The sequence below is a fragment of the Carettochelys insculpta genome, chromosome 33 (assembly GCF_033958435.1).
Source record: "Carettochelys insculpta isolate YL-2023 chromosome 33, ASM3395843v1, whole genome shotgun sequence".
Lineage (NCBI taxonomy): Eukaryota > Metazoa > Chordata > Testudines > Carettochelyidae > Carettochelys > Carettochelys insculpta.
The window spans coordinates 1,062,788-1,124,985 of record NC_134169.1 but is presented as its reverse complement, the minus strand read 5'-3'; the positions used below and the strand labels follow the sequence as shown (position 1 = coordinate 1,124,985).

The 62,198-nt window shown below is 52.8% G+C and overlaps 8 non-coding genes across 8 annotated transcripts; 4 read left to right on the top strand and 4 right to left on the bottom strand.

Moving 5' to 3' along the window:
- The first annotated feature begins 4,226 nt into the window (after window positions 1-4,226).
- Window positions 4,227-4,299, top strand: TRNAK-CUU (transfer RNA lysine (anticodon CUU)). The gene has a single exon. It is a non-coding gene; the product is annotated as a tRNA-Lys (tRNA).
- Window positions 4,300-11,906: 7,607 nt separating this feature from the next.
- TRNAL-CAA (transfer RNA leucine (anticodon CAA)) lies at window positions 11,907-12,015 on the top strand. The gene is made up of 2 exons: window positions 11,907-11,944; window positions 11,970-12,015. It is a non-coding gene; the product is annotated as a tRNA-Leu (tRNA).
- Window positions 12,016-19,130: 7,115 nt separating this feature from the next.
- Window positions 19,131-19,202, top strand: TRNAG-UCC (transfer RNA glycine (anticodon UCC)). The gene has a single exon. It is a non-coding gene; the product is annotated as a tRNA-Gly (tRNA).
- Window positions 19,203-27,970: 8,768 nt separating this feature from the next.
- On the bottom strand, window positions 27,971-28,043 carry TRNAV-AAC (transfer RNA valine (anticodon AAC)). Its single transcript has one exon. It is a non-coding gene; the product is annotated as a tRNA-Val (tRNA).
- Window positions 28,044-30,664: 2,621 nt separating this feature from the next.
- On the top strand, window positions 30,665-30,737 carry TRNAF-GAA (transfer RNA phenylalanine (anticodon GAA)). The gene has a single exon. It is a non-coding gene; the product is annotated as a tRNA-Phe (tRNA).
- A 15,515-nt stretch (window positions 30,738-46,252) lies between these two features.
- On the bottom strand, window positions 46,253-46,325 carry TRNAF-GAA (transfer RNA phenylalanine (anticodon GAA)). Its single transcript has one exon. It is a non-coding gene; the product is annotated as a tRNA-Phe (tRNA).
- Window positions 46,326-51,279: 4,954 nt separating this feature from the next.
- TRNAT-UGU (transfer RNA threonine (anticodon UGU)) lies at window positions 51,280-51,353 on the bottom strand. Its single transcript has one exon. It is a non-coding gene; the product is annotated as a tRNA-Thr (tRNA).
- A 6,528-nt stretch (window positions 51,354-57,881) lies between these two features.
- TRNAS-ACU (transfer RNA serine (anticodon ACU)) lies at window positions 57,882-57,955 on the bottom strand. Its single transcript has one exon. It is a non-coding gene; the product is annotated as a tRNA-Ser (tRNA).
- Between the last annotated feature and the right edge of the window lie 4,243 nt (window positions 57,956-62,198).

The window sequence follows — 62,198 nt, the reverse complement described above, 5'->3', positions numbered from 1 at the left end:
ACCTTGATCATTTTTTTCTGAATTGTCCTCCTTGATTACTGTTATAGGGTCTCTGTGCCTTTAATATCGAGTCTGTTCTGGTATGGCTATGGTCTGCAGAAGTGGGTCTGTCCCGTCAAAGTTTGCCTCCTAAATTGTTTTCCTTGTCCTTAAAGCGCTACTTGACTGGTTTTTGTGTTGACAGAGTGGTTTGTGACCTGTTCCAAGTGGGAAGTTGGTTTCTTCCTTCAGGACTGTGAAGAGAGCTTGGAAATGAGCTTGGAAAGGTGAAGTTAGGTGCAGGACTTCTCAGAGCACTGGCTGTGTGTTCCGGGCTGGGTCTGGAGTATGCCCAGTGCCTCCATTCTGATGGTGGCTTGTTGCTCAAGGGGTGGGAGAGCTCCGGGGCTCAAGTCCCAGACAAGCCCTTCTTCTGCCTTTCTCTGATATCTTACCCAGACATCTGGGGGGACCGATGTCTCTTTGCATGTTTTTCCTCTGTTCATTGGTCAGTACGATGAAGCAGCCTTTTGCTACTGGATGGCTCAGCTCAGGCATTAGCTCTGTTAAGATGTTGTCCTCCCAGCGTTTATGTCCCTCCTTGTCACTGGGGCAGCACCACTTGCTGGCGGAAGCCGCATATGTCCAGCTTCTGGCTCTACCTTTTTCTGAATAACTTGGCATTTCCCCCTTTCTGGGCTACAGTCCTTTAATTCCCTGTCACTCCCACAGTGACCCAGGCAGCCCTCTTGTTCCCTGTCACAAGCCACATCTATGCCACACCCCCAGTGGCTTTTGGAGGAATCCCTCCTTCTGGTTGCAGCTCAGCATGGACTCCACATGCAGCACTTCTCAGCTTTCCCTTTTCAGCTTCCACTTCTCCTTCCCTGGACTGCTTCCTGCAACTCCCCTTCATTTGGCTGTGCTGGCTATGAACCCTCAGCCCTACAAGGGGCTGCCCTTTACCTGAAGCCTCTGTCTTACCAGCTTCCATCCCTGATTTCTAGCCCCATCTGCTCCTGCTGACAATCTCTGCTGCCAGCCTCTTCCTGCAGGTGCAGCCTGGGCAGTGAGTCAGCCGGACACTTCGACACTTGAATGTCACTGAAGAGGATTTCCAGAGTTCCACAACAACCTCTGCAGAAGTGCTGGGGACCACGATTGGCTGAGGCAGTGGTCTCCTGTGTTTATCACTTCCCTGATTCCTGGAGCTTTGAGGCCAGCAGAACTGGGGAGGAAACGCAGATTAAAGAAAACCACTGGAACTGCTGTGGAGGGCAGGTGCCACTTGGCAGGTGCTCCTGCTGCCCCTTCCTGTAGAAGGTGTGTGGTGCAGTGTGAGCTTCTGGGGGGCTGGCTTTGTGCTTTGGGAGTCTGGGTCCAGGCAAGACCCAGCCTCACCTTTTCCAGACCCATGAGGAAGCCTGTCCCTTATGTAAAGGTAGTGACTATTAAGCCTTCTTCTGCCACATGGGCTGGAGACCCTGCCAGGGGCAGGGTGTATTTGGTCAGTAAGAATTTTGGCCATCAGGTCAACAGAATGAGGACAGGACAAGAACCCTGTGATGAAGAACATCTCCTGGGATGGGGAAAGGCTGGCCAGGCTGTGTCCTGGGCCCAAGTCCTTCTCAGTCAGGTGAAGTACGTAGCCAAGCCGAGAGGAGGGATGGAGATGTCCAAGGCCCCTTCCCAACAGGCTGGCCAGCCTCACCACATGTTCATGCTGGAATCTCCCATCAGGGCTCTAGATTGCTCCCTGCCAGCTAAGGAAGCCATGGCAGGGCCTTGATTACCCAAATGCTGACTGCACAGGTGCATAGGGCACCTCAGCATTTCCCATTTCATTCCATTCATTGCAATGGGAGCTGGGCACCTGAGTCCCCAGTCCCAGCCCTGTGTTCCTTCTGTGCTGTGTGGGCCATGCTGCCAGAGAATAGAGAGGCCCTGGGGATGCCAGACCTGATATACAGGCTCAGAGACTCTGCGTAGACAGTCCTGTGCCTCCAGCAAATCCTCCAGGGGCTGCAGGGCATTGGGCTGCAGCAGTATCTCTTCCTGGCCAATGGGAAATGCAGGGGCGATTCCTGCATTTGTGATTTCCCCCTTCACTGCCTCCCCCAGGGGCTGCAGGGGATGTGTCAGACACTAAAGAGAATAGTTGAGACTCCAAGGCCAAGGAGCAGGGCACAGAAGATCCAAAGTCTGAAGAAGTGAAGCAGGGCCAGCGTCAGTGGGAGCCACAGACTCAGAGGGCTCAAAAATTGGAAAGGACCTGAAGTGCCCATCGAGTCTAGTTCCATTTCCTCATGACAGGACCAAGCACCATCTCTAGTGGGGTGCACAAACCTCAGGGGGCCTGAAATTTCATAAGGGGGGCACAGCCCAGTGAGCTGCTGGGTCTCAGGTTCACCCGCCTCATTAAAAATGACAAAATCTGTGACTGTTTCGTTGTCTGCGTCATCATATTTATACACCGATGAATGAAGTTTTTCCGTTCTACAGACTTGTTTTCTTACACACGCCCAAATGGGCTTTTATATATATGAACATCACTGACATTTCTGTAGGTTCTGATGACATGAGACAGGTTGTGGGGGAGCTGCTCATTTCAGGGATGAAAAGTGGGGACCAATGTAAAAAGTTTCCTTCTTTATATTTATCCAATTTCTAAAATATCTCCAAAGATGGAGATTTTGCCCTTACCCGAGGCAATTTATTCCAGCGCTTAACTGCCCTGACAGGAAATATCTCCTAATCTCCAACCTCCCTTGCTGCAATTAAAGGGGAATTCAAGTTAACTAAAATTAAAGGGAAGGAATTTTATGATTTGTTGCTGTATTCCCAATTCGATAGACTGATTGATCGATGTTTGGTATCAATCTGTCTATCTATCTATTGGTCATTACTCTGGCCAGATCAGGGATTGGAGAACTCACTGCTCAAAGAATTAAATTTAAGCTTGAGAGATAAATAAAATTGTGCAATGTGCAGACCTGAGCACAGAGATGTTCTGCATGTGAATTATGATACAGACCCACAAGTGTGGACTTTGGGTCCTTTCCCTTCCTGTCACTGCGTTAATGTCCTCCAAACACCCCGGAGTGTGGGGCTTTCTCTAGCCCTGGGCGCCTTCCAGTGCAGACCAAGTGCCTGTCTGGTGTGCGCTTTGGTGCCACACTCCCGACTGCACCATACAGGAGCCCTGTGATCTGCAGGGGCGTCAGATGAGATGATCTCTGCAAAGAGCCTGTGGCACAGAGCAGCCTCTGCTGTTCCCATGTGCAGCCGGCTAGAGCCCCAGAATGTCCCTGAGAGAGTGGGGGTGACACAGGGGTAGCAGCTCAGCCATGCAAAGGGGCTGCCAGGGGCAGGACATGAGCCCTGCTGGCCAGGGGCAGGTGTGGGAGTGACATCACAAGGGCCTTTTACAGCACCTCAGCTGATTGGTTAAAAGAAGTTGGAAGGTGATGACCTCATAGAGAGTCCCTGACACCAGCCATGTGGGACAGGCTGCAGGGCTGGGGCCATCTCAGACACCCCCGGGGCTTCCCCACAGGGAGTCTCCTTCCTCCGCTCTGCCCATGAGGCTGGAGAGGAACCAGGGTGAGGAAAATGAGCATGAGAAGGAGCCTCTTTGTCCCGTTCTAGTTCCCACTTGACTAACTGCGCTGGACGACCGACGTTCACCTGGGGCAGGTCAGAGCCTGATCCAGCTGATGCTGAGCAAATTGAAGGCAGGGAAAACACTCGGTTAAGGTGCTGCCCTCCCCAGTGGAACTGAAGAGTGAATGAATCAGGGTCCTGCTTTCTCGTCCCATCGCCCATTGTTGTAAAGCGCAACAGTCTGTGAGCCACGAATGCCCCTTTCTCTGGAGAGTCACTAACAGGCAATTTACCACAGAAAACTCTCTGCAAATGTGTGTTCAGTCTTTATGAAAAAGAAACGTGTTCTACTGACTGCACCGGCTCTGCGCTGAGATCAATGGTGTCAGCATTCATTTGTTGTGCAGAAATTGCCGTAGGTGCGTGAGGTGTTCGGGAGATGTAGCAGCACCAGTGAGAGGCTTGGCCAAGATTCACTCCAACAGCCTGTTTTCTTTGCATCTCACCTCCTGCAGCCCAGATAACAAAGACTGGAGTCCGGCCCTTGTGAGCACTTTGCCCCACACATTTGACTTTTGCCCAGCTGACAGGCACATTTGACTCTTTCTACTCTGTGATAGGCTGTATGGAGTGTCTTATTTGTTGCCTGGCTAGCTCAGTTGGCAGAGCATGAGACTCTTAATCTCAGGGTCATGGGTTCAAGCCCCATGTTGGGTGCTTCTGTTCTTGCACTGCTGTTCTCAGCCTAAGAAACAAGTTTTCACTGTTGTCCTGGCCTCTGTCAGGAAATGTGTGTTCTTGTCCTTGGCTCTAGTACAAACAAAGACAGTACAAGGAGGAGTTGTGTAGACATTCTGCAGCCCTCTACTTGGAAGTAGTGGGGTCTGCCATGGCAGGAATCAGCTCTTAAGGCTGCAAGGACCTGGAAACCCTGAATCAGGAAGCTGAGACCATGCAGGCAGCAGCCATACCATGAGGTGCTCCTCCAGAGACCAGATGTCAGCCAGCCCCCTGAGTGCCCCCAGGGCTCCCCCACCAGGCCATCCCATGGCTCTCAGGCCTCCAGCCGTTGGAACAGGAAGTGGGGCCTGTCCTGCACTGAGTCTGAGCTCTGTGACCTCTGGAGTGAGGAGGAGGTGCTCCACGTAATGGGAAGCAAACAATGGAATGCAGAAGTGTTCACCCAGCTGGCCAAGGGCCTGACCACCTGGGGTCACCTTTCCCGCCCACCTCACCATATCAGGAGTAAGGTCAAGGAGTTGCAGCAGGGTTATGCCCGGGTGCAGGACTCGGCCACCAGGTCTGGGGGTTGTCCCCAACACTTGCCCTTATTACCGGGAGCTCAAAGCCATCCTAGGCCCCAGGGACACCTACTCTCTCCTGGTCTTCCTTGACACCATGGCCGAGGAGCCCCAGCAGAAAGTGAAGCCTGAGTCAGGACCAGAGCCCAGCTCCAAACCCCCAGGGCCAGAGCAAGGACCATCCGGCCCAGCACCCAAGTGACCAAGCAAGGAGGTTGAGCTTTTGCTGGACATCCCATCCCAAAGCTCCGGCCAGACATCTGCCCAATGGTCATTCCCAGACCATGGCAATGGACTGTCAGGCACGTACCCCACAGGGCACACGCCCCCAGGCCATGACCCCCACATGCCAGGGCCTGGGCACACCGCAGCCCATGGAGAAGTAAATAGTTAGTGTATATAGTTATCCCCCCATTGTACATAGTTAGTTCTGATGGTGGTTGTTATGTTCCATGCACAGAGGTGAGCTTTTAGGTTGTTTAACAAGGAATCAGTTTAATTTTTCACCCCCACCCCCAGGTGTTATGTGTGGGGATGGTGAGCAGGTGGTGGGGGCAGTGAGTGAGTTGTGGGGGCAGTTTGCAGGTCATGGTGGGAGTGTGCAGGGTGTGCACTAGGGTGGTCTGGGTTGTGCTCACTTGATCCCCCAATCAAAGTACTCCCATAGGGCCTCCCAGACGTGGACCCACTCCTGGAACGCCTGATGGCTGCAGGCAGCAGTCCAGCTCACCTCTCCTCCTTTGGGTACCTGGAGGTGCAGCTGCTGGTACTGACACATCCATGGGATGGCTCTAATGCCACAGAGCACCTCAGCACAGCTTAGGAAGGAGGGAGGACCATGACGACATGTGGCCAGAGGACTTCCATAAAGAGCCCCACCCCGCTCCCCCGCCTGGCTTCTCCCCTCCACCAAACCCACCCCCAAAGCAGCAGGCATGCTGAGGCCAACATCACAAGGTGGTAGAAAATTGAGTAATCCCCAAGTGGGGCCTCTTAACAGTGGGGCTCTTTTTACCTGTGGGGCAGGAGATATGCCCCAAAGGGGCATTCCCCAGCTTTTGAGAAGCACAGAAGAACTCAGGGCTCCCCAGGGTGGCACAGTCGAATGGAGACCTGCCTCAGGGCCTCTAGCTGGCGCTGTGGAAGAATCTATTGCAGCTGGGGCAGAGAAACATTAATTCCCCCTGGGCAAGTATCTGCTCTTTTCCCAGCTGTGCACTGCCCAGCCCAGGAACTGGGAGAGACCAGAGCCCCTGATTCAGCCTTGGGAACAGACCCTTCCTCATAGGCAGCTGCCCATGTCACTGGCTGCAGCTGCGACAGGGTTGCCCCTACCTTGCCCCCATGTCTGGCTGGGGCACTGCACCACTGCACCCTGGCGACAGGGGACTGAGGTGAGTGTAGCACTGTTGGTCTGACACTGGAGACTGGCTGGCACCTGACTCCCACCAGCCCCAGCTTTGCTTTGCTCTGCTGGAGTTTCGATCCTGTCAGGCAGAGGAGCTGGGGAAGTTTAACTCCCAAGGGGGGGTGACTCTTTGCACAGGTCTGCGCTCAAGAATTAGGTGGTGTCACTCAGGTGTGTAAGAAACTGTCCCCCACCTCCGGAAGAAAACAGACCTACTCCAGTGCTCAGATTGTCATGGCAACCACAGGGCTTTCATGGTCCACATGGGTTGGGGAAGGTCCTTGGCCAGTGAAGACCCAGAGGACAGGTGTCCTGTGACTGCTGTACTGGGGAGACTGTGATCAGTGCTGGCAGCTCCCTAGAAATGGGAAACTGGTGACACCTGAAAGATTAGGCAATCATAGCCCATGACGCAGGTTAACCTTTGTTTTAAACGGAAATGTTTAAGGCCAAGGAGGCCGGGGTCCAGCAGCTTTCGAACCCAAATGGGCTGTTTCTTTGCAGGGGGCAAAATGTAGGAAATGGAAAGGGGCACTGGAGAAGCTTCGCTCCTGGCTTGACACTGCCTTGGAAAAGAAGGAAAAAAGACACCACTTCTGTTGGAGAACGTGGGCATTTATCCCAAAGCCTCTCGCATGCTTAGTGAGCGCTCTACCAATTCAGCAAATTCGCCTGTGTCTGAGCATAATTTCTGACTCACCGATCTTATTCCAGAGGCCAAAACATCCCTGTGGCCGCCCATGGCTACGGCAAAGGGTCGCAAAGGCTGTGTGTGCACAGCAGTGTTGTTCCTGAATAAGCGGTTCCAGAAGAGGTATTCCAGAGTTGTTGATTCCGATGTAGCGCAGCTGCACACAACGTGGAGTTTGAAATACTGCTCTGCTATTTTGACATTCAGCATCTACAAACAATGGAGCCAGTTTTGAAGCTCCTGTTTTAAAATAGCTATTTGAACTAGCTCCAATCATGGTCCCAGGAGATGCCCAGCCAAGACTCTGCTCTCTCTCTCTCTCTCTCTCTCTCTCTCTCTCTCTCTCTCTGTCTCCTTTGAGCTCCTGGCCTTAGGCAGGAAAACTCTGTTCTTGTCCTCAGTTCTAGAGGGGAAAAATTGATATTTCTATCACCTTCAGAGAGCACAAGAGGATTTTCTTCTCTTCAGTTCGATCCCCACATGCCCTAAGAGGGCAGGAAACAACCCTTCGCCAGCTCACTGTCCTCCACAGCACTCTATTGTGTTATGTCTTTCCAAATCAGCTCCATTTGTGCCCTAGACCTATACATCATCTTCACATAGCCAGGAAAGGAGGAGCTCTGAATTTGAGTTATTCACTTACACAAGGATAAGGGTTTGAGCACTCTGCCACTTGAGCTCACTCCTCTGCCTGGGAGCAACTCTTAACCCACTCACCCTGTTCCTGAGCCCATAATGGGCCTTTCTCTGCCCCTGAATCGGTTCTGAAAGGGCCACTTCTAAAGCATTTTTCAGGTGGCCTGGCTAGCTTAGCTGTTTGGATCCTTGTAGTAATAACACCAAGTTGGTGGGTTTAAGTCTGCTTGGGACACTTGGTAGACTGAGTCCAATGTTCTCACTTAGCTCACAGGTGTAAGCAGGCAACAGAAGCTGGTGGGAATGTCAATTTCAAAGATTTGTGGAAGTGTAGACTCGGCCAATCAGAGCTCCCATCAACCACCTATTTAGTAAATATGTGCACAGAAGAATTCCAGCCCTCAGTTCTGCAAGCAGGCGGTTCCCACTTCGTCCAAATGACAAAGCATCTCCCAACGTTAGGTGAGGGTGATTGTGTATAACAACAAGCTCTGCTGAAGAACACCAGTTTGGTGCTGAAAAAGATGCTCTCCTGTGGTCTGCCTGAGCAACTCATCAAACATTAAAGAGAACTGGGACTGACAGTTCCCCTTTCTCACCACTGTCAGGCTGCCCAGGTGCTCCGTGACTGCAAACTCAAGGTACTGTCTGTCCCTTCTTTTGGTCTTCTGGTCTCCAAAGGGAGGTGTGGGTTGAAATCCCACTCTTAACATCAGTTCTATTCTCTGAATGCTCTGCTGGCCTCATTTCAATGTCTCTGCTAACATTGCACCAGCCCTTGCTATGGGTTTCTGTTAGACGAGTGGCACGACTGAAGCACAATTCAGGCGCAAACTTCGTCGAAAAGTGATGGGGATCCTCTCATTTCTGCACTGCAGGCACCCAGTCATGTAGCCAGCACCTGTACTGGGCACCTATTTTCTGCTCTGAGAACTACACTAATGCCAGGTTTGTAAAACCCCAAAGGAGATTTTGCCCCAGTGGGTCACTTCCCCACCTTACGGTTGTGCCCTGGGATAGCTGTTTGGTCTCAGCCTGTGGGCAGAACAATTCTATGCAAGGGGGAGGGAGCCCCACACCTTTCTGTGGTGCTTGTGGTACCCGAGTGGGAGAAAGGGAAAGATGCTCAGTCCTGCCCCACACCGCTCACACAGGGGATGGGAACTGTGGTGGGAGTGGCAATAGCCTCAAGGGGCTCAGAAAGAGCTACAGGTGGTAACTCGACCCTGTGACTGTCTAACATGAATGAGGGTAAATAGGGCTGCCAGGCTGGTGCAGGGTTGCTCTGAGGATGCCCATTGACCGTTTCCTCTCCCACCTGGTGGGCAAGGGAACAGCTGTGCCTAGGGGGCTGCATTTGAAAGAGGAAGTCAGGCCTAGGTACTGCCTTAGCTGAGAGAAAGTGGTGATGCTCATGTGAGCCGTGTCCCGAATAGGCAGACAGCCCTGGAGCAGGTAGGAGTCAGTTGCAGGTGGGTCATTTCAGTGGTAGAGAAATTCTGTTGCTTTATCTCAGTTTTCATTCTTTTTTTTGGAAAGTCCTTGAATCCTTATTGCATCTAAAATAACCTCCAGAATATGAAACTAGTATAAACGATGCAGCAGAGTCTGAGTTTTCAGAGAGGGGTGAACCTGCTCATTCATCTCAATGAGGTGTTGACTTGGAAACCAAATCACAACTCATGGAATGACAGTATTAGTGATTGAAGTGCTGATTCTCCAGCTAACGTCTGCTTCCATTGATGCTGGATGTAGCGGCAGGTATTCTGGCACAGCACAGTGAGGAGTACAAGCCTATTAACCCAAGTGTTAAGTGTCCCTTGCAAAAAAATGAGGCGAGAGGAAGAAGAAATTAATTCCCTGTTTCATACCAAGATTCTTATCTTCTTCCTGAGCACGAAGCCTTCCTGGGCAGGTTTAGCACTGCACAGGCACAAGGTTCTGGAGTTGGGGTGACAGCTGTGGGGTCTGTTCCTGCGGGCTCTGTGTCTGTGGGTAGCAGAGCAGAAACAGCAGCTGCTGGTCCAAGGCCATGTGCGTTGGGAGCAGATGAGCTCAGGAGCACGCAGCAGGCTGGGGTCTGTCCATCAAAAGCATATTGCAGCAGGTGGTGATTGTGTTCCCCCTATTCCAGGGAACATGGGTCGTGTTAATGTCGTGCTCAGGGCAGTGGAGGTAGGGGGATAGAGAGGGTATGAGGGAACACCCGGCAGAGGTCTAGGACAGTGGGTGAGGCGCAGAAGGGTCTGAGAGTTCTCTGTTTGACCCTTTTTCCCCAAGGGTTGACCTGGTGCCTGTAATTCTTCGTGCCTGCATTGTCCACCCAAATGCTCCCTCACAGGGCATGTTTTGCAGCTCAAGCCACAGAGGGAGGTGTAATTGTCACCAGCTCAGGCTAAGGGAGATGCTAAACTGTGGTCCCAAGCCATGTAAGTCTGGGGCTTAGCTGGGCAGTGGCAGTCACTGGAGTAGGGGGTGGAGAGCCATGAGCAGCAGGTGGGCAGGCCTGGGGGGAATACAGGAGAGAACAGCAGAACGCAGGCTGGTGGGAGGAGAGGCGAGAGCAGGAGGCAGACTGCAGGGGAAGAGGCAGAGCAGGGACGGGAAGAGGTGAGCTGGGAGTGAGGGGAGAGCACAGGTGGGACCTCAGCGGGTGGAAGCTGAGCAATGTATCTGGCGGGGATACGGGCACAGTGAGCAAACCAGTGCCTCCCCCATACTTCTACAGAGCTCCAAGTGCTCACATGAAGCCTCCACTTCTCGGGACCTTCCTGCCTTGGCACTAGCCGTTTGGGAAGAAGGGGCCTTTGAAGTCCGGGGGTCCTTTAGAAAGGCCCCGTTTACATGGGCAGGGTGTGTTGTGAATGCGGCACTTTTGAATCACTCGTGGACACCTCTATGCTAACGGGGAGCTGCATGTTCATGGCAGCACCTCATTCGCATCTGCAAAAATCCCTCATTACCTTTCCCCTTTTGAAAGGAGGGGCAGTGGAGACAGGCCCTGTTTGTGCCTCTCCTAAGTGCTGTGGGAACAACCTCTGGCACGCAGAGAATCCATTCCTGGTTTTGCAGAATGGTTTCCTGTTTTGCTGAAGGGGTCCCAGTTGGTAAGAAGGAAATGTTGAGTGGATGTGAACATTGTTGGTTGGAAGGTTTGGTTGAGTTTTGTCTCCTCAGGAGAAGTGGAAACTGGGGAAGCTATTGCACCATTGCTATTGATGAAGTTTTTAAAAGTTCCTGGTGCCCTTTGCTTTCCCGTTCTTCGAAGGGAAAGTGGCTGATGCACTGGCTTCTGAGAAAACTTTAGAAAAGTATCCAAAATGTCTCAGGAGGTATTTTCTGCAGCTTGACACTTATCACGTTTGCTTAACAAATAAGTAGTCACTTGTTCAAAACCAGACAGAAACCATCCTCCTTTTCTCTTGTTATTTCTTCTGTGGGATCAGCTAATTTCTGAAAGAATCCTGAACAGCTCTGTTTTCTTCCTCATTGCTCTTTTTCCTTTCATGAAACTTTAACACTTGAGGGATAGTGGGGAATAAGAGCCAAAAAGAGGTCCCGTCACTTGAGCGCTTGATTGCCACGTATTTAACAAATATGAGCATGGAAGAATTCCAACCCTCAGACTGCGTCAAAGAAAGCGAGTTCTTCTGAAAGATTTTTTGAATGAAGGGGGCTCTTTCGAAAGAGCCCATGGATTGTCTCCACTCAAAAACCATTCTTTTGAAAGGAAATTGAAAGAATGCGTTGCTCCTTCTGCAATCAGTCTTCCTTTCCTGTTTCAGGAACAGCACCTCCTTTCCAAAGCTTCTTTTGAAACAAAATGTGCATAAACGCTTTGCAGGGCCCGTCTTTTGAAAGAACCGTCTTCATTTAGGATCCCTGGTCCATTCTTTCAAAAGAGTGGGGGTTGTGCGGATGCTCGCTTTTGAAAGAGCAGATCACTCTTTTGATAGTCTTCTTTGTGTGTGGACGCACTCTTTGAAAGAAGTTCTTTTGGATGAGATCTTCTGGAGGGCTTCTTTCAAGGGATCTCTGTGGAGTACCCAGAGCCTCAGCGTGGCAAACTGGCAGTTCCTCCTTCATCCATTTCTTTTCAGCTAATGGCAAAGTACCTCCCAGCATTAGATCATATCGGGGTGATAACGTATGAAAGCCAGCTGAGCTGGAGAATGGCTCTTTGCTGTTGAAAGATTTGTGCTGCAGATGAGTACAGAATGAATTGAGCCTGCCTGGCTCATCAAATATTAAGCAAAACTAGCATAAAGAGAGTACCCCTTTCAGCTGTGTCAGGATGGCCGAGTGGTCTAAGGTGCCAGACTCAAGGTACTGTCTTTCCTTCACCTGGGGGTTCTGGTCTCCTGAAGGAGGCATGGGTTCAAATCCCATTCCTGACATCACTTTCATTTTCTACATGCCAAACTGGCCTCCAGAGGCTCCTGGAAAGACTGACCTGTCAGCATACTTCCCCTGGCTGGAGTCTACCAAGCCTTGCTTTGGATTTCTGTTAGGGCAGTACCAAGACAGGCATAACTCAGACATGAACTTGGTGGGCAAGTGATGGTGAACCTGCAGTGTCAGTTTGACACTTGGAAGTTGCTGTGGGAGGAATATGTCTATTTGGGAAAGGATCCTGAGTCCTTATCCCAGCCATGTGCCTGCGCACAAAGAGCAATGGCCCCTGCAGGAGGTGTGTCATAGGGATAAGAGTTATCCCCGCAAAAAGCACCACACTGTTGAAGGAAAAGACTTCTCTGTGTTTAGGCGGCTGACATCCAGCTTTATTGAATTCAATAAGGCAACAGATGAGCCAAACTGGACACCAGTAAGGCCATGTCCAGCAAGGCTGCTTGATGCAGCTAACTCGAGTATTTTATACCCTCACACAAACAAGTCCAGGGCCAGAAGCAATTAGTTCGAGAAACATCAGTTATTTTCAGAGAGAAAACTGTTCTCAGCAAGGAGGAAGAGGCACTAGGGAGCAAGAGCCCCAAATGCAAGGAGTTCAGTGAGGCATTCCACTGAGCTCACCCTCCCTGCCAGGCCCAAACAGGTGAGGGAAAGTTCAAGCTCTTGTGCACATGCAGAAATAAGAAACAAGAAACGGCGTCGATCTAAGATGGCTTCTACAGCACCTCAGAAAAGAAAACGGCTGTGATGTAACCCAACAAACCCAGCCGCACACCCAGCTCAGCATCCCCAGCTGGCTGCCCCCAAACTCCCAGCAAGGCTCAGCACACAATGAACAACCCTCCCTTCGCCTGGCTGGACACCCACAGACAATGGTCCCTCCAGCCTTTTCCACCCATGTGTGCAATAAATTTTGTATGCTCTGAATTATGCACCAGTGTGCACCACCAACAGAAACAAAAGCCTCAGTGGTGAGCGCTCTGCTAATCAGCCGGGCAACACTCGAGTCTCTCCGAGCAGTCACACAAGGGCACAGATAACAGGGAACCCAGCCACAGCCACAGCACCGCACCCAGCCCTGCCCTGATTTGCCTCACTGCTGGGCACAAGGGCTCAGCTCCCTGGGATGCACTGAGTGAGGCAGCCGACTGGCGGGAGGGGTCCGATGCCCTCACAGCTGCAGGGCAGGTCACCCACCTGCCCCTGAGCTCAGCCCATGCTGGAGGCAGCCGGACAGCTAAAGCAGAACACAGTGTCAGATGGGGGGAGGGTCCTGAGTGCTGCTTCCCAGCCGCGTGTGTCAGCCATGGCCCTGACTTCCTCTTATAATCCAACATCCCGGTCAGAGCTGTTCCCGTTCCCTCCACGGGGAGGGGAGATGGTCAAGGTGCTCTCCTGTGCCATTGCATATGGCTGAGCACAGAGAGCCCCAGACCCCCACCAGTCCCGTGCGCTGGGAGCCAGGTGGTTGTTTGAATTCTGTTTTGCTGAAGACGTCAGGCCTGGGCCCTCTGATTATTTACATGTCTCTGGCTTAACAGCTGGCAGGGCCGTTCAGCTGTGATGGTGGAGTGGTTAAGGTGTTGGACTAGACCTCCAATAGGGTTTTCCCTGGGCAGGTTCCAATCCTGCTCACAGCGAGGCCTGTGTTAGCCACACTCCTACCCTGGCAATGCAGGCAGGCACTCTGAGCACAGCCTGAGCTTGCCACACAAAGGTGTCTGTGCCTGGGGCAAATGCTGAGGCTGTGATGCAGTTGCTGCTCCAGACACACACTGGCTGCTGCTGTTTGGGGGAGCCTCTCCGCCGTACCGCTTGCTGGAGGACCGAGGTGCAGACGGGTTCGAAGGAGGCGGCTGGGAGCTTTGAGTATCTCTGTGGAAAGCTGGTCCCAGGTGGGAGGGCCTGCGACGGAGAGAGCAGGAAACGTGTGTGTGGCTGATCCAAGAGGCGATGGAGGCTGGGGTGAGGCTGACAGGAGGTGGGACCTGAATGGGGGTAGCAGTAGCGCAGGGCGGTCGCTCACGAAGGGCCAGGTGAGTGCAGCGCTGCAGCCTGTGTTTGAGGAGGTGAGAAGTGGGAGTCAGCGGAGGCTGCAGAGACAGGGGAGCTGTGTGAGCAGCAGGCCAGGAGAAGGCCCATTTTGCAAACGCTGCGCTAACGGAGCAGCTGCAAAGGAGCAGAGAGTGTCCGGGGAGACACAAGAGCTGCAAACCCTGCCCAGGGCCGCCCATAGCCCCCGTCTGTACCCGTCCAGCAGGGACACATGGACAGAGCTGGTGCAGGACCCAGCCCCAGAGCGGAGCCTGCCCATGTCCGGACTGTGCTGCTCCCAGGGCAGGGCACTACAGCTGGGGTTTTGTTCTCAGTGGAAGCAGGGGAAGAGGGAGCTTTGGTCTGGGCCTCGCCCAAGGTCCTTCCATCAGGGTTTTCCTTTCCACTGCACAGAGGCTCTGGGTGCAGTGGGGTCGGTGGCAACTTGGGCAGGGTTGAAACAGCTCCCCTCTGCTCCAAGCCCTGCCCTCGCCTCTGGCTTTACCTCTTTCCTGCACCTGCCCCACCTGCCAGTGGGAACAAGGTTTGGGCTCCAGGCCCTGTGTGTGTCTCTGCGCCCTCAGGACTTTCTCCCACCCTTGGGGTTTGTCCCCTCACTCCCTGTGCACAGCCCCATGTGCTCCCCACTGGCACTTTCTCAGGAGCTCCCCACACTGCATTTAGTGCAGCCAGGGGCCCTATTCTGCCTGGGCTGTTGTGCCGGTGGGGAAGTGCCCAGCTCCCAGGGCAGCAGGAGAAAACGGCACTTTCAACAGCCTTTCTCTGGGCACTGCTGAGCAGGGACCCCAGGGGCTCCAGGGTGGGACAGCCACATGGACACGTGCCTCAGGCCCTGTGGCTGGTGCTGCAGACTGATCTATTGCTCTCAGCGTCAGACAGAGGGGAGTGTGACATTCATCTCTACAGGGAAGTGTCTGCCCCTTTCCCAGCCCAGCCCAGCCCAGCCCCTGGGAGAGACCAGAGCCCCTGAGCCAGCACTGGGGACAGGCCCTTCTCTTTGAGGCAGCTGCCCATGTGAGTGGCTGCAACTGAGCCAGGGCTGCCCCCACCTTACCCCCATGTGTGGCTGGGGCACTGCACCCCAGCTGTGTTTGGGGCCGTGCTCACCCCAGGAAGCCGCACCGCAGGGGACAGGAGTGAGTGTAGCCCTGCAGGGCCAAACCTGATGTCCTGTGTCCCCGGCTGACCAGCCAGTGGCAGAAAGGTTCCTGGCAGCATTCACTTTGGTGAATATAAAAGGCTCATAGAGGTATCAGGTGAGGTGGCTGAGTGGTGAAGGTGATAGACTACATATCCCTTGTGCCCTGCATATTATGCAACCCTTCTATCAATGGCAGGTGCTTGCCAGAACAGCCGGGTTCAACTCCTGGGGGGTTTCTTGTCAAGGACACAACCAATCAGCTCAAGCCCCCACCCAGTGGCCTGGGACAATTTCAGCCCACTTGCTGGGTGCCTGTAAGGCGGTTCTCCCCCCCCCCCCCCCGCACCAGCACATAGTCTGAGATAGAAACAGCTTATTTAATAGCAATGACCATAACGTACCCCAAGGTTACAGTGACAGATGCCGTGTGTCTAAGCAAAGAAGAGACAAACCCCTTTACCCAGATCCCATCCCCATACGCTGTAGAACCAAGTCTCTTGCTGGGGCTCTTGGCCCTTTACCCCACACACAGTTTCAGGGTGTACCTCCTGCGGTGCATCCCGAACCCAGAGCCCATAGATATGTCACAGGGGCAGTACGAGCTGCCCACTTGTCTGCAGCATCCCACTGGCTGCCCCTTCTACAGGCCAGCCAGCCACCAGTTGCCGTCATCCGCCACTCTTCCTACATGCCATCCACCATCATCCACCACTACTCCTACCAGCCAGCCACCTGCCAGTCAGCATCGTCCCTCCCTCACCCATCACACTGCTGGGGATTGCCCTGAAGTAGAAACCTGTGATTTCAGCTCCATGTGATCTTAGCTGCTACTTTGCAACTTCAGCTCTTAATACCTCCAGAAGGGCTTCATGAACACCCTAGCACCCAACTCTTTGTTGCCACAGGTAGTAACAGCCAGACCAAACCAGACCTACAGCTTTACAAGCGACCAACAGACAAAACCAAATCAACAAGCAAGCCAACTAACCTAATTAGTACTGCCCCTCAGATGTTTACAATGCTTTAAATCAGGGAGCCCTTCATTATCAACGTCTTTTGCAGCTGTGGCAACTGCTCTGTCCACTACAACAACCCAGAGCATTGGTGAGATCTCACAACTCCCACACTGAGTGTCAGCTTAAATTGTGATTTTACAACAACGTGTAGACCAAATCTCATGGCTGACTTGTGACCCATTAGGCTTTGCCTGAAAGGTATCACACACGCACACCTTTGCACTCTCATGCAGATGACCTCTGGGGGACACATTCCTCCCAGCCTCAGTAACCTTGTGTTCCTGCTGCCACATTCCCTACACAGAGGTTCAAATCCCATTATCATTGAATCTTTATAGTCACCAGCCTGCTGAGGTTTGTTGAGTTCCAGCCTGTGTGTGTGATGTTGCTTCCTACACACACCCTCCCTCAGCCTGCTGCCTCCCAGCTTCTCTGCTGGCCACAGGAAAAGCACAGACCAACTCTGGGAGGCTGAGCTGAGCTCTGGCTGCCAGAGGTGGGGGTGGGATGATTTCATTTGCCTGACAGGGCCCAGCTTGTCTCCAATGTCAGACCAACAGTGCAGTGCTCATCTCAGTCCCCTGCAGTGCTGCTGCCAGGACCTCAGCAGGGCCCCAAAACAACCAGTGGTGCAGTGCTCTGGTAAAGAGGGGAGTCCTGCTCAGGTGCAGCCAATGACAGGGGAAGGGCACCTCCCCAAGGCTTCATATGGTGCTCTGGTCTCTCCTAGCTCCGGGGCTGGGCAGTGCACATGTGGGAAAGGAGCAGATACTTGAGCAGGGGAATGAATGATGCTCTGCCATGGACAGTAATAGCTCCATCTACAGCCCAAGTCACAGGGCATGAGGCAGGTCTCCATTCAACTGTGCCACCCTGTGCAGATCCTGAGTTCTTCTGTGCTTCTCAGCAGCTGGGCAAAAGCCTCTTTGGGACTTATCTCCTGCCCCACAGCTGAAAGGAGCCCCACAGTTTAGAGACCCCTTTTGGGGAGTGGCTGATTTTCTGTCCCATTTTGATGCTGGCTGCAGAGCACATGCTGCTTTGCGGGTGGGAACAGCCAGGCTCTGTGATCTTTAGGGAAGTCCTCTGGCCACAAGCAGTCATGGCCCTCCCCTCTTCTTGTGCTGGCCTTGGGTGCTCTGGAGCATTAGAGCATCCCACGAAGGCGTCAGAACTAGCAGCCCCTGCTCCAAGGGCCCAGAGGGGGACAGATGAGTTGGGCTCTAGCCTGGAACTCTTCCTCTCACTTGCTGTCCCCTGACTTTCTTAGCCTGCTCTGGATGGTCCTTCCTTTAAATGCCATGTGTGCAATAGGAATAGCCTGACAGCTCCAGGTGCTGGCAACAATTGTGTGGCAATCAGGAGAAGCTGTGAAAAACACAACCTCACTCCTCAGGTATCTCTTCACAGACTGGTAAGTTGCAGGGCCTCGACCTATTGCAGCCATGTTGGTGACTCAGCCCAGCCAGAGTCCTATCTAGCTCCAGTGGGCCTCACTCATCCAGCAGGAGGAAAAAAAAACTTCCTCAGGTGCACCAGTGAATAAAGAAGCCCAAGCTTTGGAGAGACAAAGATTTACAGCAACAACACAACCAACCAGCCGTCCACTGAGATTTGAACTCAGATTGTAGAGATCAGACTCTTGAGTACTGCTTTTTACACCCCAGGACCAACCAAATGTTACTTCTGGGGGCATCTGTGACTCTTGACAGGCTGGCACCCTGCACTCCATGCCACCCTCCAGCTGTTTCACCTCTCAGGACACTCCTTCCTGCCCCATTTCTACCACTCTTCTCCCCTAGACATTGAGCCCAGCCCATCTTCCTGCCACCTCCACCTGGCTGTAAGGCAACATTTCTTAGAAGCCCCCAAAAGGTGAAAAGGGTTAATTTTTCTTTTACAATAAACAGCCTGCAGGGAATTAACAGAAATGCAGAGACTGGGGAGCTTGGTGGTGCATGTGTATGAATATCTAGCTGAGGGAGGACATAAAGGCCTTGGCTGTGAATTCCCAGAATAAATGACATCCTCTCGACACACACATTTACAAAGTGTGCAGAGACCTTTCCTGCTGGAAGTGATGTATTTGATAGACTCTGAATGAGCACCTCTTTATGGAAATAAGACCCAAAATTCTTCATGTCAGTCTCAACTGTCAGTTTTGCTGTGTAGCCAGATTTCAACAAAGGGAGGGGTTTGCTAGGTTTATCTGCATTGGCACTGACAAATGTTAAGGGTTCATTTCCATTTTCAGGATCCCCATACTATAGAAATCCAGAGCATGTTGGGAAAGGTGATACAACTATTGTCATACAAGTGGCTGCCTTTGAAAAGGGGAGCATGGATTAGAAAGAAGATCACTTTACCTGAAATCAAACACTCTATCACTGGCTGACATCCATATTTCACTCTTGCTTGAATCGCTAATCTTCAGATCCCTGTAAGACAAACTCTTCTTCCCCAGGCTCCTTTTTCTGTCCCAGCCCAGAGTAGTTTTTCAAATGGGTGTTGATTAAACTTTCTCTCCTCAGGCGCACACCACAGCTTCCCCACTGACCTACCTTCTCCCACTCACATAGCTACCATCACTCAGGGAGGCAGATTTCCTTTGTGTGTGGGACAGTGTTCTTCTATATGCTTGGAGACTGTTTAGGAGAAGTCAGAGAAAATGCACTGAAGGACATGAGCCGATCTGTCAGGTGTGGCTGGGTTTGCATTCAGGGTAGGTAAGTCTTCTATCTGGCACATGTGATTATCTAGCCCCGCTTGTGCCCTGTGAGTGATAGAGAATAGATCTTCTACAATATCAATATATCAAAGCAAAACATGGGGTTGAAGACACATGCTCTGGCATTCATATTCCTGATTTTAGCACACACCCTTGAAGGAGGTGTTGGTGGTGTAGTGGTGAGCATGGCTGCCTTCCAAGCAGTTGGTCTGGGTTCAATTCCCAGTCAACACAGGTTAACTTCTTGCTTTTAATTTCTCTGTTGGAAGCGGAGAGAGGAGATGTCCTGCTCCTTGGTGAAATGGGAAGTGTCTTGGCTTTTTAAGCTATCATGCTTGGGGTCAGCCAAGTTCTGTCAGCTCAAGGTTGTGGATAGCTTCTGTGCAACCCGCCCCACTGCCTTGTGGGTTATCCTGGTAAGGTGCAAGGCTGAGGGAGTAAACCCAGACAGAAAGTCCGGAGGGGAGTCCTTAGGCAGTTCCGTGCCAACTTCTGGCATTGACCTGGCAGTCTCTGCAGCTGAGCTGGTACCAGACGTAGAGGTCATCCTCTCCTTTGGATGATGTCAGTAAAGTCGAGAGGGGGACACTGGAGTCTGGGCAGCCCAGAGTCCCACAAAATTGCCCAGGCTCGCGCCTGGAGAGGTACTCCAGCATCTGCAGTAGCTTTGTTGATTTTCAAAAGGCATTTGACAGGATAGATCAGAAAGTGACTTGGGCGCTGTTGGAGTCACAGGGAGGGGATAGCAGACTGATCGGTTGTTGACAGGTATCAACAACAATGCTCAGGCAGTGGTAAGAATGTGTGGAGGGATGGGCATTTGGTTATAACAAGTATCTTCATCATGCATCTTGACAAGATGGAGGAAAAAGTAGACGGAGTAGCTGCTCGGGATGATAATCTACAAGCTGAGGTTTGTGGATAATATAGTTCTCATTGAAGATGATGAAAAGAAGGAAACAAGAATGGTGCAGGTGCTAAATGAGGAAGGGAAGTGGTAAAGACGGATTATGAATATTGTTATACAAAAACAATGATATATGTAGATTAGAAAATTAGAAGGGAGATCAGTGCAGATGGGATCGAAGTAGAGAAGATCACATATGTGGGAAGCAACATCATATATGCTCTGGGCTGTGAGAAGGAAATAGCGACTTGAATTGTGAAAGCAAGTGCAAGTTTGAAGGCAATGGATGAGAACTGAAGAAACAAAGCAATTATCTTAGGAGCAAAGCTGAGTGTCTTGAACACGTGTGTATTCAGCAGCATGATGTGCGGTTGTGAGACATGGGTGGTAAGGAAAGATTCAAAGAGAAGGATATTGGCATTTGAGAGGAGCTGTTATAAAAAGATCCTGATAATGGGATAGATGCTGAAGATCACCAACAAGGAATTCTACAGAAAGAAGCAACTGAAAGAAAACCTACTGCAGCAGGTTATGCAATGGAAGTTACAGGAATTTGAGTCTATCTGCAGAATGCAGGAGGAAAGAAAAATCAAGACCCTGGTATTTAACATTATGAATGGTTCAAACAGGAAAGGCAGAGCCCACAGAGAATGGGGAGATGGTGCACTAGATGGGTGTGGAGTTTGTCTACAGAAACTAAGCTGTTCCACCCTGGACAGGGAAAGAATGAAGGAAATTGTATGGGAGTCATTGGCCACCAGTGAGCACTGAGCCACTGGTCCTTGAGGGTCTGTGGATTAGCTGGTTGAAGCGCGTGTCTTAGAAGCAGAGGAGCCTGGGTCCCATTCCCAGTAGTGCCTGGGTTTTAGCAATGGCGATGGCCTCTGTGGCTTAGCTGATTAATGCATGACCTGGCATCCACCCACCCTCAGACTCTGTCTCCCATTCCCCACAGCCCTGAGCCCTGGCTAGGAATTGCTTCAGACCCTGCTGCCCCTCACCCGCTGCATTAGGCCCCCGCCGGGTGTCCCCTCAAACCCTGCCTGTCCCCTCTCTCTGCTACCCTAAGCACAACATTAACACGGCCCATGTTCCCTGACAGAGGGGTAACACCATCACCACCTGCTGCAACGTGCTTCCTCTGGAGGGACCTGCTCCCAGCTCACCCACAGCACATGGCCTTGGAGCAGCTGCTCTCCTGCCTGCTCTCCTACCCACAGACACAGAGCCCGCAGGAGCAGACCCCACAGCTGTCACCCCAACTCCAGAACCTTCTGCGAATGCAGCACTAAACCTGCCCACCAAAGTGACCCACGTGCAACTCCTACCCGCTCCAAGTGTATTACCATATTAGGTACACGGCTCACATGTGCATCACCACTTTCTCTCGCCTGAGGTAGTCCATGGTCCTGACTTCCTCTTTCAAATACTGCCTCCAGAGCAAACGTGTGTGAGTTCCCAGCAGGTGGGAGAGGAGATGTTCAAAGAGCTCTCTTGCACCCTTGCACACAGCTAAGCGCAGACGGCCCCAAATCCTGCCTCCACATTGAGAGGTTTGGTGGGGGGAACCCAGCTGTAAGAGGAAGGGGCTCTGGTCTCACTTTGCGTTGGAAGAAAAGGCTGGAGAATGGAATTCTTATTGGAGAACGTGGGCATCGATCCCACTGCCTGTTGCATGCAAAGCAATGCAATTAGCTCTACCTTTTGAGCTAATTCCCCAGGGTATGAGATAAAGCCCTGCCCCAGCCACCTCACTGTTGAGTCCATATGTCCCTGCAGCTCCCCAGCTCCTTTCCTAACACTTGTAAGACCCGTTCCTACCAGCTGGCTGGCTGAGCTGTTCAGACAGTGCTGCTAATAACACCAAAATGACAGTTTCCAGCTCAAGGTGAGCCCTTGGGGCATCTTGACTAAGTGGCCTGGCTGCTCTGGACAGGGAGGTTCCTGTGGCTTTGCAGTGCCTGATGTCCTCTGAACAGGTTCTACTGGCTGCGTCAACTCCCTGGACTCAGCTTCATTAAGCGCCGTGGGCAGGTGAGATACATGTAACAGGGGTGGCTCTGTGAACTGCAGAGGTCTGTAGCATGCGGTGCTTAGGCAGATACTTCATTTCTGAGAGCAGCTGCGGTGGAGATTGTGGAGAGTTAGTGGTCTGTGGGAGGAGGTGTTTCCATTGGGGCTCTGGGGTGGATATTTATGTTTCACTGAATGGCCATGTCTGTGATTTATTTATAGGGCCATTTTCAGAGTGCTCCATCTGGGTGTGTTTAACAGCTGGAGCTGTAAGAAAGGGTGATCATATAGAGGTACCGAAATGGGGCATTAATATTCTTTTTAATATGACGTCACATGAAATAACTGTTAGAAGCATTGCTCCTTGTGAGTTATCCCCCGGTTAGATGTGTTTGTCTTCCACACCTTTGATCTGTTCCAAACATGTATTTATAGGTAAGGATGTTAATCTGTACCCATGATGCAAATCTGCACATGACCCCAGCATTGGTGTTGCCCCTAAAAAATTCATCCCACCTCAAAGGAAATTCCACCAGGCCGAGGATGGGCAATGTCCGAGGGAACACGGATGTGGCCTTTGTCCTCTGGTGGCTGAAGAGGATGGGGTGAGGGCTGCAGCTGGTGAACCTTGTGGGCTGCTGCCCTCCCACAATGGTCAGACCACTGGACGGATGCAGAGCAGAAGCTATAATTCTGGATAGTTTTGCAGAAAATGTTTCCTCCCGGCCTTGGAATTGACTGGGGCTGAGGGAGGTGCGGACTCTTCCATGTTACACCACTGAGGGGACAATGCTACTCCTTTTGCTTGACACCTCTCAGATTATTCATCTGATTTTTCTGGCCATATTTGGGAAACTGATTCATTCTGTCTGGTGCACTCCGCTGTGGGAACAAGAGCCCCCAGAATGCAGGGAGCAGTGTCTGGGAATGGATATATTGCTTGGCATTTAGCCACAAATGTCATGAGGTGCAGTGCCTCAGTTTCCCCTTTCACACCACAGTGCAGGCTTGTTACCCCTTTCCTGCTCTACCCAGTTGAAAGCCTGTCTAAAGGTCGTGGTTTACAAGCTGCCTGCTTTTGGGACTGCTCTGCTCCTCCCCCAGCATGTGCACAATCTTTCTCCCAAAATCACGTGTGTCACACACTGTTAAAGGATTCACCATCATACCTGGCCCAGAGACAGCCACAGACACCCCCAGCCAGGCTGCTCCCCCACCCCCTGGAAGGCTCAACACTGACCAAAGGCCTCTCACAGATCAGCCTGAGGCCAGATACGTAGAGACACCCCCAGCCAGGCTGTTCCCCTGACTCTGGCAGGCCACACAGTGACTGAAAGCCTCCCCTCAACCAGCATGGGGCCAGCTGCGGACAGTCCGCTCCCAGTGTCAGGAGGAGGCAGGAAGCAGAGCAGCTCCTCAGCAGCTCTGTCACCGCTCCCGCTTATGGGACTCAGTTTGGCAGTGGGGCAGGAGATGTGGCCTCAAGAGGTTTCTCACCTTCAAATGAGAAGCAGAGAAACCCCCAGGGCTGCAAAGAGGCAATTCAATCAGCTCCCTCCAGCACAAGGACAGGCACCATTTGGAAGAGGGAAACTGCCCAACACACAAGCCTGATTTACCCCACCTCTTCTTTGGCAAGGCCAGAAAGGTCATGGCTCAGTGGGAGCAGCCAAGGCTCATGCCTGCCCAGCGACTGCTTCCCAGAGTCCAGTTGGAGCCAAACCATTGCTCAGAGCAGCCAAGGAGAAGGTTGCAATCTGTGGGCAAAGGCTGCACAGAGTGAGTGTAGACCAAGTATGACCACATGGGAACTCAGACCACCAATGGTCTCATCTGAAGTCCAAGACTGGATCCAACTGGCCACACAGAAAAGCGGCGCCTGAGCCCTCCTTTCCGGCAGGCAGATGTTCTGCTTCTTATGCCGTTTTGCAATGAGCAGAGACTCTCTGGGCTCCCATCAGTAAGTGGTGACGACAGAGTCTCAGCATTAGAGGAACCTCCCAGAAATCAGCCTGCATCCCCCACTGGTACAAAGCCCTCCCATGGACCAAACCCAAAGGGGCCTTGCTGTTGTGTTCACCTCAGCTGCCCTGAGGGAGGCCACTGCTGTGGCTGAAACCTTCCTGCCCTCACACCCCACTTTGCCAGACCCTGAAAGCCAAGTCTGACCTGGTATCGGAGTGGACAGGCTGTGTTAATAAAGGTGGGGGGGTCCTTGTAATCTGTGCTACCTTCCCCCACCAGCAGCCCCCAACCCTGGCTCTGCACCAAGTGGGATGTTAAACTATAGTAACTATGAATCTCCTTGTCATCGCAATATTTTCCACTGGGCCTGGCCTGCCCATGCCTCAGCCACTCGCTGACCTGGCCCACACCCCTCCCCATCCAGCAGCTTGAACTCCCATCTCCACAGACGGCTGTGACCAGAAGACACCATCTTAGACAGTTCAGCCAACCACATCCCAGCTTTTACCCTGTTCACCCCACAACCCCCTCTGTCCACTTTGCACCTGCCTCTCCCTGCTGTCAGGCTCTCCCCTAGGGGTTCCTCTGCCCCACTTCAGGCTCCCCCCAGCCCTACACTGTCAGTGGGGCTACGAGGGCCATGGGACAGGCCCTTGCCACTATTTCCTGCCTGAGCAGAGCAGGATGTGGCCCCGGGGGAGAAGGTGGGGCAGGGACTGGTGGAGGCAGACACCAGCAGACACTGGGGGATGAAGCAGACGGGTGCAGGCAGAGACAGAGCAGAGCAGGACAGCATTGCAGAGCAGAGCAGAGTGGGGCATGGGAGAGACGCCTACTTGTCTGGAGCTTTGCTCACAGCAGGTGGCAGCAGCCAGCTTGTGTCTGGAGCACCGACCACATCACAACCGTGGCATTTCTCCCTCGAAAGAGCCAGCCTTTGTGCAGCAGGATTAGGGACCCAGCTTCTTGCATTTGCCACGGACACAGGGTGTGCCAGTGTGTGTGGGGCTGAATTGCCCTGGGTAGGGGTAAAAGGCAGGCTTTGCTGAAAGCAGGATTTGAACCTGTGCACGGAAGCCCTAGAGGATTTCAACTCCAACACCTTAACCACTCGGTCATCACATCTCTGAGCCTTTTCCTGTTTTGTTATCATGGATACTGTTCTCAGCCATGTGCAATGGCACAAGAGAGCACCTTGAACATCTCCCCTCCCCTGGAAGGAACGGGAACAGCTCTGACCTGGAGGCTGGATTTGTGAGGAAGTCAGGACCATGGACAAAGCACATGGCTGGGATGCAGCACTGAGGATCCCTTCCCCAAATACAAGTATCTGCTCCTCATTTGACACTGTGTTCTGCTAAAGCTGCCTGGCTGCCTCCAGCATGGGCTGCACTCAGGGACATGTGGTTAACCTGCCCTACAGATGTAAGGTCATCAGGTCCGTCCCACCAGTTGGCTCCCACACTCAGTGTATCCCAGGGAATGAGCCCTTGTGCCCTGGGGTGACCCAAAGCAGGTCTGGGCTGGGTGGGATTCTGTGTCTCTGGCTGTGTTCCCTGTCACATGCTGGAGTTACCTTCTATCAGAGCTTTAGTTTGCTCCCTGCAAGCCATTTGGTCTGTTTCTCTTTGAGCCTCTCTGTCCGTTGCAGCCAGTGAAGAGAGCACAGTCAACCTGGCCAAGGCTGTTGGCTGATGTTTTTGGTTCATTAATTGCAAAACTGTTCCCTGTCTTGCTAAAAGGTATTGCAGGTTCTCACTTTCAGGAACTCATAGGAGCAGGGGATGCTCAGTCCCAGACTAGCCATAGAAGCAGAAATCCCTGCCAGGATAGAAATGAGTTGCTGTGTTTGTTGCTGAGTTCAATGGGGGAACTTGTGTGATATCCAGTGTCCCACAGAATCTCAGCTGGATTCTTCTTCCTCTCTCCTGAAATGCCATCACCTGGGTGGCACTTGTCATAACACGTGGGTGGGTTGAACTAGTTACAGGAGTGGGCAGAGGTCTAAGTGCTGCATTTCAATAGCTCAGCTGGTAGAACAGAGGACAATAGGGAGTCTTCAGCAAGAAGCCAAGAGCCCAAGGGAGGCCATTGATTGTCTGCCAAGCCCCTGGCCCTGCTCAAAGGTTTCACACAGGGAAAGCTGTAAAGTCAGCCCCGCCCCCAGGGCACAATGATTTGCACTGGGCTGGTAATAAACCAAAGGGGTTGTGTAGAGAATCACAAGTGGGACTGAAGGGCAGAAGGAGACAGAAAGGCAAAATGTTCTTCTAGTTACACAGCAGCAAATGCTCACCCTGAAAAGCTCCAGCCGGGGCAGCACAGCCCATCCCCCACTCCGTGAGAGACAGGCGATAACTCTGCCCCACAGCTGGGCCGTTCCTCATTCCACCCCTGGGGTGTGAAGAGGGAGAAAGGAGGGTGTGGGGAGCACAGAGTGAAAGTCAGGCTGAGGGAGCAAAGGGGGGCAGGACTCCAGGCTCTGCTGGTGGGACCCTGGCACTGGGGCAGGTGGGGTGGGAGGAGGGTAGATTGGTGGAGTCTGATCCGCACACTGCAGACAGGACAGGAAGTTAAAGGGGGTTTTTCGTTCCTCTCACCCTCAATGTTCTCTTGGCGACAACTCCAGCTTCCGTCGGGCACAATGTCTGTGCTGGGCAATGGGAAGGGGTTGTTGTGGGCAGTCCATCACAGTGGCTCAGCCCCACAAAAGCTCGTCACTTGATAAATTAAGTTGGTTGTCTTTAAAGTGTTACAGGACTGCTTTTTGGCTGAAGACACAGACTAATAGAGATACTTCTCTGCCAGGACCCACAGTTCAAAGAAGGGGGGCACCATGGCTTAACTGGCTAAAGCACCTGCCTTGTGAACAGGGCATCCTTGGTTCAACTCTCAGGGGTGCCTTGTTATACATCATGAGCAATGTTTTCCTACATGTGTCTGGGGACCAAAGAGCCCTCCCTCGGCAAGCCCAGTCATTGATGGGGAAGGCAAAGGCTGATGGAAGAGGAGCATTGGGAAGAATCCAGTCACAGACAAGAGCTCACACAAAGGCAGCTGAAACTGGTGTTGGAAAGGTGGCTCCTCTGACTACAAGAAGAGACTGATCCTCCCAGCACTATGGGTCTCTGGCACTGCCTGTGCCCAGAGGGTGACAGTGCAATCTCTGCAGGTGGGGCGGGGCAGGAGAGGGAGAGTTACTCTCCTCTCACATCCCTTTGTTTGTCACTGACAAAACACAAAAGAGTTTGGAGAAAAGTCCCAGAGAGGCTCTGTGGCTCCCCTGCCCATGGACCTCCCAGGTAAGGGGAGATTAGGAAAGCAGCACCCAGTGGTGCCTGGCCAAATCTTTCTGGCTGCCTCTCACCTGCTTTGCAGCACCTCTGGGCTGTGCTGGAGAGTTCAGAGAGCTGCAGGAGGCGGCTGCCATCCTTCTGGAGGAAGAACAACCACTGACAGGTGGACAACTGAGGTGGCTGCAGAGTGGGTGTGGGCAGCATGGGAGGAACCTAAAAGCCCTTTGTCTGTCACTCATGTCCCCTGCAGAGCTGCTTCCTGGGGTGAGCAGGGGACTTTAGTGCCCTGCCCTGGGAGCAGCACAGCTCAGCCCATGTGTCCCTGCTGGGTGGGTCCAGAGCAGGGCCATGGGCAGGGTCTGCAGCCTTTGTGTCTCCTCCTGTCACGCTCTGCTCCTTTCCAGCTGCTCTGTTAGCACAGAAGCTCCAGCTGGATTGGCCGCTTCTCCGCCAGGTCAGTCTGTGAGGGGCCGATGGGAGGCAGGTTCAGGAGCAGGCTTTGGCTGGGTCTGGCTGGGACTGAACATGTGGGATCGGGCAGGGGCACTTGCCTGTCACAGCTTCTTTTGGCTGAGGGGCAAAGATAGTTCTGTGATTCCCAGCCAGTGACATCAGTGAGGGAAAAGCCTTCAAGTACATGCTGGGACAGAGTTTCTGTGCACTAGCAGCAATGCATCTGCTGGGGTCTCCTGCTGTACAACAGGGTCTGGTTCAACATCTTCTTGTCACATGGGTGCTGGGCTTATCTGTAAGAGAGGTTATAGGAGAAAGAGATGAGCCCTTCTGGGCATAAGAGTGAGCCCCACAAACAGAGGCATTCATGCTTCTGCCTGGTTTTGAACCAGGGACCTTTTGCGTGTTAGGCAAATGTGATAACCACTACACTACAGAAGCTCTACTTTATCTTATCTTGCCTTCCCCTAAACTGCATCCTCAAGCCACTGCTTGCCCTGCCACATGTGGATGGGGGACCTTATAGAAATTGAGGGGAGTCCTTTACCGGCTCAGCTGCTCGAGGAGAGGAAAGCAGCTGCATTCACAACTGGGACTTTCAATATCAGCTCTTCCAGAATTGAGGTCCTGACCGGTTATGCAAATAGGACATGCAATATTTAAGTCTGCACCTCATTTGCATTTTCTATTGGCCACATTTCCAAGCCACTTCCCAAAGGGCTGGGCAGTGTAGCCACAGCCTTCCTGTGTAGATGCTCCACAGGACTTTTTGAAAGAGCTGCGACCTTTCTGAAAAAAAAAAATCTCTAGTGCAGACATAGCTGTGGGGAGAGAAGTAGTAAAGCAGAGCCAGGCTCCAGCCTAAACAATTGTAACAACTTATAACAAAGAAATGTGTGTGTGCATAACAGAATACCAGAATTCTTTTAACAACTACAGAACATACATATGGTTAAACACCAGTTTTACTCTGAATTTGTGTTATTCACTTCAACAAGGACAAGGGTTTCAGCGCTCTGCCACTTGAGCTAACTCCTCTGCCGAGGAGCAACTCTTAACCCACTCACCTTGTTCCTGAGCCCATAACCAGCCTCTCTCTGCTCCTGAATCATTTCTGGAAGGGCCACTTCCAAGGCATTTTTCAGGTGGGCTGGCTAGCTAAGCTGTTTGGCTGCTTATTGTAATAACAACAAGTTGGTGGGTTTAAGTTTACTTGGTATACTTGGTAGACTAAGAGTTCTATGTTCTTTCTTAGCTCACAGCTGTAAGTGCAGAAGAGAAGCTGGTGGGAATGTCCATTTCAAAGTTTTGTGTAAGTGTAGACACGGCCCATCAGAGCTCACATCAACCACCTATTTAGCAAATATTTGCATAGAAGAATTCCAGCCCTGAGTTCTGCAAGCCGGCAGTTCCCACTTTGTCCAAAACTTTTTAGCTAATGACAAAGCACCTCCAAATGTTAGGTGAGGGTGATTCTTTATGAAAACCAGCTGTGCTGGAGAACACCAGTTTGGTGTTGAAAAAGACGTGCTACTGTGGTCTGCCTGAGCAATTCATCAAACACTACAGATAACTTGGACTGAGAGTTCCCCTTTTTCACCACTGCCCGAGTGGTCTATGACTCCAAACTCAAGGTACTGTCTGTCCCATATTTTGGTATTCTGGTCTCCAAAGGGAGGTGTGGGTTGAAATCCCACTAATAACATCAATTCTATTCTCTGCATGCTCAGCTGGCCTCGTTTCAATGTCTCTGCTAACATTGCACCAGCCCTCGCTATGGATTTCTGTTAGACGAGTGGCACGACTGAGGCACAATTCAGACACTAACTTCATCGAAAAGTGATGGAGATCCTCTCATTTCTGCACTGCAGGCACCCAGTCATGTAGCCAGCACCTGTACTGGGCACCTATTTTCTGCTCTGAGAACTACAAGAATGCCAGGTTTGCAATAAGCCAAAGGAGATTTTGCCCATGTAGGTCACTTCCCCACCTTGCGGTTGTGCCCTGTTATAGCTGTTTAGTCTCAGCCTGTGGCCAGAATGATGCCATGCTAGAGGGAGGGAGCCACACACCTGTCCATGGTGCTTGTGGTGCCCTTGTGGGAGAAAGGGAAGGTGCTCAGTCCTGCCCTACACCACTCACACAGGGGATGGGAACTGTGGTGGGTGTGGCAATAGCCTCAAGGGGCTCAGAAAGAGCTACAGGTGGTAACTTGACCCTGTGACTGTCTAACATGAATCAGGGTAAACAGGGCTGCCAGGCTGGTCCAGGGTTGGTCTGAGACTGCCCAGAACCCAGCAAGGGTTTCCGACAAATTTCCTATACCTCATTAGCATAAGGTCACGTGATTTGGAGTCCAGAAGATGCTCTTCCAGACTCCTGAACATCAGGTAGAAGCTGGGCCCCTGAAAATTTTTGGGAAGAAGGGGCTTCTGGAAGGGCTCCCTGGGCCACGCTTCTACATGGCATTTTGGAGTCCGGAAGGTGATGTAATGCTAATGAGGCACAGGGAATTTGCTTCCATACCTCATTAGCATCTTTCGCTCCGTGTATTAGCATGCCACTTCCAAAGGAAGTGACCTGTGCAGAAACAGCCTATCAGTCACACTTTCTAGTAACTCAGGAACATTCGGGGGGAAAAAAGCCCCAAGTTTAACCCAAACTGAAATGTTTCAAGGATTCCCAGTTTTTCTACCATACTTCAGAACAAGCAATTGCTGTTAAAATTAACAAATATTACAAACATAGAGGTATTTGTAGAGTGAACCCTATGCTTGCAATAGATTTATTTCAAAATATGAAAGAAGCATCTTTAAAAAAAATGTGGAAAGATACTATTGTAGCAAAAGAGTCAAATCCCATCTCCTTCCCTGCCATCAGTATCCTGCAGTCCCCTGGGTCCCTGGGTGAACCCAGGAAGTAAGGCAGAAATGGGGCAAAAGAGGAACTCAAGCTGAAGGAAGCTGCCAAAATTGCCTCCCAAGGACACTTGTGATCAGAGCAACAGCTGAGAAAAACATCTCCAATATTGAGGTGATGGCCTGAAAACCTTGTATGCAGTTGCTGAAGTAGCTCAGTTGGGAGAGCATTAGACTGAAGATCTAAAGGTCCTTGGTTCAATCCCAGGCTTCAGCAGAGCTTTTCTGAACTTTGGCCACAGAGCAATTAGTGACTGCATTGGGCATTGTTGCTGGCAAATGCTCCTGGAAAAGATATTGTCAGCACTAGTGGGACACCAAGGCGCTAGCATGCTCTTCCTTTCTTCTCTTATGCTTCCTCAGCAAGGGGAGCAAAAAAAAGACCCCATTGTGCCCACGATGATCCAGGCAACTTCACAAATCTTGCTGAGTGTTCCCAAAAGTCCACTGCTCAACCCGCTGAGCAAGTGAAAGGCAGCTCTTAGGCCCTCTCACCACCCCTTTCTCCAAGTTGGCCCATCCAGGTGTCATGGCAAATGCCACACAGGTGGATGGCATTGCAGGGGAGGGTCAGAGGAAGGCAGCCGAGATTCTGTGGTGCACTGGTAATCACAAAACTTTCCAAGCTGAAATCAGCAAAAAACACAGTATGTCATTTGTGTCCTGGCCTGTTTTTATGCTTCTATGGCTGGCCTGGAGCCGGGCATTCCCTGCCCCTGTGAGTGCCAGCAATCAGACAGCCTGTGGTACCTTTCAATGAGACATGGGAACACTTTTGCAATTAGTGAAACAAAAAACATCCACCAACAGTAGTTGTCCCCTTTGCTGCACTTAGGTGCCTGTATGCTGTTGATTTCTTCTCTTTGAGGCGATAAGAAGCAGCCGGCTCAGAAGTTGCTGAGCTCGCCCATCTTCCTTCAGATGTGAGATTGCCTCTCTCCACTTGAGACACCCTTTGAGGTGGTGGGCCGAGAAGCCTTTAAGGCCTCTCTTTTCTTGGTTTCCAGCTTTAAGCTGCTGGATGAGGAAAGAGTGGCCAGGCAAGTGGGTGGCTGAAAAAGGGAAGGAGGTCTGACAAACAGGAAATGGTGGAGTGACAACAAAGTCCACAACCCCTTGCATATTTTTCCAGCCACCTAAGTGCAGCACCAGATTTGTGCTTGGTCCACAGGGAGGGCTTTGAAGCAGTAGGGAACGTAGGCCATTTTCTGGGAGGTTCCCCTAAAGTTAAAATACTGTTGATGGAGCTCCAGAGGGCCTCACTCATCCACTAGGAGGAAAAAGCCCCAACTCAGGTGTACCCGTGGAGAAGAAAGGCCTTGGAGAGACAGAGATTTAGAGCAAACCCCACAGATTTGAAACCAGATTGCAGAATGCAGAGCTCTGAACACTGCCATTACGCCATGGGACCTGCAGATAAACAATTTCTGGGCACCTGTGATTCTTTGGAGGTTGGCACCCTGCTTACCTTGGCTATTGATACTGGCATACATGCATTCCTTCTGAGAAAGGTAGAGTTGCTGTGGTGGGGTTCAGGGGTCCCCATGCACTGCACCCTGGCCGTAGGCAGGAGTGACTCTCACTCAGCAGGTAGAGTAGGAAGTTTATTAGGTGACAGAGGTCCAGTTTCTCACAGAAGAGTCAGTGCAACAATCAGAGAAAGTCATTCCATCTCATCCTAGGGAAAGAAGCCTGAGGGGTTCCTCTCTGAGGTGCAGCTTCCCCCTTGCCCGGCTGGCTGGCTTCAAGCTCCCTCTCCCCTCCAGCTTCTAACTGCCCCCTCCGATTCAAAGCCAGATCAGCTCTTCCCTCCTCTTTGTTCAGGGCAGAGGTGTTACCTGCCAGCCTAGGTTATAGCCCCAGGGGCATCCTTAGCTGCTGGGAGTTGCTCTGCTTGTCTCAGACACATCCAGCCTGAGTCTCACACATGCACTCCTCCCACTCCATCACAGCTGTCTCTACAGCATAACCAAACTTTCACCATTTTCCACTGGTAAAGAGTACAGCTTTGTGGTGGAGCATTTGACTGCAGCTGAAAAAGTCCCAGGTGCTCCTTCACAGATGGTTGTCTTAAGGGAAATAGATCTTCATCTCCAGTCCATTTGGGGTTTTCCCTGGATGTTTGAAATAGATTTAAACACTTATCATTTTCCTCTGCCAATGTACCAGCACTGAGCAAACCTATCCTTCAGCGGAGATCAGTTCCCTGCCTGCAAAGCTCAGGGTTCTGTTCCATTGAACACACAAGGGTACTGTACATCAGAGATATGCAGGGCCCTGCTCACAGTGGCCTGTGCTGGGCAGGAGAACCAGGCCCAAAGCCAGGGGGCTCAGGAATCTAACACACAAAGGCCACTTGGTTCAGACTGAGCTCACAGCACTTTGGCTTCATCACACTCGTCCAGCAGCGTCAGGGCCCACCCCAGGTACAGGAAGAAGCCTGTGTCTCTGACCAAGAAACATTCAACTGGCAGGGGCAGAGCTTCCAGAAGCCCCAGAAAAGAACCCAGCCCAGGACCAGGCAAAGCCCTCCCACAGTGGGGGCTGCAGAAAGGACCAACACATCTCAGAAAAGTCACTGACAGTTCGCAGCTGCAGAGCCCCATGCATTGGCCCAAGCAGCAGTAGCAGTAGGCATCCTTCAGTCTGCACAGACTATGGATCGCGCCCTTTAAAGTTTCAATGTAAGACTTCATTTACAGCGTCTATTGTGACTATAAAGACCCACACGAGAGTGACAGTCCTTGCTGCATCTCTTGCAGATGTAGTGGGTGTCTGGCAAGTCCTTATTGTGCTTTCTGTGTGCTCGCTTCTCCTTTGCTAGCTGTCTGATCTTCAACTCGCCCTTCTGAAGGCCCTTGTGTAACCCCTGCCTCCATCTGCCGCGGTCATCTGCTAGTTCTTCCCAGTTGTCCAGCTCGATGTCTACCTCTTTGAGGTCTCTCTTGCAGACATCTTTGTAACGCAACTGGGGGCATCCGGGGGCTCTTTTGCCAGAGGCTAGCTCACCATACATGACGTCTTTTGGAATCCTTCCATCGTTCATCCTGTGGACGTGGCCAAGCCAGCAGAGTCGACGCTGCCTGAGGAGGGTGTGCATGGTTGGGATTCCAGCTTGCTCGACGACGGCAGTGTTGGTCACTCTGTCCTTCCATGATATTCCAAGGATGCGCCTGAGGCAGCGCAAGTGGAAGAAGGTCAGCCTCTTTACCTGGCGGTCATACAGGGTCCAAGTCTCGCTGCCATAAAGGAGGGTGCTGAGGATGCAGGCTCTGTAGACTTGCATTTTGGTGTGAGTGTACAGCTTGTTGTTATTCCACACTCTCTTGCTGAGTCTGGACAGAGTTGTGGCCGCTTTTCCGATCCTCCTGTTCAGCTCAGTGTCCAACGACAGGGTGTTAGTGATGGTGGACCCGAGGTAAACGTACTCGTGGACAACCTCTAACGTATACTTGTCAATGCTGATTGATGGGGATTCAGCAACATCTTGACCAAGTACATTTGTCTTCTTTAGGCTGATGGTAAGCCCAAAGTCCTTGCACGCTTTGGAGAACCGATCCAGCAGTTTTTGAAGCTGGTCTTCTGTGTGAGACGCTACAGCAGCGTCGTCTGTGAACAGCATGTCTCTGATGAGGACTTCTCGCACCTTAGTCTTAGCTCTCAGCCTTGCAAGGTTAAACAGTTTCCCATCAGATCTTGTGTGCAGCAAGATGCCCTCTGTTGAAGATCCAAAGGCATGCTTCAGAAGGAGTGCGAAGAAGATCCCGAACAATGTCAGAGCAAGCACGCATCCTTGTTTGACGCCGCTCCTGATTCTGAAAGCATCCGATAATGCGCCGTCATATTGAATGGTTCCTCTCGTGTTTTCGTGGAACGACTGGATCATCTTGAGTAACCGTGGAGGACAGCCTATCTTGTGCAGAAGTTTGAACAGACCATCCCTGCTGACCAAGTCAAAAGCCTTCGTCAAATGCTCTGTGGCAAATACTGGACACCCATCTCCAGATATAGGGGAGCTGCTCTCCTGTGTCAGGGCTCCATGGTGATGGGGGGCTGTGCCCCATGGAGAGGCACCACAGGTGGAGGTGCAACAGCAGAGATGAGGGGCAGCAAAGGAGAGGGAGCCCCAGAATCTCCTGGTGGGGGTGTGTGCTGAGAAAAGGGACTGTGAAAGCTCTCACCGGGGGCGGGGGGTCAGGAAATGCAGCAGGGGTTCCTGGCAGTGGGGCTGCCATGCTGGGGAAAGGGGCAGCTGTCCCATGGAGGAGATTCCCTGCAGCAGAAGCTGCCTCACTCAGTTGTGGCGTAAGACAAGAGAAAACAGATCTGAGGTCTCTGAAGTGTAGATCCCGGCTGTTTGAAGTCCCTGCTCTGCCATCTTCACCAGCCCTCCCAACGGGTAATGCACACCAAAGTGAGTCTGGCAGCATTTGAACTCACACCCTTTGGATGATTGGCCTTAACTCAAGGTAACCACACAGCACAAAACCGCACAAATGCAGCACTTTAAAGACTAACAAGACAATCGCTTTGGTGATGAACTTCAGCTCAAGGTGATCACGACAGCTTAGAAGGCCAGAACATTTTCCATTGCACCACACACCTCTGGCACACAGAGACTAGGGACACCCAGCATATGAGCTCCCCTCTCTGACTCTCCTGGCTAAGAACCATCCATGTCCCTCTCCCTTGATGTACTGGGACAGAGTTGTGCCCTTCACTCCACAGTGACACACTTCTGGGCCCCAGAATTCAAGGGGTGGGTGTGGCAGTGACATCACAAGGGCTTTTTGCAGAGCAGTCACTGATTGGTTAAAGGAGGTGGAAAGTGGTGACCTCACAGACAGTGCAGAACAATGGCCAGGTGGGACAGGCTGCAGGACAGGGGCCATCTCAGAGTCCCCCCAGGGCTTTGCTGCAGGGAGACTTTTTCTTGAGAGCTCTGCCCTGGAGGCTGGGGAGAGAATTCAGGGTGAGGAAGATGAGCATGAGGAGAAGCCTCTTTGACGTGTTCTCCTTCCCCACCACTAACTGCGCTGGATGGCAGACGTCCCTGTGGGGAAGGTCGAGTCTGATCCAGCTGGTGCTGGGCAAATTGAAGGCAGGAAAACAACAGCTTAAGGTTCTGCACTCCCCAATGGAACCGCACAGTAAATGAATCAGGATTCTCCTTCCAGCTCCCTTGGCCCAGAGCTGGAAAGCGCAACAGTCTGGGAGCCACTAATGCCTTTTTCTCTGGAGCAGGGCTACCAGGCCATCTGCCACAGAAAAGTCTCTTGTAATGTGCAGTGCAGCTGTACATGAAAAAGAGACCTGTTCTACCGACTGCACTGGCTCCGCGCTGAGGTCAATTTTGTCAGCCTTAATTTGTTGTGTCGATATTGCCGGAGGTGTAGGAAGTGTTTGGGAGAGCTGCAGCACCAGTGAGTGGCAAGATCAAGATTTCCAAATGCAGCGTCTACACACAGGAAGCCTATTTCAGATGCAGCCATTGGACACGCTATGGTTGATTTCAAAATGGGCTCCAGTCCCTGTCTTAGCAGCCCCCGTTCCCCAGAGCTGCTCTTTCTCGTACAAGGAGGTTTACGTCTTTCAAAATAAGCCAACCCCGATTTATTTCTGAATTATTTCAAAGCAGCGGTTGCCTTGTGCAGATGCTGGGATAGTTATTTTGAAATAGCTTTGCTGTGTAGAACCCCCTTATGAACCCAGGGCTGTGACAGGCAGAGCAGCAGCTGCTCAGAAGACACCCAGCACTGCAAGTCAGGTTGTCACTCACCAGCATCCCAGGGACAGGGGATTTGGAATGGTAAATGAGTGAGGGGAATAGAGGCAGAGTCTCCCCCACACCCAGCAAAGCATCTGCATCCTGCCACCTCCTCTCAGGAGGACTCTGGCCTGCTCCCTACAAGCCACTCAACGCCTTTCCTTGATCTTTGGCCCTTGCTGTCTCGAGCAGTCAAGCAAAGGGGAAGAGACCAGCACCCTGAAGCTGTCTAGGAGGTAGCAAAGGGCTGAGTGTTAACCAAACAAGCCAGCCAACCCACAGAGGACCAGGGTTCTCCGAGGTGCTTTCAGAAAGGAGCAACTGGCAGTTGCAAGGACAGTATTACCCCTGCAGTGAGATCGCTGTCCCTTCCCCGCAGCTCAGCATCCCACCTGCGCATTCCCAAACCCCCTCCCCCGACCATCCTGAGCCCCAACCTGGCTCCTCCCCCCCCCGCCCCAGATTGTGTCTCCCATTTCCCACTGCCCTGAGCCCTGGCTAGGAATTCCCTCAGACCCTGCTGCCCCTCACCCGCTGTCCTAGGCCCCTGTCGGGTGTTGCCTCAGACCCTGCCTATCTCAACTCCCACTGCCCTGAGAACGACACTAACAAGGCCCATGTTCCCTGCCAGAGGGGTAACAGTATCACCACCTGCTGCAACGTGCTTCCAACGGAGGTACCCCAGTCTGCTGCCTGCTCCTGAGCTCAGCTGCTCCCAGCTCACCCAGAGCACAGGGACTTAGACCAGCAGCTGCCCTGTCTGCTCTCCTACCACAGACACAGAGCCCACAGGAGCAGACCCCACAGCTGTTACCCCAACCCCAGAACCTCTGCGTATGCAGCACTAAACCTGCCCACCAAAATGATTCACCTGCAACTCACTCACACCTGCTCCTGGGGTATCTCCACATGAGGTAAATGGCTCACTTGTGCATCACCACTTTCTCTCAGCCGAGGCAGTCCATGGCCACGGCCTCCTCTTTCAAATCCAGCCTCCACATCAAACGTGTGTCTGTTCCCACCAGGTGGAAGAGGAGATGTTCAAAGGGCTCTCATGAGCCCTTGCACACAGCTCAGCACGGGGACCTACAGATCCCCCCTGTACATTGAGAGCTTTCTGGGGGGTAACTGTGAAGGAGGCACTGCTCTCACATTACCTTGGAAGAAAAGTGTGGAGAATAAAGTTGTCATTGGAGAATGTGGGCATTGATCCCACTACCTCTTACATGCAAAGCAAGCGCTCTACCATTTGAGCTAATTCCCCTGGCTGTAGGCAAGGCTTGTGCCCCAGCCACTTCACTGTTGAGTCCACACGTCCCTGCAGCTCCCCAGCTCCTTTCCTAAGACGACACTTGTAAGACCCGTTCCTACCAGCTGGCTGGCTGAGCTGTTCAGACAGTGCTGCTAATAATGCCAAAATGACAGTTTCCAGCTCTACATGAGCCCTTGAGGCATCTTGACTAAGTGGCCTGGCTGCTCTGGACAGGGAGGTTCCAGTGGCTTTGTAGTGCCTGGTGTCCTCTGCACAGGTTCTACTAGCTGTGTCAACTCCCTGGACTCAGCTTGATTAAGCTCCATGGACAGGTGAGATACATGTAACGGGTGACTGTGTGAACTGCAGGGGTCTGTAGCATGAGGTGCTTTGGTAGATGCTTCATTTCTGAGAGCAGCTGCAGTGGAGAGTTAGTGCTCTGTGGGAGGAGGGGTTTCCTCTGGGGCATATTTTTAACCTTTTACTGAATAGCCAAGTCTGTGATTTATTTCTCAAGCCATTTTCAGAGTGTCCCATCTGGGTGTGTTTAACAGCTGGAGCAGGTAGAATGGGTGATTAAACAGAGGTTCTGAAATGGGGCGTTAATATTCTTTTTAGAATGACGTCATATGAAATAATCATCAGAAGCATTGCTCCTTGTCAGTTATCAGCTGCTTAAATCTGATTGTCTTCCCTACCTATGAGCTGTTCCAAATATGTATTTACAACAAAGATATTTATTTGTACCCATGAGGCAAATCTACACGACACCAGCATTGGTGTCACCCATGAAAAATTCATTCCGCCCCAAAGGAAATTCCACCAGCCCGAGGATGGGCAATGTCTGAGGGAACACGGATGTGGCCTTGGTTCTCTGGTGGCTGACAAAGGAAGGGATGAGGGCTCCAGAGGTTGAGCCTCCTGGGCTGCTGCCCTCCCCCAATGGCCAGACCACTGGATGGAAGCAGTACAGAAGCTGTTATTCTGGATCGTTCTGCAGAAACCTTTTCCTCCCTGCCCTGGAATTGAATGGGGGGAGGAAGGTGTGGACTGTTTGATGTTACACCACTGCGGGGAATGTGCAGACTGTTTGATGTTACACCACTGAAGGGGACAATGCTACTCCTTTTGCTTGACACCTCTCAGATATTCATGTGATTTTTCTGGCCAAGGTTGGGAAACTTATTTATTCAGCCTAGTGCACTCCCCTGTGGGACCAAGAGCCCCCAGAATGCAGGTGGGTATCTCCACTTTGGTCTTCATTTCAACTCCTCTCTTGTGGAACCTCTCTGCTAAGAAGTGAGCCCAAAATGCCTTCTGAGCCACGCTCAGAGAGGAGGAGGAGGTGGTTAGAGTCTTGTTTCAGCCAGCTGGCAGTTTACTCTGCTGCTCTACAAGCCTGCACCAAATCTTTGCAATTGGGCTCTGTAATTTGATGGCTCTCACCATTTGACTGTCAACATTTTCTCCCTTTCTTATTTCGGAAGAAAGCTTTCGAATTTAGATTATACAGTATTGGCACAGTCTGCCCTTTTGGGTAAGAAGCTGAGAGGGAAGGCTGCTTCCAGTAATAAGGAAACTCACACAAAGGTCATCAGTAGCAGACTCTTAACAGCACTGTGCCTGGGTGGGCTTGAATCTCCATCTTTCCGGTTAATAGCTACAGGATTAGCACATGGCTGCAAAGCCACTCACCAGCAGAACACTCGCCCTCTGCCAGCGTCAGTGCAGGATACTCACCAGACTGCATGCTGGGTAAAGCCTTCACAGCTGAGTGGTGTGGAGTAGCAGAAGTGTGCTGTGCCCATAACCCAGTGGTCAATGGATGAAAATGGTTCTCTGCCAGCTGTAGAGACTTTGAAAATAGCAGCCTGCCCCACTTCTGCTGCAAGTCTGCATCAAAAACTTTGCAATTTGATTGTTTTGGCAATTTTACCCTCCACCTCGTCTTTCTTCTTATTAATAAATGCAAAAGGATTGGCCCAGTGGGCTCTTTTCGCTCAGGTCTTCTGGGTACCTTGACCTGGGGCTGTGGCAGGTCGTTTGGAACTGGAAGAACCTGGGTGGATTTGGTGAGATTGGTTTACGTCTGTGTGAGGAGGATACGGGCTGTGGCACAAGGGAAGCTGGGTGTGCAAGAAAACTGCTTGTGTGACTTCTTGCTGGCCAGGCTGGCAACAGATGTGCTCTTTGTGACTGATCTGGTGCCATGTGGGGAGAACACCCAGTGCTGGGCTGTAAGCAGCCCTGTGAAGCAAAGGGGTGTTGCACCCCCATCCCCAGAAGAAGGGGATGCCTGCTGGAGGCCTCAGTGGGTGAGCCCAGAACACCTGTGCCCAGCCCCACAGAGACTGACACAGGAGACAGGACATGCTCATGGCAGGACCCAGGGCTCACTAAAAGGGTGGCCTCTACGCCAAGCAGAGGAGCCTGGCTGAGGTCGTGGAATCAGGAGACAAAGACCATACACCCAGGTGGCTGATTGGCCAGAAGGGCCCACCTGCTGCTTTGACTTAACCCCAGAGCTGGAGATGACCCTCCTGCTTACCTGCTACTCAGAGGTCCTGGACTGACCTGAGCTCTCTGCCCCTCTGTGAAGTCACTCCAGGGAAGGTCCTGATCTGTTGTCTGCCAGCTACCTGTGCATCCCAGACCGACCCAGGGGTCCAGTACCGGCCTGAGCCTACAGCTCTGCTGTCACTGCACTAGCCCAATGACGTAGGCATGCCCGACTTTCCAGACCTGATGGCGGCGACTTACCCAGATGACAAAGAACTGCCCAACCTCCCAGATAACACGGCGTGGGACCTCGAGACAAGGGAGGTGGAGGTAGGAAGCAGCCAGGGGAACGCCCCATCAGAGCCCATGTCGATGTGTTTTGGGGGATCCCCACTGACCAGAGCTGGTGTGCCTGTGCCCCCTCACCATCTCCTTTGCCTCTCCCAACCCAGAGTGCCTTGGTGGTGTGCTTGGGGCTGTACCCTGCCTCAGGGAAAACCCACTGGCAAACTGTTTGAACCGCTCCGCCCTGCCCCTGGCCCAGGGCTCTTATATTGTTTGGACTGCCCCGCCCTGCGAACAAGCTGCTGAGGCTGATTAAACGCCGCCCAGCCCTGCCCCAGGCCCAGGGCTTCTACACACACTGGTGGGTGTGTAGAGGCTGAGTCTGACTAAAGGACTGCCCTAGGGCTGGGGCTTCTATCTTGACTGCCCACCTGCAGCCCTGTTACATGGGAGTGGGGCCCATGGAGACTGCTGTCTGCCCAGAACCAGGCAGTGCCTTGGTTTGGAGAGGTCTTGTGGCCTGCTCCACCCCAGAGGGGGGCACATGCCTGACCCAACCTCTACACCTAGTTTGAAGCAATTTGCCCTGGTTTTGGCTCTCTCAGCTGTGCCCAGAGTATCCTCCTGTCTTCCAGACACATGAAGAGAGAGAGAGATCCAGTGTATGGAGAGGTTCCTGGCCACCCTATCCCAGTGACCCCTGCCTGCCTTGGGGACAGGGGCTTCTCGGCCCAGGTTAGGGAGTGTCGGCTGGGAAATCTTGGCACAGCTAATTCAATACACTGCATGAGTCCAGGAAAGGTGGTATCATTGCACGTGGGCTCTCCCTGGGCCCTCTTCTCTGCAACAGTGAGGTCCTGGGTGTCCTCCTCACCCCGGCTGCCACCCTCAGCCACCCCCTCCCAGACAGCCACCCACCCAAAGCTCCTCCTTCACAGGCCAGCTCTGCGCCTTGGCTGTGCGGGGAGGAACCAATGGTCACATGGCAGCTCCACCCAGGCGCAGCCAGTGTCTCCCAGGACAGGACAGAGCAGGCCCGGCTCAGGCAGGGCTGCTGCGTTAGCTCAGTGTGTTTATTGAGGACACAGGCACAGCTGACAGCAGGGTCACTGGAACAGCCTGGCCCAGAGCTCCTGGTGCAGGGCTGGGAGCGTCTCACCAGGGAAGAACTTCCCCTTCCCAGTTCCCAAAGGCCCCATTGTCCTTCTCGCAGAGCGTGGAGAGCACGTGCAGCATCCCTCGGACACTCGCCTCCGCCGTCAGTAGAGCCTGCGGGGGGGAAGCAGAGTTAGGGGGGAGCCTGCCCTGGGACTGACTCAGGACACCAGGGGCCCACAGGCAGGGTCCAGCTGGCATTCCCTTGAATTGTCCCACACCCGAGTGGCATGAATTTTCTTATGTGTGTCGAGGTGAGGGGGTGCAACACGCAGCTGACGTGTGACTCCTCCCCTTCACCCTGGTGCACATAACACAATTCATGTGGTGGGAGTGTGGCCAGGGGTCTGATTGGGGGAAGGGCTCTGGGCTGGGACAGAGGGTTGGGGTACAGAAGTGTGAGGGCTCTGGCTGGGAGTTTGGGCTTTAGGGAGGTGCCAGACATTAGGGATTCAGGCTTCCGGAAGGGAGCTCTGGGTGTGGAAGGTTCTCAGGACTGGGGTGGGTGTGAGGATGGGGGTCCAGGCTCTGAGCTGGGGTGCTGGAGTGGGTTTAGGATCTGGGTAATGAGTGGGGTGTAGAAGGGATCCAGGGTCCTGGCTGGGAGTTGGGTTTTTGGGTACATGAGGACACTGGATGGAGATCACAGATATCACCCCCATAGAAGTACCTGTGAGCTGGTGCCCATGACAACCAGCTCCCCCTCTCCAGCTCCTCACAGAAGCAGCTCTGCTCACCTTCACTCTGGGATGCCAGCAGCTTGAGGCACCAAGCAAGCGGCAGCAGGAGGTTGGAAGCCCAGAGCACAGCACTGAATCTCTGAGGGCATCTGAGTGGGACGTGCAGGGCAGAGGTGGAGGGTAGGATGGGTTCCAGCACAGCCATTACCCCCAACAATAAACATCTGCTCCTAACACTTGGTTACCACTGGCCTCTCCCAGCGAGGCACCTACCTGGATGGAGCCGGAACTCCCCATGTCTGTCTGCACCCAGCCAGGAAGCACAGCGACACTCAGGATCCCATCTCCACCATGCCCTAAGGCCTGGCACTTGGTGAGCATGTTGAGAGCAGCCTGCAGGTGACATGCCATGAGCAGAGACAGCAGAATGTGGGGGAGGGAATGAGCCCTCTAAGAAATGACCCACCCTCCCACAGGTGTGCAAGCGTCTGAGAGCAGCGTTCCTTTTAATTTAATCTTTCCATGTGCAGAATAAATTGTACGTGCACCAAGGCATGTGCGTGTGGGCACCACCAGTAAAAACACACCCTGCCAGCTGCGGGTGCTCTGTTTATCAGCTGGGCTGCACTTGAATTTCTCCTGGATGGCTCCCCAAGCACTCAGCTTCTAGAAAACACTTGTGAAAAGATAACAATAGTGTGAGCTGCAATCTCTCAAGAAGGGCAGCAAGCCACAGAGATGCAGAGGGAGCTGCACTTTGACGAGCCACTGATGCTGAGAGGCTTCCAGTGGGCTGTGACAGGTGAACACACCTGACAGCCGTGCTGAGGCAATTCTTGGGTATGCAGGATCTGGGTAGGTAGGGGAAAGTGGAAATGTGACATTGATTCTCCTTTGGATTCCGTTTTACCAGGCCCCCTTGAGTTGAACTGGGGATGGTCTCGAAGTGGGGTACGTCCAACCCTAGGAGGGGTAAAATTAACAGCTCTGCCCTGGCCCTTCCCTGTGCCAAGACTGGCTGGACTGGGACTGAGCCATCCCTGGCCCATCTCTGCATGGGGAGTTCTCTGCCAGGATATGGGCACTGTGCCTTGAGCGAGGAGCCACTGCAATCATGATCCACATTCTACAGCTGTCAGTTGTGCTGTGTGTACAGGATGGAGAAAGTGCATGAAAGGCTGGAAGAGCGTGTGCTTGGAGGTCAGGATTTTCCTGTAGAGTTTTATGGCTTGTTAATTTTGGCACCAAAGCGGAGGGCAAAACTCTGCACAGCTAAGGATGTAGTTGTGCGATTGTCGAGGTAGTGAGAATCAGTCAGGTGCCTGTACCCAGCCCTGCTAGAGCTGGAGAGGTTCTTACACTGTTAGAAGACGCAAGGTCGAGTTCTCCACAAGGGGTCTCTTACACAATGCAAGGCAGCACTTTCCCTTGCATGACCTTATTTCCATTTGCTGCATGCAGGACACATGGTAAAATTACGCAGGTTTGAGCAGGCTCATGAGCAATCCAGCAGACCGCAGGCTGCAGGGTCACACGCCCGCCCCAGATTTCTGTCAGGGTTCCCATCAGAATGTGCCCAGCAGCAATTTTTGTAATCTGTGTGGGAGGAAAGGGACGGGAGCTGCTTCAGGCCACAGCATATGGGGAGGGTTGGAGGAATGACTTGGCCCGTGTCTTTGCAGAGTTTTTCTTTTCTCCTCACCCTCCTCTGTAGCTGGAAATAAGTTGTTTTTTCTTGCCTGCCCAGAATAAAAGACAGTTAACAGCTGCAGGCTGTTGCTGGCCACCAACATTAGCCAGCCACCTCCTGTCCCCAGACACAGTGTGGGCAGGCAGAGATTGAAACCGAAGGCTGCAGTGTTCAGCAGGGTCCAGAGGGCCTGAGTGGGTGGGGTTCAGATGACTCAGCCAGAGTGGAGGCTTTGCAGACAATCCATAGAGCAGCCCCTTGCACATTGGGACAGGTGTTGGAGGGGGGCTTGGGAGTGTGTGCAGAAGGTCTTAAGCTCTCGTCTGGGGGTTGCTGTGGATCCTACAGGTTTGTGGTGCAAACAGCCTGGAGATAAATATCTCAAGACAGTTCCCACTCAGCAGCACAACGGGCATAAAACAGGCTCCCTGCCTGCTCTAGCTCCATGCTGCCCCCTAAGGTCGCGTCTAGATTAGCAAGTACATTCGAAATTAGAATTGGAAGACCGAGCTCTTTCGAAAGAACTCGTGGAGCGTCCACACGCACCCTGCGCCCTTTCGAAAGAAACTTTAAAATACCTCCCGTGTTCTTTCGAAGTCGGTCCTCCGTTCCCGGGATGGGAAGAGCGGCCTCCTTCGACAGAGAATTTCGAAAGAGATCAAGTGTAGATGCTCCGCGGCCCGCTCATTCGAAAGGGAGAGTCCTCCACAGTGGCAATCAGCTGGCAAGCGGCGGCGACGCTCACAGCACAGACGGAGCTCTGTGGTTCTAGTGTCCGACCACGCTTGAGAGGACGCAGGCTCCCAGAAACCCTCTGGCAGGAAGCTGAGAGCGTGGAGTCAGCAGTGAGGCCACACTGCTCTCCACCTCACCAGCCACCATGACCGACAGCCAATCACCCACACCACGGAGACCTATGACCAGCCACCCAGCCACCCGCCCACCCCAGGGGCCCTCCAAAGACAGCGGGGAGTTGTCCCAGGAGGCGGCCCAGGCCCTGAATCATTTAGCCCCCTCCTGGACAGAAGCCGAGATCCCGGACCTCCTCTCCCTCTTGAAGGATGAGGAGGTCCTCTAACAAAGGGGGGTCCTTTGCCGCAATGCAGTCGCCTTCCAGCTGCTGGCAAAGGGGCCGCTCGGCCATGGCCACCCCACCTGCACACTGGACCAGGTCTGGTCAAAGGTAAAAGAACTGCGGCAGGGGTATTGCAGGGCCTGGGACGCAGCCGGGCGGTCGGGGGCAGCCCCCACAAGCTGCCCCTACTACAAAGAGCTCCACTGCCTCCTGGGGCCGAAGTAGGCTGGACCTCCCACCATCTTCCTCAACACATCTGTCAGGGACACTGAGGCAGAGACAGCGACCGAGGGCGAGGAGCATCCGGGGTCGTTCACCAGCACCAGGCGACCACGGACAGCACAGCCACTCGACCCCACCAGCGATGACAAGGGCTCAAGCAAAGGGGCTTTTGTCATTGATCTTCCATCCAGGCCATCCAGCTGGGCCCTGTCTGACTGTGCCTCGCCTGCCTTCCTGGAGGGACCACTAGGTAGCTGCCATGCACACCAGCCTCCCTAGTGCTCAGGGAGGGAGTGTCAGGTCCCACCCGGGGTGGCCACAGGTATCCCACAGGGCCACCAGTCCAGGTGCATGTGGACCCTGGACAGCTCTGTTCCCCGGGCTCTCAGGGGCATGATGAGCGGCACTCAGCACCACATAGATAGGACAGCATCAGGGGCTGCCCAGACACGGAGGCAGCAGGGAAACAGCATCCGGGGGGGTGGGTTCCCCCAGGACTGTCAACCAACCCCACCTCTGCAGAGAACCACCCTGTCACCTGTACCTCTCTGCCCCTCTCCTGAGCTCCCATGGGCAAAGCTGCTCATCATGGACTTCCTCCAGGGCCTGCTCCTTGTGCTTCTGCACCTCACCCCCAAGGGCCCTTCCTCTGCCTTCCCCAGCCCTCAGCCCACCAGAGCAGCAGCTGGGGGACCTGAGTGAAGAAGCAGAACTCATGCAGGAAGAGGAGCAGGGCAGGCAGGGACTGGCACCACTGGTGAGTTACCTGGGCCTGTGGTGCTGCAGTAGCAGGTGTCCAGGGAGGGAGCCTGTGAGGCCAGAAGTCCTTTGTGGGGAGATGGGGAGCAGAGAAAGCCAATGGAGCTGCTGTAGGGGGCTGGTGCCTTCGGGAACACTCAGCAAGATCTGTGAAGTTGCCTGGATCATAATGTGCACAATGGGGTCTTTTTTCCTCCCCTTGCTGAGGAAGAGCAAGAGAAGAAAGGAAGAGCACGCTAGCGCCTTGGTGTCCCAGAAGGGCTGACAACATCCTTTCCAGGAGCATTTGCCAGCAGTAAGGCACCAAGCAGTCACTAATTGCTCTCTGGCCAAAGTTCAGAAAAGCTCTGCTGAAGCTTGGGATTGAACCAAGGACCTTTAGATCTTCAGTCTACTGCTCTCCCAACTGAGCTATTTCAGCAGCTGTTTGTGAAGTTTTCAGGCCATCACCTCAAATTGGAGATGTTTTTCTCAGCTATTGCTGTGATCGCAAGTGTCCTTGGGAGGCAGGAGGAATGTTGGCAGCTTCCTTCAGCTTGAGTTCCTCTTTTGCCCCATTTCTGCCTTACTTCCTGGGTTCACCCAGGGACCGCAGGGGACTGCAGGATACTGATGGCAAGGAAGGAGATGGGATTTGACTCTTTTGCCACAAGAGTCTCTTTCCACACCCCAGCCACTTGGCCCCAGGATCATTGTGTGACCGGATGGTGCCCAAGCTTTTGGTGAGGGGCAAGAAGTAGGCAGGGCCACTCGTTTGTAAAGGCCAAGAGTTACAAAGATAAAACAACCCCAGGAAGAGTCTTTGAAGAAGTGATCCCGAGGGATGAAGCATCTAGAGGTCCTCGGGTGCTCTCGGCCATACTCCTTGTTGAAGGAAAAGGTCCAGGATTATTGAAGATAAATGTGTGGTTTTGCAGAGAGCTATGTTTTCTTCAACCATGGGATTCTGTTCTGGGCATACACACTGTGAGGCTGAGATGGGATGACTGAAAAAAGAGAAGATTCTGTGTTTCTATGACGCTCTTGTGTAACTCTATAAGGGGAGTTCAGAGAGAGTTAAAAGGCTATTTATAAACAAGCCACAGACCTGGTCTTGAGATCCAACAGCACCTCAGCTCAAGAGAGTTTCTCTTGAGAAGAGAACTGGCTCCACAACCCTGAAGTTTTTATACCATTTTAACTCTTTGTTCAAAAAAAAGTCTGTAATTATCAGGTTGATTAACCCACCACCCCTCCCTATTGTTCTCCTTTTCTGAAGGGAAGGGGAGTGGGGCGTGGGGGTAGTTAAGATGCCTGCACAACTGGGCTTTTTTCTTTGGGCTATTTTTTTCCTTTTGGCTTAAAGTCCATTTATTTCCTGTTTCATTGGAAATTAGAGCCCTGAATGACCTTCTTATAGGATTATAAAGTAAATCACGACACTTAACAGTCCTTAAAATTTTGTGTCCGTAACTGAGCTGCTTTTGGGGTTTTAGCCCCTCTTAGTTTAAAATAAGAACATAAGAACATAAGAACATAAGAATGGCCATACTGGGTCAGACCAAAGGTCCATCAAGCCCAGCATCCCATCTGCCGACGGTGGCCAATGCCAGGTGCCCCAGAGAAGGAGAACAGAAGACAATGATCAAGTGATTTATCTCCTGCCATCCATCTCCTGCCTTTGTTATGAAGGCTAGGGCACCATACTTTATCCCTGGCTAATAGCCATTTATGGACCTAACCTGCAAAAATTTATCAAGCTCTTTTTTAAACCCTAATAGAGTCCTGGCCTTCACAGCCTCCTCGGGCAAGGAGTTCCACAGGTTGACTGTGCGCTGTGTGAAGAAAAATTTCCTTTTATTAGTTTTGAACCTACTACCCATCAATTTCATTTGGTGTCCCCTAGTTCTTGTATTATGGGAAAAGGTAAATAATTTTTCTATATTCACTTTCTCCACACCATTCATGATTTTATATACCTCTATCATATCGCCCCTCAATCGCCTTTTTTCCAAACTGAAAAGTCCCAGTCTCTCTAGCCTCTCCCCATATGGGACCCTTTCCAAGCCCCTAATCATCTTAGTCGCCCTTTTCTGAACCTTTTCTAATGCCAATATATCTTTTCTGAGGTGAGGAGAGCACATCTGCACGCAGTACTCGAGATGTGGGCGTACCATAGTTTTATACAGGGGAAGTATGATCTCTTTTGTCTTATTATCGATCCCTTTTTTAATAATTCCTAACATCCTATTTGCCTTACTAACTGCCGCTGCACACTGCGTGGATGTCTTCAGAGAACTATCCACTATAACTCCAAGATCCCTTTCCTGATCTGTCGTAGCTAAATTTGACCCCATCATGTAGTACGTGTAATTTGGGTTATTTTTTCCAACATGCATTACCTTACACTTACCCACATTAAATTTCATTTGCCATTTTGCTGCCCAATCACTCAGTTTGCTGAGATCTTTTTGTAGTTCTTCACAATCCCTTTTGCTTTTGACTGTCCTGAACAACTTGGTGTCATCTGCAAACTTTGCCACCTCACTGCTTACCTCATTTTCTAGATCATTGATGAACAATACATTCTGTGTTCTGTGTTTCAGTGGGAACCAGAGCCTTGTAGGACTTCTTAGAGTATTTAACAGTAAGTCATCATGCATAACAATACTTAATGGCAATGTGACCTTGTCTGGAATGAGGACCCTTTGCAAATATCAAAGTTTATTCTTTTTTAAAAGATGCTTCTTTCATATTTTGAAATAAATCTATTGCAAGCATAGGGTTCACTCTACAAATACCTCTACGTTTGTAATATTTGTTAATTTTAACAGCAATTGCTTGTTCTGAAGTATGGTAGAAAAACTGGGAATCCTTGAAACATTTCAGTTTGGGTTAAACTTGGGGCTTTTTCCCCCCTAATGTTCCTGAGTTACTAGAAAGCGTGACTCATAGGCTGTTTCTACACAGGTCACTTCCTTTGGAAGTGGCATGCTAATACACGGAGCGAAAGATGCTAATGAGGTATGGATGCAAATTCCCTGTGCCTCATTAGCATTACATCACCTTCTGGACTCCAAAATGCCATGTAGAAGCGTGGCCCAGGGAGCCCTACCAGAGGTCCCTTCTTCCCAAAAATTTTCAGGGGCCCAGCTTCTACCTGATGTTCAGGAGTCTGGAAGAGCATCTTCTGGACTCCAAATCATGTGACCTTATGCTAGTGAGGTGTAGGAAATTTGTAGGAAACCCTTGCTGGGTTCTGGGCAGTCTCAGACCAACCCTGGACCAGCCTGGCAGCCCTGTTTACCCTGATTCATGTTCAACAGTGATAGGGTCAAGTTACCACCTGTAGCTCTTTCTGAGCCCCTTGAGGCTATTGCCACTCCCACCACAGTTCCCCTCCCCTGTGTGAGTGGTGTGGGGCAGGACTGAGCATCTTTCCCTTTCTCACATGAGGGCACCACAAGCACCACAGACAGGTGTGTGGCTCCCTCCCTCTCTCATGGCATTGTTCTGGCCACAGGCTGAGACCAAACAGCTATCTTAGGGCACAACCGCAAGGTGGGGAAGTGACCCACAGGGGCAAAATCTCCTTTGGTGTATTACAAACCTGGCATTCTTGTAGCTCTCAGAGCAGAAAATAGGTGACTGGTACAGGTGCTGGCTACATGACTGTGTGGCTGCAGTGCAGGAGTGGGAGTTTCTACATCACTTTCCCATGAAGTTCCTGTCTGAATTATACCTCAGTTGTACCACTTGTCTAACAGAAACCCATAGCAAGGGCTGGTGCAATGTTAGCAGAGATATTGAAATGAGGCCATCTGAGCATGCAGAGAATAGAACTGATGTTATTAGTGGGATTTGAACCCACACCCCCCTTTGGAGACTAGAATACCGAAATAAGGGACAGACAGAACCTTGAGTTTGGAATCATAGACCACTTGGGCAGTGGTGAAAAAGGGGAACTCTCAGTCCTAGCTATCTTTAATGTTTGATGAATTGCTCAGGCACACCACAGTAGCACGTCTTTTTCAACACCAAACTGGTGTTCTCCAGCACAGCTGGTTTTCATAAAGAATCACCCTCACCTAACATTTGGAGGTGCTTTGTCATTAGCTAAAAAGTTTTGGACAAAGTGGGAACTGCCGGCTTGCGGAACTCAGGGCTGGAATTCTTCTATGCAAATATTTGCTAAATAGGGGGTTGATGGGAGTTCTGATGGGCCGTGTCTACACTTACACAAAACTTTGAAATGGATTTTCCCACCAGCTTCTCTTCCCCACTTACAGCTGTGAGCTAAGTAAGAGTAATTAGTGGAGATGATCTGGCTGTGTTTGGGGCCCTGCTTAGCTCCAGGCAGCCGTCTTACCTTATGCTATGTCTGTGTTCTGGGTCGGGGCGGGTGTTGGGGGGTGGGTTGCAATGGGTTACGTGGGGGAAAGCTGAGGGAGAGGGGAATTACCACTGGGGGGGCAGAGCTGGGTGTGTGCTCCTGGGAGTGAGACTCTCCCTGTCTCTCGCTAGCGTGGGGTGTGTCTGCAGAGGCAGGTCTGGGGCAGGAGCTGGTCCCACAGACAGGGCAGAACGCAGCTCCTGTCAGCTCAGGGAATTGTGTCTGTGTTACAAATGTGCGGCAGGATCTGGTTAGCAGTGACCTGTCTGGAGAGGGCCAGGAGGCAATACACACTGTGAATGGGATTCCCCAGTGCTCAGTGGCCCAGGACTTAATGCCGAGCCCTGGGCTGCACAGACCAGTTGGTGAATAACAAAAATCAAGGGTATCCCCTCCCTGCCTTAGTAACAGAGAGAGGGCTTTGGGGTTCCTCCCATGCTCCCCAGGCCCACTCTGCAGCCACCTCAGCTGCCCACCTGTCAGTGTTTCTTACTTTTTTCTCCAGAAGGATGACAGCTGCCTCCTGCAGCTCTCTGAACTCGCCAGCACAGCCCAGAGGTGCTGCAAAGCGGGTGAGAGGCAGCCAGAAAGATTTGGCCCGGCTCCACTGGCTGCTGCTTTCCTAATCTCCACTTCCCTGGGAGGTCCATGACCAGGGGAGCCACAGAGCCTCTGGGGCTTTTCTCCTAACTCATTTGGGGTTTGTCAGTGACAAACAAAGGGAGGCCCCACCTGGGGAGGTTACACTGTCACCTGCTGGGCACAGGCAGCTCCAGAGAGCCACAGGGCTGGGAGGATCAGCCTCTGTTTTTGTAGCCAGAGGAGCCACCTTCCCAACAGCAGTTCCAGCTGCCTTCGCCTGAGCTCTGGTCTGTGACTGGATTCTTCCCAACGCTCCTCTCCCATCAGCCTTTGCCTTCCCCAGGAATGACTGGGATGGCCAAGGGAGGGCTCTTGGGTTCCCCAGACAGATGTAGGAAAACATCATCCAAGATGTCCAACGAGGCACCACTGGGAGTTGAACCCAGGATCTCCTGTTTACAAGACAGGGGCTTTAGCCAGCTAAGCCATGGTGCCCCCTGCACTCAAGGTGTGGTTCTGGCAAAGAGGTATCTGTATTAGTCTGTGTCTTCAACCAAAAAGCCGTCCTGCGGCACTTTAAAGACAACCAAACACAATTTACCAAGTGATGAGCTTTTGTGGGGCCAACCCACTCTGGTGGGCTGCCCACAACAACCCCTTCCCATTGCCCAGCACAGACATTGTGCCCGACGGAAGCTGGAGTTGCTGCTGTTAGGATAGTGAGGATGAGAGGAACGAAAAACCCCCTTTCACTTCCTGTTCCCGCTGCGCTGTACAGGTCAGACTCCACCAATCTACCCTCCTCTCTCCCCACAAGCTCCAGTGCCAGAGTCCCACCAGCAGAGCCTGGAGTCCTCCCCATCCTTGCTCCCGCAGCCTGACTCCCCCCCGTCACTTTCACTCTGTGCTCCCTACGTCCTCCTTTCTCCCTGTTTGCACCACAGGGGTGGAGCAAGGAGTTGCCCAGCTGTGGGGCAGAGTTATCCCCTGTCTCTCACGGCACGGGGGATGGGCTGTGCTGCCCCAGCTGGAGCTTTTCAGAGTGATTGTTTGATGCAGTGTAACTAGAAGAAGAAGAAGATTTTTCCTTTCTGTCTCCTTCTGCCCTTCAGTCCCACTTGTGCAACTCTACACAACCCCTTTGGTTTATTACCAGCCCAGTGCAAATCTCTGTGCCCTGGGGGTGGGGCTGACTTTACCAGCTTTCCCTGTGCGAAACCTCTGAGTAGGGCCCAGGGCTGTGACTGTGCAGTTGCAGGTCGGGGTCCACTGGGCACGTGCAGCTCCCGGTCGTGTCTGGTGCCCCCGCCCCATGTCACGAGGTGTGTGCTGTGTGGGGTATGTACCTGACCGTCCACTGCCATGGTCGGGGGTACCCTTGCCTGGGGAAACCCTCCTTGCTGAACAGCTGCAGGTGGGTCATGGTCAGACCCATGTGGGCATCAGTGGGGAGCCACAGACCCCCCCAATCTGCCCTGGATGAAGACTGTGAATGCAGGGACATGAGTTGGGGATCATTGTTGGCCTCTACAGGGTATGAGTAGGATCCATGGCTCCGCACACCTTCCTGGGTGAGGCTCCTGCTTCTGGGCTGGCCGGGGGCTGGGCATCAGTGCAAAGAGCAGAGACCCACCCCATTCTGGTGCCCGGCCTCATGAGCAGAACTCTGGTTCCTTTTCTGACCCCACGCCTGCTCTGCTCTCCCCTCTGCCCAGGCCTTCCTACCCTTGCTGAAGCAGGCTGCCAAGGGAAGCCCCCAGAGAGGGCTGAGCTGCAGCAAGGCGGCCATCGTCAACATGTCCAGCGAGGCTGGCTCCATCCAGAATGTCTGTGGCTGGGAAATGGTCCAAATCATCTCCTATCGCTGCAGCAAGGTACAGGGCACACCCAGCAGGGCCTGACTGCTGCCTGGGTTTGCTACTTGCACAAATCCCTGTCACTCGGTGTGTTCCCCTTGTTCCCCATCCTGCTGCCACCATTCCAGCCTCCAGCACTGTGTTGGGCAGGGCCGGCAGATTTTGTCTGCCTGCAATTCACATGGGCTTTAGATCAGAGTTCCCATCCGGTGAGGAACTTTCTGTTGTGCCTGTATCCCGCCGGAGAAATTCCCACGCTGAGATGGGCTGGGGACAGCTCAGCCCCAGTCTAGCCAGTCTTAGCTAAGGGAAGCGCCCCTGAAGAGCTCTTCATCCTACCCACTCGTAGTGGGGGACATACCCCTTTTGGAGACTATCCCCATCTCACCTCCAGGAGGCCAGATCCTAACTGTGCCGAGTAAAATTATGGGATAACCAAAAGGAGCAACAATGTCACATTCTCACTTTTCCATATCGGCCCAGATCCTGCATAACCAAGAGCAGCCTCAGCACGGCTCTCAGGTGTGCTCACCTGTCACAGCTCACTGGAAGCATCTCAGGATCCATGTCTCATCAAAGTGCAGCTCCACCCACATCTCTGTGGGTTGCTGTCATCTCTGAGAGCATGAGAGAGTGCAGCTCCCAGGAGCGTTTTCTTCTCACGAGTGCTTCTGATAAGCAGAGTGCTTTAGTGGTCATGGAGCAGACACCTCAAATGCTGCCCAGCTGATTAGCAGAGCACCCACAGCTGGCAGCGAGTGTTTTTTATTGGTGGTGTCCATCCGCACATGCTTTGGTGCACATACAATTCATTCTGCACATGGAAAGATGAAATTAAAAGGAACGCTGTTCTCACCCCTTTGTCTGTCTGTCCCATCCCTCCCTTCAGGAGTGTGGGTCATTTCCTGCAGGGCTCATTCCCTCCCGCACACTCTGCTGTCTCTGCTCATGGCATCTCGCCCGCAGTTCCCCCATCCCCATGTGCCCCGGCAGAGAGGTGCAAGGGATGGGATGGGTGGCTCTCAGCAAAGCCCAGGTGGTGCGTGAGGGAACTCCTTGAAGAAGTGCAGTGAGACTGGAGCATTTAAGTATCAAGAGGGTAATAACAAGACAACCTGGGGCTTTGTTTGGTAACAAACCTGCTCAGCACCCAAGTGGTGGCCACCAGGCAAACAGCGTTTCTGTAGCTGGCAGGATATGAACCTACACAGGGCAATCCCCCCGGTGTCTTTGTCCCTCAAACTCACCCCAAACCCCTTGCTTGCAGTGCCAGGCTTCTGCTCTCAGCCCTTGGTCCTTGCCAGAGGTTTGCTGGGAGCTTCCAGCACATTGGGAAGCCCAGGTCACACGTCTCATGCCACGTGGCAGTGGTGACTCTGGGTGGTGCTTGGAGCACAGTGCGCCACCCCAGGGCACTCACGCTGCAATGGAGACAGGCACCTCTATGGTCAGTGCCTGTCAGCATCATGTAAAGCATCCAAATGTCCATTGTGGGTCAGGCCAAAGGTCTGTCTGGCCCAGTGTCCTGTCCTCTGGGAGGGGCAACACCACGTGTTCCTGCAGCCAGCAGGCAGGTACCACTGGGAGTTGAACAAAGGATCTCCCCTTTACTAGGCAGCTTCTTTACCAACCAGGCCATGGTGCCTGCTCTAGCTAAGCTCTGCCCTCTGCCCACACCTGACTCCTGCCAGCCCACCCCAGGGCCTGCCTGGCTTCAGTGCTGTTTGGATCCTGTCAGGCAGAGGCTGGAGCAGTTTTACTCCCAAAGGGGGGTGACTCATTGCACAGCCTAGAGAACCAGGTCAGTGTCACTGTGTGACTCAGGGCTGGAAAACCCACAGCCCCTCCTGAGTAAGAGGGACACTGACCTACCCCTGGTGCAGACAGTGCGCTGCCAACCAGACAGCTTTTCCCACGGCACTGCTGGTGGTGGAGGTAGTTGGGCAGTGCAGACTCAGCACACAGGTGGCCTGTGACAGCTGCAACGGGGAGGCTGGTGCCAGTGCTGGAAGCTCCCTAGGAGTGGAAGGGGCCCTATTTTGCTTTGCCTGCTCCCTCTGAGGCCACCTGTGCTCCTGCTCCCATGACACCTCTTGCTATCTCAGCTCTGCCTCTTCCCCTGAGCTCTGCCCCCAGCAGCCTGCTGCTCTCTCCTCTCCTCCCCAAAGGCCTCCCCACCTGCTGCTCATGGCTCTTCCCCCCTCCCCAGGGACTGCCAGCCAACTCCACCTGTGCAGAGACCCGCTCATCCCATCCCATCCCATGCACCTCTCTGCCCCTCTCCTGAGCTCCCATGGCCAATGCTGATCATCATTGACCTTCCTCTGGTGCCTGCTCCTTTTGCCCCTGCATTCCACCTCCAGCAGCGACTGGGGGACCTCAGGGAAGAGGCAGGACAAGTGTGGGAAGAGGAGCAATGCAGGCAGGGACTTGCACCAGTGCTGAGTTACCTGGGCCTGTGGTGCTGCTGCACCAGCTGTGCAGGGAGGGAGCCTGGGAGGGCAGAAGGACTGGGGAGGGAAAGGGGACCAGAGAAAGCCAATTGTGCTGCTGTAGAGGGTTGGTGCCCTTGGCAGGGTGCTGGTGCTCCTGCTCCCCCTTCCAAGGTGAGGTGTGTTGCAGTACTGGGAAGTTGGGGATCCTCACCTGGCCCAGGCCCACCCTGAAGACCCTCCCTTTAGCCTGGGGTGGTGACTGGCCTGCTCCCTGCCAGCCTCTCAGCCTGGTTCCTTCAGCTCTTTTGGCCTCCTGCACAGAGCAGGCAGGTGAAGGAAAAAGGGCAATGCCTTCTAATGGCCAGCGTGGGGCTGGAACCCATGAGTGTGGTACCACCCGCTGGCCAGCTGAGCTCGCCGGCCTGTACAGAACAATTGCATAAGGAGCCTTTTTGGAAATGAGCAACAGGCAGCTGCAGGGCCACTGGAATGAGATTTCTTCCCCTCCCCCACCAGCCTGGCCTCCCCTTTCAGTCTCTGTCACCCATTCCCCACTGCTCTGAGCCCAGCTGGGGGTTTCCTCAGCCCCAGCTGCCCCTTGCCAGCTGTCCTGGGCCCCTGCAGTGTGTCCCCTCAGATCCTGTCTCTCCCCCACCCCCAGTGCCCTGATCCCCTTGTCCTCTCTGACCCTGCCAACCCTCCCCGACTTCCCTTTTCCCCTCCTCCCTCAGCCACAAGCCCTAACGGGGTTCCCGTCACGCCTGCCACCCGTCCCCGCTGGCAGCCGGCCTCCCCCTCCCTCTGCACTGTACAGTCACTCGCTGAAACCTTGGGCCCTGCCCAGGGGCTGGCTGAGAACACAGACAGCCTGTGGGTGCAGCACCTGCCAGGGGGGATCCTGTCCCACACCCACCTGCACCATTCATAGTATCATAGAATCATAGGACAATAGAGCTGGAAGAGACCTAAAATAGCCATTAAGTCCGGCCCCCTGCTCTAAGCAGGACCAAACCCATCAGATTAGCCCAGCCAGGGCTTTGCTGAGGCGAGATTTCAACACCTCCAGGGATGGAGACTCCACTACTCCTGTGGGTCGACCATTCCAATGCGGCACCTTCCTCCGAGTGAAAAAGTTTTTCTAATGTTCAATCGGGACCTTCCCAATCACAGCTTGAGACCATTGTTCTGTGTTCTGCCATCCGTGACCACTGTGAACAGCCGCTCTCCAGCCTCTTTGCAGCCTCCCTTCAGTAAGTTGAAGGCTGTTATCAAGTCCCCCCCTCAGTCTTCTCTTCTGCAGACTAAACAGTCCCAGTTCCGTCAACCTTTCTTTGTAAGTCATATGCTCCAGCCCCCAAATTATTTTAGTCGCTCTCCAGTGGACCCTCTCCAGTGTATCCACATCCTTCCTATAACTGGGGGCCCAGAACTGGACACACTACTCCAGAAGTGGCCAGTGTTGGTCCCAGCAGGATTAGGACATTTTCAGGGGGAAGTAAAGGGAAGCCAGAGGAGGGGTCCCAGGCTGCTCACAGGCTGTTCAGGTGCATCAGTTCAGCACTGAGGGCAGCTGAGGGAGAGGAGAATTACCACTGGGGGGGCAGAGCTGGGTGTGTGCTCCTGGGAGTGAGACTCTCCCTGTCACTCGCTAGCATGGGGTGTGTCTGCAGAGGCAGGTCTGGGGCAGGAGCTGCTCCCACAGACAGGGCAGAACATAGCTCCTGCCGGCTCAGGGAATCGTGTCTGTGTTACAAATGTGCGGCAGGATCTGGTTAGCACTGACCTGTCTGGAGAGGGCCAGGATGCAATACACACTGTGAATGGGATTCCCCAGTGCTCAGTGGCCCAGGACTTAATGCTGAGCACTGGGCTGCAAATATCGGTTCGTAAATAACAAGAATCAAGTGCATCACCGCCCTGCCTTAGGAATAGACAAAGGGCTTTGGGGTAAAGTATGGTGCCCTGGCCTTCAGTACAAGGGCAGGAGATGGATGGCAGGAGATAAATCACTTGATCATTGTCTTCTGTTCTCCTTCTCCGGGGCACCTGGCATTGGCCACTGTCGGCAGACGGGATAGTGGGCTGGATGGGCCTTTGGTCTGACGCAGTATGGCCATTCTTATGTTCTTATGCTCCTCCCATGCTGCCCAGGCCCACTCTGCAGACACCTCAGATGTCCACCTGTCAGTGTCTGTTACTTCTTCCTCCAGAAGGGTAACAGTCACCTCCTGCAGCTCTCTGAACTCTCCAGCACAGCCCAGAGGTGCTGCAAAGCGGGTGAGAGGCAGCCTGAAGTATTTGGCCAGGCACCACTGGGTGCTGCTTTCCAAATCTCCACTTACCTGGGAGGTCCATGACCAGGGGAGCCACAGCGGCTCTCTGGGACTTTTCTCCTAACTCATTTGGGTTTTGTCAGTGACAAACAAAGGGATGTGAGAGGAGAGTAATTGTCCCTCTCCTGCCCTGCCCCACCTGGAGAGGTTGCACTGTCACCCTCTGTGCACAGACTGCCCCAGAGCTGGAAGAATCAGATTCTGTTCTTGCAGGCAGAGGCACCACCTTCCCCACACCAGTTACAGCTGTGTTTTCCTGAGCTCTGCTCTGTACCTCAATGTTTCCAGTGCTCCTCTACCATCAGCCTTCACCTTCCCTAGCAATGGCTGGGATTGCCAGGGGAGGGCTCTTCAGTTCCCCTGACACATGTGGGAAAATGTTGTCAAAGGCTTTCCATAAGGCACCACTGGGAGTTGAACCCAGGATCTCTTGTTTAGTAGACAGGTGCTTTAGCCAGCTAAGCCACGGTGCCCTCCTTGTTTGCATTGTGGTTCCTGACATAGAGGTATCTGTGTTAGTCTGTGTCTTCAACCAAAAAGCAGCCCTGCAGCACTTTGAAGGTTGCCAACCTAATTTATCAAGTGATGAACTTTCATGCAGCTGAAACACTGTGATGGATGCCCACAGCAACCCCTTCCCAATGCCCAGCACAGACATTGTGCCCGACGGAAGCTGGAGTTGCACCCAGAGGACAGTGAGGATGAGGGAACAAAAAGGCCCCTTTCACTTACTGTCCCCTCTGCAGTGTGTGGGTCGGACTCCACCAATCTACCCTCCTCTCTCCCCACCTACCCCAGTGCCAGGGTCCCACCAGCAGAGCCTGGAGTCCTGCCCCTCCTTTGCTCCCTCAGCCTGACTCCCCCCCTCACTTTCACTCTGTGCTCCCCACACCCTCCTTTCTCCCTGGTCACACCCCAGGGGTGGGGCGAGGAGGGCCCAGCTGTGGGGCAGAGTTTTCTCCTGTCTCTCACGGAGTGGGGGATGGGCTGCGCTGCCCCAGCTGCAGCTTTTCAGGGTGAGTGTTTGATGCAGTGTAACTAGAAGAAGGTTTTGCTTTTCTGTCTCCTTCTGCCCTTCAGTCCCACTTGTGACCCTCCACACAACCCCTTTGGTTTATTACCAGCCCAGTGCAAATCATTGTGCCCTGGGGGTGGGGCTGACTTCCCAGCTTTCCCTGTGTGAAACCTTTGAGCAGGGCCAGGGGTTTGGCAGCCAATCAATGGCCTCCCCTGGGCTCTTGGCTTTTCCAGGAGATCCCACCTACAGCCCAGTCCCAGACTCCTCTTACAGGGACCAGCTGCCCTTTGGACCCTCCACACGACAGTCACTCACCTGCAGGCAGTGTGGAGCTGTGTAGATAGAAGTGGCATTGGGAGCCCAGCTCGAAAGTGCCCTCAGGCCAAGTCTTTCAGTGTCCTTCACCCCAAGGAGAGGCGATATCTGCCCCTTCCCCACCAGCCTGGTGCTTCGGTGTCACCTCAGTCTGACGGTGCAGGAGTGGGGGTGCACAAGGGCTTGTGCACAGGAGACAGGTGGGTGGACGCCCGGCTGGTGCTCCGGGAATGGAGGTCTATGAGGATTCCCCCTGCCTTGCTGCTGGACCCCTCCTCTGCCATCCCGAGTGGTGGCTTCTTGGGTGGGCCCTCGGGTGCTGGGCTGGCCTCCGGGATGGACTCCAGCTCCAAGACCTGCTGGGATTCCTCTGCTGCTGTTTCCAATGTACCCTGGGGGGAGCAGGTGTCTTGGGGCCCAGGATGGCCCTGAGCTCCCTGGAACAGGGGTAGGTGGTGGGGGCAGCCCCAGACTGGTTGGTCAAGTCCCGGGTCCAGGAATAACCCTTCCACAACTGCTTCACCTTGCTATGGACATGATCCGGCATGCGGGCAGGGTGACTCCAGGTGGCCAGGCCCTCGGCCAGTCAGGTGAATGCTTCTGCTTTCCGCTCCATGCTCCCCATCACATGGAGCACGTCCTCCTCACCCCAGAGCCCCAACAGGTCTCAGAGCTCGACCTCCAACCAGGAGGTGTCCGACCTCTTTTTGTCCCCCCTTTGGCTGCTGGGGGTCCCTGGGTCCCCTCAGGGGGGGCAGCCTCAGGGCACTCAGGGGGCTGGCTCAATGCCATGGTGCTGGGTGGTTGGGTCGAGGTTGGTGGAGGGCTTGCAGGGCTAGCATGTGCGTGTGCTGCTGCCTGCATGCTCTCAGCTTCCTGCCACAGGAAGTCCAGGTCCGTGGTGCTTTAAGGGCTGCTGCGCGCAGTAATCATAGAGCTGCACAGGGGCTGGACAGCACATCTCAAACCCTCAGCTGATTGCTGCCATGGAGGACCCTGCTATTTCGAAGTAACAGGATGTGGATCGTCTACACACGCCCGACTTTGACGTTCAACATTGAAGTAGGGCGCGATTCCCATCTTTGCATGAGAATAGTGATTTCGATGTCTCACCACCTCACTTCCATTTCAACGTCGAAATAGCTGATGGTGCATAGAATCACAACACGTAGACACAACACGCTATTTTAACATTTTGCCTGTTTCTTTGAAGTTGCCAGCTAGTGTAGACACACTCTGAGGATGATAGAAATATGAATTACTCCTCTCTGGAGCTCAGAACAAGAAGACACTTTTCCTGCCTAAGGCCAGGAGTTCAAAGAAGAGAGAGAAAGAGAGAGAGAGAGAGAGCAGAGCCTTGGCTGGGCATCTCTTTGCATCATGATTCTAGCTTGTTCAAATCGCTCTTTTGAAGCAGGGGCTTCGGAACAGGCTCCTTTGTTTATAGCTGCTGAATGTCGAAATAGCAGAGCAGTATTTCCAAATCCATGTTGTGTGTTACTGAGCTATATTGGAATCAGCTACTGTGGAATACCTCGTCCGCAATCGCTTATTCAGGAGTAAAGCTGCTGTGCAGACAAAGCCTTTAGGTCCCTTAGCAAGAGCCATGAGCAGTCATGGGGATTTTGTGGCCTCTGGAATGAGATTGGTGGATTAGAAAGTATTCCTTTCGCAGAGGAATTTGCTCAAATGGTAGAGCACTTGCTTTATGTGCTTGAAGAAGCAGGATCAATACCCACATTCTTTAAAAGCACTTGCATTTCTTTTCCAAGACAGGGTCAGATGAGAAGCTAACCTTCTCCAGTGTCCCCTTCTTCTTCCTACCCGATAGCCCCCTGTAAAAAGAGAAGCCCATTTGGGTTAGAAAGCTGCTGGACCCCAGCCTCCTTGTCCTTACATATTTCTGTTTAAAACACAGGTTAACCGGGGGCATGTGCTATGATTACTTAACGTTTCAGATGTCACTGATTCCTCATTTTTCGGGCACTGCCAGTACTGACCACAGCCTCCCCAGTACAATGGTTTTTATACCCTTGTGTCATGGAGTGACACCACCTAATTTTCTAGCCCAGACCTGTCCAAAGAATCAACCCCCGCTTGGGAGTTAAACTCCACAGGCTTCCCTGGTTGACAGGATCTAAATTCCAGCTGAGCTAAGCAGGCCCAGGTGGGGCTGGCAGGAGTCAGGCCTGGACAGACAGCAAACCTTACCCAGATGCAGGCACCATGGCTTAGCTTCTTAAAACAGCTGCCTTGTAAAAATGAGACCCTTGGTTCAACTCCCAGTGGTACCTGGCTGTGGGGCTTTTGGGGCACCTGGTGTTTGCCAGTCTCGGCAGATAGGACATTGGGTCATGTGGATGTGAGATATGACCCACAATGTGCATTCTCCTGGTTTCCATGATGCTGAAAGGGATTTGTTACAGAGCTGCTGACCCCTCAGTGCTCCTGGCTCCTATATGGAGCTCCAGGGGTCCTAGATTCAAGTCTGTTGCTGAGTAGTTATTGCATTACTTCTGGCTGATCCCTGAGTGTCACCAGCCACCCAGATGCTGGTGGGGTCAGGGGCATGGTGGTTGGGAGGCTGTTTGTGGCTGTCTGCAGGCCAGACCTCTCCCCACCTTTGCTATTCTGTGTTTTTTCAGCCTCCACATGGAGTTGTCCACATTAGTTGCCTCCTGCTGCAGGTGTCCCGAGGAGGGGGGCTGTGCTGGGCTGAAGCCTGCGACTCCTCCTCCCTCCTGCTTTCACCTGACTTGTCTGCCTGGCCTGAGCGGCTTTTTCCTTTAGCATCACGGAGACAAAGGACAAAGCTGAGTGGAAGTGAAAGGGCCAAACTTGTGGGCTTGAGGTGAAGCAGTGAGAAAAGCAATGACTGAGAGTGTGCGCATGAACTTATCCACTTCACTTCTGAATCCTGGACTAATCTTGAGCTTCAGAAACATCCTCTGCTGAGGAGTTCCACTCGTTGAGTGTGAGTTGTGTGAAAAATGCTTCCTTTTGGTTCTGGTAGATCTGTTGCCTACTAATTTCATTCAGTGATGCTAGTTCTCATGTTGTAAGGAGTAAATAGTGTTTTCATCTTTATGGTCTTTTTGGGGTGGTGTATTCCGAACCCCTTTTATGTTTCTCAGGGCAGTGTAAACTAGCGGCCACAGTCAATACTCCAAATGCTCTCTGCAGGGCAGCATAGCCTTATGGACAGAATCAAGACAGCAAGCCCGTAATGGATCAGTGCTTTGGAAGGGTGTATGGGGGTCACAATCACGGACCCCCACAGCAGGAAGCTGATATGTGGTTTAATCACATGGCTAAGCAGGTACAGCCGTCTCTCAAGCTCTGCCAGGATTGTGTTCCCAGCACCATCACATAACTTGACTTTT